Raw genomic sequence first — 72,089 nt, forward strand, 5'->3', positions numbered from 1 at the left:
GAATACCTACTGGAAGCTGTGGTTTTGCTTTCCCTTCCTGCTTGGGAGCTATTTTCCCAAGAAGATCTCAGCGTTGGATGCATTCTTAAAGGAGCCAGCTCTCAATGAAGCCAACCTGAGCAATCTGAAGGCTCCATTGACATCCCAGTACTTGATCCAGTCAAGGAAAAAGAGAAGGAGTGGAAGAAGCAACAGGAGAAGGAAGAGAATGATAAAAAAATAAAAGAAAGGGGAAGAAGATGGCAAAAGTCCTCCCTATGGCCCAGTGAACTGCAATGAGAAGATTGTGGTCCTCCTGCAGCGCCTAAAACCTGAGATCAAGGACGTCATTGAGTAACTCAATCTGGTCACTACTTGGCTGCAGCTACAGATACCTCAGATTGAGGATGGAAATAATTTTTGAAGTGGCTGTCCAGGAAAAGGTGTTTGAGCTGATGACCCGCCTTCATACCAAGCTGGAAGGCTTCTACACGAAGATCTCTAAGTACCTCTCCGAGAGGGGTGATGCAGTGGCCAAAGCAGCCAAGCAGCCAAGCAGCCAAGCAGCCAAGCAGCCAAGCAGCCAAGCAGCCAAGCAGCCCCACCAGGATGATTATCAGCAGCTGGTGCATGAGCTGAATGAGGCAGAGTACCAGGAGGTCCGTCTGATGGTCATGGAGATCCGTAATGCTTATGCTGTGTCATATGACATATGCTGTGTCATATGACATCATCCTGTAGAACTTTGAGAAGCTCAAGAAGCCCCGTGGAGAAACAAAGGGAATGATCCACTGAGCCCCTTCTCTCATTCTATGGTAGGTACAGCAGAAACCTTCCTGCTCTTTGCCAGGAACTCTCGATTGAACCCAGTCTTCTTCTTGCTGGGATTTGTCCCTCACCTTCACTCTGCCTCCCAATCACAATAAATACATAATTGCTCACTGGAAAGGAAAAAAGAATACCTTCTGCCTTGACCTTAACATTAGCTCAAGCATATTGAGATTTTTAAAAATGAGACAAGCTAATGCTTCAAACAATATGCAAAGACCAGGCGTGGTGGTACACACCTACAACCCCAGCACTGGACGCAGAAACAACCTTCGTCAAGTTCCGGGCCAGCCTCCTCTACATTGTGAGCTCCAGGCCAGCCAATGCTACAAAGTGAGACCATGTCTTTTTTTTTTTTTTTTTTTTTTTTTTTTTTTTTTTTTTTTTTTTTTAGTATAATCAAAATTACGGGGACCATCTTGGTCCTTTCAACCACTATTTTGTATACCCAGTTACAGAGAAAACTGATGCATTTGAAGACACTGCCGGAAAGGAATGGCTACCTCGTGAAACACTAAAGAACTTCCTGCTAAAATATCTTAGGCATCAGATCTTTTCAAAGGTTTCCCAAAAGAGCCATACAAATCTTACTACGTAATTTCAAGTACTGACATTTTTGAAGAACTTTAGCAACAAACCAACAAAAACCAGAACTAAACAACTAAAATCTGTTCACGTGTTGAGGGAGTTTTCCCCACAGATATTTTTTAAATAGGAATTATATTAATCACAAGTTACATGCATGGCAATCTGAAGACCACACAAATACAAAGATCTAAGTGGGCTGCAGCTTGATGTGAGTGGTCTTGGCTATGATGGACTGGAGTTTCCAGCTCTGTTCCTAAAACTAGTCTCCTCCTCCAGAGATCAGAAGCTGCTGTTCTCCTTTCTCAGCCATCTCTCTGGGTCTCTCTGTGTTCTGTAAAAATAGCAAGTTTTGCCTGTAGTAAGTATCATGGCAGCTACAGGGTTAGGATTTCTGTCTCTTTCAGGACTCTTCATGCTTATTGGAGCCTGTCTTAGTTAGGGTTTTACTTCTGCGAACAGACACCATGACCAAGGCAACTCTTACAAGGACAACATTTAATTGGGGTTGGCTTACAGGTTCAGAGGTTCAGTTTGTTATCACCAAGATAGGACAATGGTAGCATCCAGGCAGGCATGATGCACGAGGAGCTGAGAGTTCTACATCTTCATCTGAAGGCTGCTAGCAGAATACTCACTTCCAGGCAGCTAAGAGGAGGGTCTTAAAGCTCACTCACACAGTGACACACCTATTCCAACAAGGCTACACCTTCTAATACTGCTACTCCCTGGGCAGAGCATATACAAACCATCACAGAACCTGAATCAATTACTGAGGTGACTACTCTGCTGCTCCTTGCCTTCAAGCCCCACTGACATCTACTCCTTAGGCACTTCTTGTCTAGTAACTTCTTACATGGTCGACTAGGGAAGTGCTTCCCTAAGCTAAATTTTCACTTCTCCTGTCTTCATGGAAATATTAAGTGTCATAGCTTAGGCTTCTCCCCCTTCCTTTCCCAAGGAAATTAATGCAAACAGAACCCATACTGGCGGATTGTAGAGGATGTCTCTTAAAGTTGGTCTGCAAGGAAATGGTCCAGGAAGATTCAAGTGAGGAATGGCAAGATGTGGTAGGCAATGTCACAGTGTCCAGCTCTCTCTTTCTTACTGACCAGCTAACCTAGCTGAAGAGACTCATCTGTGTCCCAGAGGAAGCGTAATGGTGAGCCATGGGTACCTCACACCCACTCAACAATACAATGGGGTGTAGCTTCTTCACTTCTGATCCAGGTCTTTAGAGCCATGTGCTGTGCCTGCACCTATGCCCTGCTCTGACATTTGGCATCTGGCGTGTCATGATGGCTCCACTCACCATAAAGAACTGTTTCTAGTCACTAGTGTGAGAATTCCATACTATTCTAGTTTTAAGACAAGGTCACCAGGCTGAAGTGCAAGCTCATGTTCTAAAATGGTGCCTGATGGTGGAAGTCTTTTAACTGTCTTCAGTGTAAGAGTTTCAATTTGGAAAGACAACAAGCAGTAAATATTTGACACATTATGGAGAGGCTGTTTAGATGGAGCTGCATCTGGGAGATACCTATCATGTTATTCAGTGTTTTCTGAAGAAAAGAACTAATACATGTATATACAGAAAAATAAGTTTAAGATTATGGTAGTTATGCCCCAGAAATCCAAAATTAGAATGTTGCCATCCCAGAATATCTAAAGTATAGTTTCAGTGTAGAGACCCAAAGGCTACAAATCTAAAGGACAGACTTAGCCAGTGTCCTGGCTCAACACCTTGAAATAAGAGGAGTCCCTTCTCCCTCCAGGAACCATAGACTTTAACTCTATTATTTAAGACTTTGACTAAATAAACCAAGGTGAGCCTCCTACACTGGGTGGCCAATCTGCTTCATCAACTGATTCAGATATTAAGCACTCCTTCAGAAACAGCACCCCAGATATACCCAGTAAAATGTTTGTCCAACTACTGAGACACCCAGAAAGAAACCCAGCAAAATGCCCATAAAATTAACCGCCAAAGCTATCTCTTCCCAGACTAAATCAGCCCGTAATCCATTGATATCCCTGCTCCATCATTTCACAGTTACATTGCTGACATACAAGGTAGACAGCAGTTCCCAGGGGACCATAGAGCACACTTGAATATGTCACGTAAAATGCTTCAGAGGTCCCAAAGGGCATGCCGAAGATTCGTAGTCACAATGCCATTTTGCAGAGCCTAACTCCTCAAAACACAGTACCAAATTTTGTGTGAAACTACAGCCACTTCTGTAACCTATCAGTCTATAAAAATGTGATTTTCCCCCAAAGGTGTACTGTAGTTGGCCCAAATCATATGATGGCAATTCCATCTGAGAGGTTCCTGAAATAACGACTTACATGTAACGCTTGTACTAGGTGCAGGCTCATGTCTAACGTACACGTGAAATTCAGAAAATAGTTAGACCTGTCATTTCACCTTTGCTGTTTGATTGCAACCATTATTTTCTAGGAAGAATTATAGACCTCAAAATGGGAACACAGCAGAGAAATTGAAGATGCCTTAAAGCTTCCTACAGATTCTTAGGACAGAAGATGCTCCCCTACTACAGTTTAATTTGACCCCAAATAATATTTTTATCTTAAGTGTGTTGTTTTTCTGAGTTGGTACAGTGGGATAGTTTCTGATTGATCTTGCACTAGTTTATAAAACGTACCGATACCAAATACTTCTCTGAGAATTTATCATGAAAATAATGCTGTCTATTAGAGAATGGATTTGAAAAACTATTGAACTGTGGCCAACAGTGTACATAATTTATCCCAATCTTTTTCAAGAAAAAGAAAATGTTCAAGTTAGTCTTTACTCCGGTCCTGACTTACTTGAATTAGAAGAGGTATCCGGAATGTGTACATACATGGAGGAGGCACTATACTGCCGATAATTGATTTCTGCTAATTATGACCTAACAGTACTGTATTATATAAATCTGTCACTCACTTCCCCTGTACCACAAAGCATCTTCAGTGTCTTTGCCTGTGAAATGGAGATAACGGTACGTACCATTAAGAGTTTGTTGTCATAATTAAATGAGTTAATTTATGTAAAGCACTCGGTACATACTGAGTGTACACCTAATGTCATTATTATCATTACCACGAGATGAATTAACCAGGTGGCAATCCCTGACACTAATCAGCATGCCCAGTGACAGCACTGACTCTCACGAAGTTCATGGCCAGACCACTGCTGTGCTGTACGGTCTTGTGGATTTTCACACACTCTGCCACACTGGAACTTAGAGTCAGAGTAATACTCTAATTTGCATACTGTGTGTCTTTGAATAAATATTAATGATGTTTCAGTTTTGGATTCAAGGGCGGTTTGTGTGTGTGTGTGTGTGTGTGTGTGTGTGTGTGTGTGTGTGTGTGTGTTTCAAAAACAAGTCTTAAAAATAATGACCTTGAGTTTGTCTTTTTAATTATAAATTAAAGAGCAGATACAGATTCCATATAAAATATCTATAGCTAGAAGATGAAGAATTGGCTTCCCGGTTAACATCATTTGTTGCTCTTACAAACAATCCAGGTTCAGTTCTCAGCACCTACATGGTGACTCACTGCCATCTGAAACTCCAATACCAATGAATCTAATGTCCCCTTCTGACCTCTGTGGGCACCAGGCACATCTGTGCTACACACACATACATGGAGTCAAAATACTCACACACATAAAAATAAATAAACACATAAATCTAAAAAAAAAATCCTTAACTACATGTCACACAATTAACAATTACTACACTACCTTATTCCCCAGGGATAAAGATAATGTGTACGGTATTCCTTGATATTTATATTGTATATAAAATTTAAATTTGAAATTGAAAACTGATATTGTTAGTCTCTTCAGAGTAAGGAATGTAATTCTCTTGTAATTAACAAAAAAAGTCTCATTTCTATTAGATAGAAAAACCAATAAAATTCATGAATATTTTGTAACGTTTTGATAGCCACTTTCTTTGAAGTCTGTATAGAAAGAAAAACACATGGAGAAATACGCAATCTCCAATTTTGTTTTTGCTTTAAAGCAAACAAATTACTGACACACTGGTTCACTGCCTGCCTGAGTTACAGACGAGGTAATAATGCAAATCACAGCTCTGATAAAAGCCAGTTGTTTTAGAATATTATCGTCATTTGATGTGGTTTGAATATGGTTTGAGTGTCCCCAAAGGTGTCACATACTTAAAATAGGAGCTTCTTGTGAGATATTGAGACAGTGAAAACTTAAGTATGCTGTTTAGAAACAGGCCCTCTGGGAAGTGACTAGGATTAGATCTAGCCGTTAGTGTGAGGGACTCATGATTGAATCCTGGTGGCTTCCACGGAGGACCAGAGACCAGATACACACATAAATGCACATGTGCACACTTCAAGTTCTTCTTGTGTGCTACTCTGGTCTACCTCAAGACAGTGGCAACAGAAATGGTATCACTAGTTGTATCCCCATTAACTTGTATCTCCAGAATCCTGAATCCAAACAAACTCTATCCTTTGTAAAATCAGTCTGCATCAGATACGGCATTAGAGTTAAGAGAACAGGGAAGTCTAACGTAACACATTTTCTATAATGATGTTAATTGTTATACAGTATTCGTAACCTTTAAATCACTAAGCTTAATTCCAACAAAAATACCAGATGGGATTTTAGGAAAATTAGCCTTTATGTGACCTTTTTTTTTTTTTCTCTTCATATGTGACTGTTAGGGAAAATTATGTTAAAAGTTCACTAAAACCTAATGACATGTTGTTTTTATTCTGTATTCCGGGTATGTGATTCAAATTAATATTGTAATTAGATTATTTTATCTCAAAAAGATATATTAATTAAATGTCATGTTAGAAAACCTACTCTATACAATTTGATAAACGTTGTAACACTTGTACATTTAAGTCACATTATTATGTGAAGAGTTAGGTTTCAGAAGTTGATCACTTTGAGAGGATTCAGACTTGAATAAAATGGAAATCCACGATTCACTGGAACTTGAAAACAACAACATCTTCTTGGATCAGTATGTGCCTCCATCTTTCAGTAAATAAGCAAACAAAGACACATAGGTCTACAAAAACAACTGAGAGATGTGCATGAAGACACAGAAAGAGCTTTTGGGGAAGGACATCACAACTTGTAACCATATCATAGTCGGCTTATAATATATCATCCCTCTTGAACACTATACTACATTAGTTACATCTCCGTTACTGTGATGAACAATCCCAAAAAATGCGACTCAAGGAAAGAGATGTTTACTTTGGCTGTCAATTCCAGAATACTGTCCACTCTGGCAGGAAAGTCTTGAGAGCAGAAGCTGGAAACAGTTGTTCACACTGGATCCTTACTTAGGTGATGAGATGCAGGAGGTGCATAATTCAAGTTTGTCATGTAGTGTCAGGCTCCTATATTAAGATTGCTTAAACCATATCACAGTGGTTGTCCTGACAACCATGATGACTAATAAGTGATGAACGGAGCGGCGGTACCTACAGTGTTAATATGTCCAACAATGTAGTGACCATATCCTGGTGGAAAGACATGTGAGGTTTCATTATATTATTTAGAACAGTGTACAATTTAAGTCTAATGAATTTTACATTTCTGAATGTTTTTCATTTTCACCAGAGAACTTGAACATCAACTCATTATACTAAACAGCCCAATCAGGAGGAAAATTGAAGTTTGAAATGAAATTTTGTTCTGTAGGACACATGAAGACATTTCTGAACGTTACTCCCATTAGCACTGTGCTTTAACCGACTATTCAAATGCCCTCCCCATCCTTTTAGCAAAAGCTACATTCATTTTAATCATTAAAATCATTGAGTCATGTGGAAGAGTTGAATGAAGGATTAAGGAACCTGAAGAGAACAAGGACTCCATGGGAAGACCAACAATCAACTAACTTAGACCAGTGGGGGCTCCCAGAGACTGAACCATCAACCAAAGAACTACCATGGGCTAGACCTAGCTTCTCACCCCCTCACATACACATATGTAGCAGATGTTCAACTTAGTCTTTGTGGAGGTTCCCCAACATCTGGATCCAGGGTTGTCCCTGAATTTGTTTCCTGTCTGTGGATCCCATTTCCCTAACTGGGCTGCCTTGTCTGGTCTCAGTGGGATAGGATGCACCTAGTCCTTTACAGACTTGATATGCCAGGGTGGAATGATACCCAGAGAGGCCTCCCCCTTCCTAGAGGTGAAGGCATGGGGAGAAATAGGGGAAGGAACTGTGGGAGGGTGGAACTGAAAGGAGAAGGGGGCAGTGATTGGGATGTAAAGTGAATAAATAAATACATGAAAAAAAAATTAAAACCCATTGGTACAAAATTGAGAGAACTACTGGCCCCAATTCAGTGCCATTGTAGACAGCAATCAGAGAAAATGTTTCAGTGTAATTTGTTACGTCATGATCAATTTCATAACAAATTGATCCATGGCCTCTGTTCTTTAAAGCTCGATCTTCATCTTGATGATATCTCTCCAGCTTGCTTCAGACTTGATACTCTTTAAAATGACCTTTCTATGTTCCCCCTTACCTTGACGTGTCAGTCCACTGAAAATAATTCACTAGCACAGATCCTTCATTTGACCGTCAAGACGATGTTGTTCTAAGTGAGTTCATTTCTTACCCAGCCATTTGGATAAAGTCCAAATTTATGATCAAAGGTCTTCATGGTCTTTAATGTACTTTATAAGTAAATTTCAGCAGGAAGCATGTGGCCTAATGCAAATATCCCAACATTTAAATGCAGGTAGGATTAACTTCCTTGGTATTATGTTTAGAATATCAAAAATAAGTCAGAAATAGTTTGTTCTTCATTTCATAATATACAGAGCCAGAATTTGGCTCGTATGATTACACTGAAGATGAAATTTTCACTAAACCATGAACTATTTTTGGCAAAGAAAATGAGTTTCTCTCAAAATGAATCATATCACGAGAGAAAGCCATAGGTCCACTCACCCCGCATCAGTATAAATCCTGGCTGACGCTGGAGATTTATGCTTTCAACTTGGCCTTTCTTTCAATTACTGCAGAGCTTTAATTTCTTTTCATTGGGATTTTTCTCATTTTCTTCTCCTGCTTTAGTGCTTTGCACACATTCCACACCTGTATTTGTCTTTGATAATGAGAAAAAGACTCATCACCTTCAAAGCTCGCACGACATATACTCATTATCTTGGGAATATCTTCACCAAAATATATTAAAATGTCACCAGAGAAAAATGAATGGATATCAAGTGTATGACTATTGCTGGGCTCGGCCTGTATCTCTATCCCATTAGTCAAAACGCAGCCTCCTGGCTGAGCTTATGTTTGAACAGAGCACAACAAAACAAGAAATAGATCTGAGACATAAAACAAAAAGGGAAGGTCCTTTCTCTGTTGTGCTAACGGTCACCCATCCATTCGTCAACTTATTCATTTTCCCTACTCAAGAATCATTTTTTTTTTACCAGAATCAAGAAAATCCCGTTTTCCTCTCCAAGTTGCAAGCATCGACTATGTACCTTTTGTGTACCAGAAGCTATTCTAGATGTGAGTTGGAGTAGACAGATAAAAACCTGTATAGTCTCTGCTTTCCTGAAGTTCATATTCAAATAGAAGACTAGAGATAAACAAATAAATATAGAGAATGTCAAATGGGTGTCAATAGCTAAAGAGAAGAAAGATAACAATGCAAGTGGGAACTACAAACCAGGTCAGACTGGACCCTGGGCACCACGGTAAGGATGGTATGTCATAGCAGTGGCGTTAGAGGGTAGACTTAAAAGAAGATAAAGAGGTAAGTCACATGACTATCTGAGAAAAAAAAACATACTAAGCAGAAAGACAAATGTAAAATAAAACTTTTCCTTAATAGACACTAACACTGACCAGCTTGGAGGGAGAAATATACAATCAAGTAAAGAACAAGACAAAATTATGGGTTCATTTAGGTGTTACACATTATTTCATTACCTTAGAAATTTCAAAAAAAATAAAATAAAAGTCATTTTAAGATATCATACCTATAATTTATAAACTCTTCCAAATTTATATAATGTGACTGTTGATCATAAGTGGAACCGTAGTACTTTATACTTGGAGGGATTGTTGTTGTTGTTGTTCTGGCTTCTTTTTTGTTTTGTTTTTAAAGCAGGACGTTAAACAATTGAGGTTTTATTGTCATTTGAGTTGTTTGATCGCTAGGCTCAGCACATTTTCATCAGGCTCTTAAACTGGAGGGATTTAGGGAGAATAAGGGGTGTGGTCAGGTATCCCCTTTCTAGTTTCGGGGTTCAGATTTCAAGAGACCCCTGCAAGCTTAGAAATAGACTGCTTCTTTGCACCACAGTGCAAATGCTCTCTCTAACTGGATGCTGTGCTTTTCGGAAAGGGAATGTAAATCCGAAGGCTCACAGGAAATCTGATACAGGCATTTAGATGTTTGAGCCTAAACAGAGAAAATAAGAGGGAAACAGAACGTGCCAAATGCTGGGGAGAGCCAAGAGAACAGCACAGAGCTGTTCTGTTCTTCGAGAGGAACAAAATGTCTGTTTCATTATTTTCTTTAGATCTGAACCCATTGAATGATGCAATTTTGCATCCCTGTCCCTTTGCCTGGATCCCCTTTTACTTGCAAAAAGGAAGCACAAGAGAGAAAAGCAAAAAAATAAATAAAAATAAAAAAAATAAAACTGGTAGGTTCTCAGGAACTCAGACAATGAGTAGGAAAGAGGTCACTTTTTATATTTTTTCATCCATCCTCTCCTGTACCCTGAGACAGTTTTAACTTGAGTTTCTAACCCTGACTCCTCTGAGGGAAGAACAGGTGATTTACCCCTATTGAAGCGATTAAGAGTTTGCTGTTACCATGCATCCTTGGACTAGGTAATGATAATCAAGAGCGACAGGAAAACACCCAACACAAGAACAGTTAGAAATTTTATATTTCTATTTTCCCTTCATTCTTAGTGCCTCCTCTAAAAAGATGATGTAAAGTGTGCTAACTTCTCAATATCTATAGATTAAAAACCATTTTAACTAAAATCATTTAAATGTTTGAAATAAGTATTTAAGTAAAATTTCAAAGAGAATAGTGTTTTTTTTTTTTTTTCCAACCAACTGGGCAGGCAATAAATGGAAAACTGTCATGCAACTGATTGGGGTAAAAATTGTTTTGTTAAATTTTATGCCTATATATTTTGGATAATCATCTTGATTCCCTCTTTCCTTTTCATGAAGGGACACAGGCTATGTTATTTGTGTAACATATATTATCTATATTCGGTCCAGTTCCGTCATCAGTTTAATCAACATTTATGCTTGGTTGACTTTTCTTAATTAAAAAAGGAAGATTAACTTAGCCATTAATTTATGATCCAGAAGCCTAAGCCTCCACCTTGCCAAACAAATATCCAGTGCTTGCAAATGACTATGTGATTCCACTTGACTAGCTTTTAGTGACAACATGGCATAGTGACCTTAAAAGGGATAACGGCGTTAATGTAGTGTAAAGATACATCAGATAACGCTCACCAAGAAGGGGAGTACACTGTTGCATCTCTACTTTGGTTAAACTACAATACCTCTTGTAAAAAGAATTAAAGGAAACAAGGGAAGATTGACAGTGGTGTGTACCTCCTACCCTCATGGAAAGCTGTGCCCATCTAGATGCAGAAGCATCGGAAATTTGCTGAATCACTGCTTCGTGCCCGGCAATCTGTCCAACCCTGTATATTCTTTATGCCATCAAATAGGTTTTTTAAAAATTATTTGTGTTGTGTTTTATAAAAAGAGAGAAGCCAGGAATATGTTTGGCGGAGGCGTGGTATGGTGTGAGGGAAGAGGGTGCCTCTGCCAGCCCATGCTGAGGTATCCCTTCTCCCCTGAGGTTCCAGCCACAGGACGGTGTAGTATATGGAATAGAGCTTATTCGGGGTATGGGGAGGGGGGTTGAAGGAGTAGAGACAGAGATAGTGAGAGAGAGAGAGAGAGAGAGAGAGAGAGAGAGAGAGAGAGAGAGAGAGAGAGAGTGAGAGAGAGAGAACAGAGGAATAGAAGCTGGCCATGAGCATGTGGAGAAAGAAAGGGGGGGATGGGAAGAGAGGGGAAGAGGGAAAGGAGCAAGAGCAAGAGGGTGAGGAGGGGGTAAGCGGCCCCTTTTATAGTGAGTCAGGCACACCTGGCTGTTGCTAGGTGACTGAGGCGGAGCCTAGACTAAATGCCAACAATCTATTTATTTTGTGCCAGCATATTCACGTGCATGTCATAGGATCACGCAAAGCAGAAAAGAAATTTCTGGGGTGGTACCTGCCTTCTTCCCTTGTGCGGCAGGGCTTGTCTTGTTTATTTATGCTGCTGTGGTACAAGCTCCAGGCCAATTGGCCTCTCTCAAACTCTCTGAAGAACTTCCGGATAATTCCTCTAGTTCTGCATCTCATCTCCCTAAGAGAGTGTTTGGATTTTTGTGTGGATTCTGTACTTCCAATGTTTTTACCCACTGATCCATCTTCTACCTCTTTCTATTTAAGAATTTATGTTGTGAGTGTCACGTTGGTCTTATAAGACGGCTATTAGTACATCATATCATGTAAGGATAAAGCCTGAAGTTAACACACTAAAGTCAGTTAGCTTTGTGAGAAAATCATGCCACTCAAGATTTCTTAGCCAGATCTCCTAGAAAAGATAATTATTTGATGTGGTTAGAAATCTATACAATGTGTGATGTATTTAATAAGACACTAGGATTGACGGCCATTAGTTGTGAGACTTCCTTAAATTGTGTCTTCGACAATCTATAGGGATGACCTACAGGTGAAGGTGGATGTTTTACTTCATGGGGAGGCAGAGTAAACCACAGCTTACAACTGTGAAGAGAAGTTTCTAAATTCCCTTCATCATGGAAAAATTCAGAAAGTCCCAAAAGAATCCATCTAAGATGGAGTTCCTTCTGTAAGATTTTGGGACCTTGAAGAAAATTGGAAAAAGACAGCAAAAGCTAGATTAAGCAAACAACATCACAGATGTTCTCATCCTTTATTTGCTCCCAGAAATTTGAGTTTCCTAAAGAAATGTGTGCATTCTTCCTTTGGATTTTTCTCCCCCTCTCCCTTTCTCATATTATTAGATATATAAGCCTTTTAACCTTATCAATCTAACAAGTCACTTTTATGTGCTCCCACATGAAATAAAGAACATAAATATAAATTAATACAGTTTTTTATTCTGTTTTGTTTTCTCTTGATAATCTACATCAGTCTCTGAACATAATAGAGAGAAAAGAAATATTGTTTTTCTTTTCACCAGTTTGACAGTGTAGAGGAGACGAGTGTGCCCTTCCAGATGTCGGTTGATAAGGAGAGCCTCTGGCTACAACAGCATCTCTACAGGCAGAGCCCACAGTCTTTGTTCTGTCGGTACCTCGGTGGAGGCATTTCTCTCTTGTCTGTTCATATGTTCTTCACTTGAAGAAATATAGCAGGAAAAGCAGGTCAAGGCCATTGTTAAAGCTGCCCCCACCTTTTTGAAAATAGCTTATAAGAGAGGAGAAAAGAAGGACTTAAAAATCAATAATCCTTGCCTTAAATGTCAATATCAAATATCATTGCAAAAACAACAAAACAAAAATGGGAGTCTAATAATAACTCAAAGCCCACACATTTTTTTCTTATTGACCATAAAGACTTCTTTGTTCATCTTAAGACACTTCAGATATTGTAACAACTCAGGACATCGGAAGACGTACTGTCTGTGTATCAGTCAACAATTGCTGTGGTTCAAACAACAATTGCTCCAGGCTGTTAGTCTCAACCACTCTGTTCAGAAACATTCCATCCCAACAAGGCTTCAACACACACCTAAAAAAGAGTGCAAACTCCCAGCATACAGGACTTCTTATCTTCCTCCCATGCAACATCCATGTTAAAACAAAACATGCACATAAAACACACTCGGACCCATAAACCCAGGCCCCAGGAAGCAGAGCAGGGGTTCTATGAGTTCAAGGCCATAGTAAAACCTGGCTTCAACAAAGACCCAGAAAAGAAAAAAAATTACAAGTGAATTAACTGTCCCTGAAGGTCTCAGAAATAAAGAAACTAATATAAGAGTACTATAAGTGGCTTTATTTTTGTGTGGTTTGGAAACTTACTGATCAATAAGACTAACTGGGAATTATAAGTTTTATAAAACAAGAATATGTAGAGGTAACAGCAAAGAAATTGTAGTAGAAACATACAATATTTGAGTTTACAAGTAAATCATACCAAGTAATGTTTTAAGATTCTAGAACTCAAAGATTTGATTTTAAGTCATTACCACAGTCTTTATTTCAATATTAATTATATGTTGTAACATGTCTGCTTAGAGTTAGTTTCGTGACTTTTTTTCTTAACCTGGAACTTAAATTCATACTAAATTAAATGTTGCAATCAATTTCGTATGTTCTGAGCTAGATAAAATATTGAGACACTTATGACTGAACAGAAGATTATTTCAACTTTATATTTTCATAGAAAAATTACAGAAACTAGAGTCCACTTACAATATAATTCCCCATACTGCTGTTGTCCTCTCAAAGCCACATCTCCAGATGTTATGACAGTGCATTTCTGCATTTTCTTGTCTATTCAAAATGGGTGCTTTCATATACACCGTTGACAAGTCTATACTGCATTGTCTGGGATATTAACATTTAGGGTTAAGAATGTGAATACACATTAATTAAGCTGCTGGAATTAATGCAGGGAAGAGGGGAAAGTGCATACAACGTAGGAAGAAATATAGGGTGTGGCTTTTGTTGAGGAAATAGCCCTGTTGTAAAAGACTGCTGTTTGAGATTGTTTAAAGATTCCAGAATTAGAAGGAAAGGGGGAAAAGACAAACACCTGAATGGCCATGAAAAGCTGCAATGGTCCATGGAAAACACACACAGAGAAAGAAGAGAGGGGGAAGTCAACCACAGTTGAATGGATTCTTGTGAAGTTTTACATTGAACCTTAATAGCAAGAGGTCACTGTTATAAAACCAGACATCAGTCTTTTTTCTCTGTTACAAAGAAGCATCTGAAAAGCTGAGCATAGTGGCTTATGTGTGTTATCCTTACAACAGAGACAAAGACAGTAGGATTGTCCAGAGTCTAAGGCCAGCATGGACTAATGGATTTAATACCATTCCAGATACAACCAAACAAGAAGCAAGCAAATAAGAAACTCACAAAGAGGAAAGAAGGAAAGGAGGAAGGAAGGAAGGAAGGAAAGAAGGAAGGAAGGAAGGAAGGAAGGAAGGAAGGAAGGAAGGAAGGAAGGAAAAAGAACAAAGGAAGGAACAAAGGAAGGAAGAAGTTTTTAAAAATTAATTTACTTAATAATTCACTCTACATCCTGATCACCACTTCCCACCCCTACCTCCTCTCCTCCCAATCTCATCCTTATAAACCCCTCTTCTTTGGCCCTCCCTTCTCCCCAGAGAAGGAGAAAGTCCTCTTGGGGACCACCCCACCCTGGAACATCCTCTCCCACTGAGGCCAGACCAGGCAGTCCAGTTAGGGGAAAGGGATCTACTGGCAGGCAACAATCAGAGACAGCCTCTGCTCCAATTGTTAGGGGACCCACATGAAGAGCAAGCTGCTTCAAATCTGTAGGGGCCTAGGTCCAGCCCCAGTGTGTTCTTTAGTTAATAGTTCAGTCTCTGTGAGCCTCCATGGACCCAAGTTAGTTGCCTCTCTAGGTTTTTGTGGTGTCCTTTACCCTTGATCAGTTTGCTCAATTCTATACCCTACTCTTCCACAGGACTCCCCGAGAACCCTCTGATGTGTGACTGTGGGTCTCTGCATCTTTCCATCAGCTGGTGAATGAAGCCTCTCAGGAGGCAGTTATGCTAGGCTCCTGTTTGCAAGCATAGCAGCAGGGTATCAATAATGTCAGGGATTGACTCTCTCACATGAGATGTGTCTCAAATTGAGCCAGTCATTGGTTGGCCATTTCCTCAATCTCTGTTCTGTCTTTATCCCTGAGCATCTTGTAGACAGGACCAATTTGGGGTTGAACCTTTTCTGGGTGGATTGATATCTCCCTGTCCCAGGTTTCCAGATACTCTAGAGATGCCCCTTATCCATTTCTAGTGTCATTCCCAGCCCTCTCCCACACTCCTTCTACCCACACCTGATCCCCGTCCCTGTTTCCTTCCTCCATCCCCCTCCCACCCAGTTCCCTCCCTCCAACTATGTCCATTGATTATTTTGTCTCTCTTTCTGAATGAGACTCATGTATCTTCCCTTGGGCCCCGAAGGAAAGACATTTGCTTAGGTTATTGATCTGTTTTTTAAAAGGAGACTTCAGACATCTTTCTTTACTGTCAAAGTCATCTGGAAAAAAAAAAAGGATTACGCATCCTGGTCATCGTAATGGTTGTACTTTATGTTGTCTTTATCACGTCATCTAGCAGAAATGCATCTTCTCAGGGATAGAAGATCTGGGCACCATGAACACTTCTAATCCAAGACTGAGGCTGGAGGATTCAAAACTCTAAGAAAAAGACAAAAGTTTTGAGATTAACTTTTAAGTTTTTATTCAGCATTTTGGCTGAATAAGTATTTCCCCAGAGTGACTTGTGGTCTTGTTTAACCAGATAGGCAAATCTTTTTTTACATTTTTGACAGTTTATAAAACCAAATTCTAAATGAAATCTTCTTGACCTGATAAACACTTTGAGATTTCTGAAAGGTCATCTGGAAAATCTAAAAGACTTTTCTCACCTTATAAGAGGAGAGATGTTTACTGATCTAAGTTCTTTTGGTTGCAAAATTGCATGAGAAGCATTGTTAAAGAAGAAATTATTTCTTCAAGCCTGGGTTGTGTTTTCTGAGCCTATACTAATAATATGAGTATTTCAGATATTATAGAAAGCCCCCAGAAACATGATAGTATCCTCTTCTCTATTATATATCCTGATACAATATTGTATTCCCTGTTAATAGCTTCAAATCCTGAATATCTCAGTGTTGTGTGGCAGTTGTGTAGTTGTAGATTAGCTGTTCAACGTCCTGATAGTGAAACATTCCAACCCACAGAAACTCATTAAGATAGAATGCAAACAACTCAATATAGCTTTAGGAAGTCCCTGAAACTGAGCATATTCACTAAGCATCTTCCTCTCAAATAGTATATAAGCTGTAAATACTGCTGAGGGTCCCTCACATACAAGCCAAGCTGCAAGAACAGACTCTCAAAGTCCAGATGCCTGAACCAACCACGATGCCTAGAAGAAACAAGGAAGGACATGTTCCAACCTGTTGAGCTGCCAACATACTGTGCAGTGTGATCCAGGTTTCCAACTTATGTGAGTTGTCACTATGCTGGAGTAGGCTTTGGTGATACAGTCTTTGAGTCATTTCTGCTCCTGTTAGTAAGCCCACCCCTAGTTTCCTAAAAGCAACCCCGATAAAACTCATTGGTCTGCTAAGTTAAACTTTGGTGCTACCCATACTTTAGTCTGTCATGAGCTTCCTATCGGGGCTGAATAGATATGCACTGATTGTGTGTGTGTGTGTGTGTGTGTGTGTGTGTGTGTGTGTGTGTGTACATGCATGCGTGTAAGCATGTGTGTTCTGTCTCCCCAGGTAGTCTGTCTTACATCACCCAGAGGTAAGCAAATTTCTGGGTCAACTACACGATGGTACCAGCCAAGCAGATCCTTCACCAGTCACTAAATCTCTCCCATGTCTTCTGAAAAGCTCCTCTTTCAAGTACAAACCAAAATACTTTGTCTTCAGCAAGAAGGACCACCCAAGACAAGGGTGGAAGTGACTGTAATAGGCAGTCCTGAGTAAGAGCTTCTGGTGACATAACTAAGAGAACCCTGAGAAGTAAGTAACAGTTTCCAGATTTAATGGAGATAGTGATGGGTTCATAAAATCACCAGCCCGAGATCAAGCAGGACAAGAATTAATTACATGAGAATAAGTGAACTGATGAGGAATGGCACTAGTGTCTTTTATGACTAGCGTGGAATGCGGCTGGGGTTCAGTGTTCCGTTTCTACATTTAAGGAGCACATTTTCTCATTTCTTAGGTTATGGGAAATCACAATTCTGTAGATGAATCCTTTATACCGAAGGATAAAGAAACATTTATCTTCATTCCTTATCTGACTGATCCCTTGAGAATTTGGACACTCTAAATAAGTAGCCTTTACTTCATGACAACATAGTTATTTGCATAAATTCAATAAGGATCTGCTCTCTAGTAGTGATACCCAGACCTCATTTTATCAGTCAGCCTATAGACTCCCTTTAAATATATATATATATACACATACACAAATATATATATACACATACATACATACACACACACACACATATATGCGACACGCTACCTCGCCGATAAGGAGCACGTCACACTCAAGATTCTTCTGACAGTGTCTTTTATTGTTACAGCTCTTTTAGTTAGAAGGATGCAAGATGGAGAACAAAGGAAGGACCCCAAGCCCCAGAATGTACTGACTTATATACTATCAAAGAGACATGATCTGTCCTCATTGGCTTACAGACTGGGGTCTCATTTACATATCCACTGATAGTACTATCAGCGGGAAAATTCGCGCCTACGAGTGCGCACAGCTGCAGACACCAAGGCCAAGAAGAACCAGGAACAGAAAGCCAGCGCCATCTTATAATGGCGAGCGTATAGCTACTTCAGCAAATGCAGAATGGCTCCCAACATATATATATATATATATATATATATATATATATATATATATATATATATATTTACTTTTTTAGTTCTGTTTCTTCAGTGAAGTTGAGTTAATCCATTCTCCAAGCCTTGTAAATTTCATTTTACTTTCTAAGTTTTAAGTAACTTGCCCCCCCCAAAAGAATGTTTCAATTCAGAAGAAACAACCACATAATACATCTTTCTACATTTAGGACCTGCCCTGCAATGCCTCCTCCAAGCACCACTCAGAGCCTGTACCACAGTGGGTATTTTCTAGCCTCTGTTTCTAGATTTGACTCCGATTGTGACCATGCCATTACTATCCTCATATAAAAGCCATTGGGATCATTTTAATTCTGAGCTGTTGCTTCAGGATCTTAGACTTAGGCCATTTACTTCCTAGCAAATCTGTGACCCATAGGCATTTGAATGATATCAAGAAGATCAAAATTTACCCAAGTTTATGGGGAAGAAATGAAATCTGGTAGTAAATCTTGTTCCTGATTTCTTGGCCCAAAAGGCTTTTAGAAGCTCAATCTAAGATCTCTTATTAAACACCATCAAAGTAAACTCAAAAAAAAATAGTTATTTGTCCAATTACCCATTTTGCTGCATTTGTATAAATGATCAGGTTATGACATGAAAGTGATAGTGTTACTTTTTTATTGAAATGGGAGTAATTGAAAGAGAAATTGTTTGTAACAGGAAACTGTAGCCAATGTTACCAGTATTCCCAGATTATCTCCCTTACTAACATTCCCAGGTTATCCCCCTTTCTAATATTCTCAGGTAATCCCCCTTATTAACATTCCCAGGTTATCTCCCTTACTAATGTTCCCAGGTTATCTCCCTTAATACTCCCAGGTTATCCCCTTACTAATATTCTCAGGTAATCCCCCTTATCAACATTCCCAGGTTATCTCCCTTACTAATACTTCCAGGTTATCCCCTTACTAATATTCCCAGGTCATCTCCTTATCAACATTCCCAGGTTATCCCTCACTCTTCTGAGTTATCATCACTTCGAACTGCAGCTACCTTTCTTTAAAAAATGGCAAGCTTATGCTGGCACCTTGCTATGACTGACAGGATATCACAATGTGGCCACTCATAGCCTGTACCACAGTGGATATTTTCTAGCCTCTATTCCTAGAGCTGACTCTGATTGTGACCATGCCATTGCCATCCTTATCCTGTACCTAGGTACACAAAGGACCTAGATCTACACCTGACCTCAGTTGGCTGCTTCCTGGGGCTCAAAACTGAAAAGATGATGCTGGCTTAGAATCTGCTCTAACCACTGATATTTCCTTTTCTTTTTTGTCTTTAGAAATGTCCCTTGCTAAATGACTGTCACTTAAAGTCATTATCACATAAAGCCCAAGTTTGCCAAAAACCTTATCCAAGTGTGTATCTCCTCCTGAAATAAGAAACAACTGTTTAACTGGACTGTCCCATCTCTAGGGTGGAAGGCAGGATCAGACACTCAGCAACTTGTCTGAGAAACCTGTAGATCAGCCTCAGATGGAATCACCAAGGAAACAACAAAATTTTCAATCTAATAATGGAAAAATCTTAGAAGAATTCAATTATCCTAAATCTTCTCCCTCAGTGAGATTTCTGGCTTTGAGGAATATGGATAAAGACTCTTTGCACCTTTGTAAGTTAATGTTATTGTAAATGTTATCTTTGTCTTCCCTAATGATCTAACTCTTTCCTAAGGAAACCTATAGGTTCTTCACACAGAAGATGTTTTGTGGCTCTTTTTCCCCTTTTTTTCTTTAATATTTTATGTGTATAAGTATATGAGAACAAGAGAGAAGAGAGGGAAAGATGGATTTGAAGATGCTATAACGCCAGCTTTAAAGATAAGACAAATGCTGTGGTTTGACTTCGGAACATCTCCTAGGGGTTCACATTTTGAAGCCCTGGTTTCCAATGAGGCAAAGTTAAGTGATGGAGGATCATTAGGTCATGAAGACTCTGACCCACTGGATTCATAATATTAATGACATTTTACTATTCATAGGTGACAAAACTTTCATTGGAAAAAGTAGGTCACTGGGATGATACCCTGGAATGGGATCTCTTTCCTCTATATTCTTAATCTCTCAGACCTCTCAGACTCTCTCTGACTCTCTCAAACTCTGTCTGTCTCTGTCTGTCTCCGTCTCTCTGTCTCTGTTTTTGTCTCTGTCTCTATCTCTCTGTGTGTGTCTTTCTTTTCTCCTTCCCTCCTGCCTTCTTCATCTATCCCTCCTTTCCTCCCTCCCTGGCTCCCTGTCCATGATGAAGTGGATTCTTGGTTTTATTAAATGATCCTCTACACGCCTTTAATCCCAGAACTCCGGAGGCAGAGGAAAGCAGATCTCCAAGATCTCAAGGCCAGCCTTGCCTACAGAGTGAGTTCCAGGACATTAAGGACTACAAGAGAAACCCTGTCTTGAAAATAACAAGAAACAAACAAACAAAAATATTCTTTCACCACAATGTCCTGCCTCCCCCATGAAGCGAGGTGATTGTGGACGGAGCCGTCTGAAATTAGAGGCCAAACTGAATTTTCTGGTCCTTAAGTGGTTCTTCTATTTGTCAAAGTGATGGAAAACAAGCAGAGTACAAAGTACAGGTGCCCATTAGAAAGTCATGAAGGCAAAGTTAATTAGTACTCTCCCCCCTGCTGCCAGTAGGAATTCAGAATTGACTGTGGTTTGATTATAAATTTTCTTCCCTCTAGAATTACAAATCATAAATGTCCTCAGCTTTAAGTCACTCAATTCATGGAAACTTGTCGTAGAATGGGTGAAAAATCAGACGACTAACTGCCTTAGCATGAAGATCACTAGTTTTGACTGGGTTCCTACCCAAGACATACCCAGTGACAGGCTCTTTTCTTACCTATGTTCAACCAAGACACTGGGTTAGCAGGGACCTGGAAATTCCCTGAACACTACATCAGAAGCACTACATCCATCAGGAGCACTACACCAGGAGCACTACACCAGGAGCACTACATTGGGAGGACGAGTGAAAATCAAATCCATTCCTCTGTATTTTGGACCAGGAAGCAGCGCATCTCCTTTGTTTGTTATCCATTGCCAGAGTCACATGATCCTGGCTACCTGAAAAGGATCAAGAGTGTCCTATTGTTAACCAAGAGGGGTAGAACTGGATATGCATGAGCATTGGGAATGCTGGTCCTTGCCTCCCACTTGTCAGAAGCACCCACCTGACCTGATCCAGACATTTCCCACTTGTAGCAGTGCCAGTCTGTATTGGGATGGTCTGTTCTTTATATTGTTGAATGCAGAGAATGTTTTCACGTTTACATGCCATATAAAGATTTTTGACTCACTGGGTCCAGCTAATGCACAGCTATTAATAATCAAAGAACTCGAGAAATATATTTTAATAAAACTTTGTGAAGTGTCAGTTACAAGTACACACCATGCTATCCCCTAACCTCTATCCATGTGCTAGTAAGGCCATGTTTTGTTTTGTTTTATTTTGTTTTGTTTTGTTTTGTTTTGTTTTGTTTGTTTTTTGTATCTTATCTGCCCCATATTCAAGTCCAATAGGCCAATAAGAACCATTTTTTTTCCTCTTTATAGAAGAAAACGTTGCGCTATTAAACATAAACTCTTCTAGAGTTCTCTAGAAAGTACTTAACTATTTCATGAAATTTTTATATAATTTGGTGTGTGTGTGTGTGTGTGTGTGTGTGTGCATGCCTGTGCAGGCATGCACCATAAAATGTCCTCATTTAGCTGTGATTCTATTTTTTGCATGGTTAAATATGAGAGATAAGAAAATTGTTTTTAAATTGTTTATTTGTAAGTACAGTAATAACTAGATCACACCAGCTGTAGTAGGTACACTGCTAAGATAAATGCCAGTGAACCCTGCCCATTGTACATCAGGCTCTATGTGTCTCCCTAGCCTTCAGCATGTTCTGGACTTCATAACTTGCTTCTAATCAACAGAATGAGTAAGAGTAAGGGGATTCCTATTAGTTATAGAAGATTTGACTTCTGACTTACAGTCTCCCTTGAGAGATTTGATGCACCAAGTTGCTTTATTGAAGAGGCCATATTGGAGGTCAGTCTGGGGTGAGAATCAAGTAACTGGGATACTCCGACCAAGAGTGTGTCATGAGATGGAGTCTACCAAAAACTTATGTCATGTACTTGGAAGTAGACCACTCCTCACCAAAACCTTGATGACAGCCAAGGAAGACATGTGACTGGAAACTGAAAGGTCCCAACAGGAGATCAGGAGATCCAGTTAGCTTTCTCCAGAACCCTTAAGCCACCAGAGCAATAAGGTACTAGAACTTTAGTTCTCAGCCTTTCTAATGCTGTTCTTCCTGTTGTGGTGACCTCCTGCAACCACGAAATTATTTCCGATGGCACTTCGTAACTGTAATTTTGCTACTGGTATGAATTGTAATGTAAATATCTTTGGAGATAAGAGGTTTGAGAGTGGGCTTGTGACCTCCAGGTTGAAAAGCCACTGTCCTAGATGACTGCTGTTTCCAGCCTCTGAATTTAATAGATAGCTAATACATTAGGGGTTTGGCTTGCTCTGTGGGTTTGTTTGTGCGTTTGTTTCCTCATCTTGCAAATCACTCCAGTATGTTTGCTTTTTCCCTTGGTTAAGAAAAAAAGGAAAAACGTAAAAATGGGAATAAGATGATCTGAGCAATAATTAGATGGACATTAAATTAAAAAAAAACATGTAATAATACAATTGTGGCCTATGGGGTGGGGATACAACTTGTAAGAAATGTATCTTTTTTAAAATGAGTTAGTCTGAAATCTTGACATGCCCCAAAATACATGAACAAACCTCTTTATTTACATACTTACAAAATAATTCACACCCTAGTTTACAGGGACAAATTTTTAGATTAATTGAATGATAACTAAAGAAAGCTTAAAATTGCCTTATGTTATTTAAAAACAAAACAAAAACAAACAAATAAACAAACAAACAAACAAAAACTATATAAGCCTCTGTTCTTTTCCTCCTGGTTTTAGGGTGAAATGTTCTGCACAAAAGTTTAGAGGTAGGTGCCTCAGTCCCTCTCTGCTGTAGCTTTCTGACAGCCCTCGAACAGCTGGCATTTTCAAGTCACAAGGACAAAGGAGCAGCCACATCACCAAGAGAGATACAAAGAGAGACAGGGAGAGAGAGACAGAGAGAGAGACAGAGACAGACAGAGACACAGAGACAGACAGAGACACAGAAGGACACAGACAGAAACACAGAGACAGAGACACAGAGACAGACAGAGACACAGAAGGACACAGACAGAAACACAGAGACAGAGACAGAGACACAGAGACAGACACAGAGAGACAGAGACAGACAAGGATAGTGAAAGAAAAAGAAAGAAAGAAACTAAGCAAGCCGGCTCAGTGATATTCCCCAGCTGAGGGAATGAGGAAAACAAGAAGTACCAGATAGCCTGCAAATCTTCCTCCTGGAAACACATAGAAATCTTCTTACAAGTTCCCCTTCCCCTCCAAAGACAGAGGCAGCCAGGACTTGATGATGAACTTTTAGTAGCTTTTATTAAGTTCAGGAATCTTCTCTTACTATTTGGCAGCTTCTCCCTGATTGGTCCTATCTTTTTATACCTTTTCTTTAAATACTTATATTGAACCAATCAAGGTCCAGTGGGGCCCATATGGCATCCTATAAATTTGGGCTTAAGGGAGGTTTGGGTTTTTGTTTGTTTGTTTGTTTGTTTGTTTTTTACTTTTCTAATGCTATGACAAAACACCATGACCAAAGCAACTTCAAGAAGAAAACGTTTATTTGGGGCTTAGGGTTCCTGAGGTAGCTGACTAAAAACAGGCGGATCAGGAGCTGACAGCTTACATGTTGATCAACAAAGAGGAAGCAGGAGATGACTCAAAACCTTACAGCTCTGCCTCCACTGACACACCTTCTCCAGGTAGGCTACAACCCTAACCTCCCAAGCAGCTGTCAACGGGGGACAAGTATTTCAACCCTACAAAAAGTATGGAGGATGTCTCATTCCAAACAACACAGTGGGAAAACCTCTGAAGGAGCTGACAGAGGAAGAAAAGAAATTTTCAGAGCCCATTCACAGGCTCAATAAAAATAATAATTGGTAAAACTAAATTTAAAAATTAAGTTCTGTGCAAACTGACTACAAATAGCCAATACCTGAGAAAACATAAAACATGTTTTAATTAAAACTTGATGCTATACAATGAATGGATCTAGCTTTCAGTCATTAATATTTCTCTACTAGAGTCTTTTTATTTAAAAAAAAAAAAACATATTTTATTCTTCTGTGTGTACACACACACACACCTGTCAGAGGAAGCCAGAAGAAAGTATCAGATGCTCTGTCCAAGTTACCGTAGGTTCTGAGCCTCCTGATGTATTTGCTGAGAAGTAAACTCAGATCCTCTGCAACCACAGTAAACACTCCTAACTGCTGTCAGATCTCTTGTACTGAGATCAGAGATTTCCTATGCAATACAGTCTGATTGTTCGGAATGATGGACAATTCAGAGGAGAACCGTGCTCAGTGAATGTATGTGTGTATATATATTGACTTTTGCTTCTTTTAACAATTTTTTAATTTTTTTTAATCTCTATGGCTGTTTAGTCCTGCACTTTGATGGTCAGTGTCCCAGGAGGTCAGCAGAGGGTGTTGAATCCCTGGAACTGGCTTTTCAGACGCCCTGCTGAGAATTGAACCCAGGTGCTCTGTAGGAGCGCAAGTGCTCTTAAGCTGGAGCTGTCTCTCCAGCCCCAACTCTTACTTCTTAGTCACTTTCAGGTAAGAGGAAAAAAGAAGGTGATACAGTGCTTCTTAAAGGAAAGGGTACAGGGAGATTTACTATTGCACATTTCCATTCACGCACACCAGAGGCATGCTACAGCAGTAAAGGGCATCTTTTCCTTGGGGTAGTTGTACTGATAGATAGTCAGTAGTAATTTGCACCAAGTAATTTCCCTGCCACATTATTCCCAGGAATTGTCTTATAACCTGCAACGAGATAAAGAATTCTTCTCTTATTGACCTCTTCTTTTAGGACCAGGCAAAGAACCTATTAAATTCCTGCCTCAAATTATGCCTAGAGACAATCTTAAAATCCAAGGTTATAAGTCATATAATCGCGGCCACTGGTTAAATCATTCGGTAATAAAAATACATTCCCTCCCTGTTTTGAAGGATAACCCTGGGAACTAAGATATGGTAAAGGACAAAGCCATGCAAACATATATAAATCACATGTACGTCTGTGCAGTAAGTCAGGCGACTTCTGCTTCCATACCCCTCTTCAGGATTATCCTTTCAAACAGATCTCAAGTTTTCGATTAAACACACCCAACACACACACACACACACACACACACACACACATGTCTTTAACTATACAAATTATGTAAAGCACTATTCAACTCCATACTCTCAATTCTCTAATAACGAACAAGTCAGGTTAAAGCTCTGGGCAATTTTCTTGAATGCATAGACAGTTAACTGGCCTGCTAGGCATCTCATCAGCCCACTCTGCTTGGAAGGCAAGAAATCTGATAGTTCACCTGCCAAGCATTTATTTTGATGATATATTTGAGGGCAGTCCGGTAACAAGTGGCCTTTCTATATTCAAATTTTCTTAAAAGTTGATCTATTTAATTGTCTTTGTCTGTGCAACTTGCTGTAATAAAGTCCTAAACAGTGGATGATTGATGAACAATGGAACCTGTCCCAGTGCCGATGTGTCACAGGTTCACTATTCTGTTTCACTAGTCTGGAAACTAGATAATCCAAGATTTGAGCTAGCTACTAGGTACTAGTACTAAGTACTAGTGATATTGGTATTTAAGGGAAGACTTTTCTTTCTTCCTTTGCTTTTTATTTGTTTGTTTTTATTTGTTTTATTTGTTTCTATATTCTATATCTATATTTTATTTGTTTCTATATTCATATTAAGGGTAGATAAGTGTGCATGCACACATACATGAGTGTGAAGGTCAGAGGTCAACTTCGGGACCTGTCCCTCTGGAACCATCATCCTTGTTTTTTTATGAGTGGGTGATCTGTGATTTGAGAACTCAGCAACTGGTCTAGACTGGCTGACCAGCAAGCCCCAAGGATCTGGCTGTCTCCACCTCTCCAACACCAGGATTATAAGCTCATACTGCAGCAGTTACGTGAGTGCAGGGTATCAAACTCAGATACTCACACTTGCACAGCAAGTACTGACTGAGCCAACCATCTCCTCAGCTCCCTGCCTACTGCCTCTTTTACTGTATCCTCTGGCTGTGTATTCACAGAGTACAGGGTATGACAGGGGTCCTTCGGTGGCCTCTGTCACCATGTCACTAATCACGTTGATGGAGGCTTTCTTTGTTTTCTCATCTCCTAACAAAGGCCCTACTTTTTCACACATCCCCCGGGGGTGAGGAGCTCAACACATGAATTTACATCACTTGAATTCTGAATTCTACTTTACAGAGAGACATTTATTTACATTGTGTACAGAGAGACACAATGATTTGTAGGAAAATCACTAACCATCCATCCCAATCTGGGCTTCAGCTGTCAGCATATGAAGAAGCCACAGGCTCATTCCCTAGTCTTAATAACCCCTGTCCCAGTGCCGTGTGTCACAGTTTGGTAAGTGTGACCCTAGGCCAGCTGTTCTCAACTGTCTGCCTTATTTCAACAATCAAAGTTTCATTTTCTCCAAGTTAAAACAAAATCCTAAACGGATTTTGTGCCTTGAACATGAAACTGAGAATTCCTGACTTTTGAATTACTTGGAACATCTAAGCTAATTTTAGAACCATGGTTGGATGTCTCTGTCAAGATTTAATTCTTATTTGAAAACTCAGATAAGGTCAGCTTCTGCTTCTCTTGGGACTTCACTCAGTTAACACAAAATGTCTTTACCTTTTATTTACTCTCTGTGAATTGCTTTGCCTCACTTTAAAAACATCGTGCCTAAGTTTTACAAAATAGATTTAGAGGAGAAAAAAATGGAAAGTGAATTTTTTTGAATGTACAAAAAGACCAAGATAATTTGCTACTGTATACCAGAATCAATGAGAATTTGTTTCCAGATGGCTTCACCAGCTTGGATGTCCTTCACTCACTTCCAAATTGCTGAGAGAACATATTCTTTTAAAATGATGCATTAAAAGCAGACAAAGTCACTCATGCCTAAGATCTTGGTATTCCCTAGGCTGAGATAGGAGGATCATGGGTTTAAGGCCAACCTGGGCTATACAGCAAAACCTGAGCTACCCTGCCTCAAAACAACAAGAGTACCATAAAAGAATAAAATAAGAAAATTAGAACGTCCTATTAGACTGCTTTCTCCAACTCTCCTTTACTCCCCCCAGTCAGGCTCCCAAAAGTTTCCCCCAAATGCATGATTAAGTTAAAACCATTTTCTATATAACTATCATATCATCCACAGAACTAAACTATTCTTTTCTTTTTGCTCTGATTAACTACCTTTCAGTTTATGTCTGATGGGAAGACAATCATTCAAATCCTCCCCAGAAAGTTTTCAAAGGTGGAGTTTAAGGTGAGGACAGAAACCCAGTGATAACAGGCCAGCGGGCATCATCAAACCTACCAGGTCTTGGAAAACAAGTGTGGAGAGGGAAAGGGAAGAAAGGAATCAACAGAAGGGAACTTGACTGTTGGGATGAGCAAGCACAGCATCAGTGTCCCGCTCCCTCATCCAGTTCCTCTCTTAGAAAAAAATAAGAGTAAAGTCAGTTTCAGTTTCCTTCATTGAAAGGTGGATGAAACATAAAAAGCCCCCTGCTGGTCATTCCTATTTCTGCCCTATTAGTGCCTTTAAAATACAAATCTCCTTATTTTATCTATATTTATGACATAGTTTAACTTTCCATCATTAACTAGGATTTCTTCTATTTTTTTAATTTAATTAAATGCACTGCACTAACATAAACTTCTAAAGACATCTCTATGGCTTGACAGTCTTTGATCTTTAAAAAAAATCAATCGTTTAAAAAGACATATTTTTAGGAAAGTGGAATCTAAAATTATATAACTGATTGGTTTGTTATTTTTATCTTAAAATAAGGAAATGGTTTTTTTTTACTATCTCTCCATGAAGAAATTTTTAAATTAAGTAATAAATCAGTTTTGCCCAAAATTATTTAGACTATTGATCCTTTGTCTTATTCTAGAAAACTACAATAATTGGCAATAATTGTGCATAGCAAACGAAGGTCTTGGCTGACTTGGTTCCATGCTCTAAGTTGACTCTATGAGGTCAGTGTGTAGACTTCTTCTCTAGAAAAGAGAATTTCGTAGGGCAGCCTGACCCAAGTTGTACAGGAATGTAAATAAAAATGATTGAGGATTCCTTTCTTTACCTAAAACAAATATTTCATTACTTTGTATATTATAATACTCTTTCCCATGTCTAACAAAGAAATCTTAGCTTCAGCCAAATACTTAAAGCCAACTATTAAAACAAAAGCACTAGTACAATTTGTCATCACTTCTACTTAATTATATTTGTAAAAGAAAGTGTGATTAATGGCACAGAAAGCATACGCTTTGTAAGAGTGACAGTCATGTCACAGCGAACACAAAACATTGATCTGAAATGGACTCCAGGGTCTTCTGCCTGGCAAGCTTGGGCATGCGCGGAGGTGCAGGAGAGACCTGCCACAATTTTAGTATTGACTGAGCCTCAGTGGAGCCTCTCTCCCACATGAATAAGTCCTTCCTCATTCCTGACATCACCGACCTTTAACATCTATGGTTTCTCCGCTCCACAACCTCTGTAAGAACAGGAATGAATCTGCTACGCGGTGTTCTGTACGTGAGCATAAGAACGTTACTATAATCCAGAAGACACTACTCCTTCAGGCTAGGGATACACCTGAGTGATGGAACGTCTCCTACCGTGTGTGCCTTCCTGTGTTTGCTTCCCAACACCACGAAGGGGACAATAAAAATAAAAAAATAAAAAAGCAAAACCGTAAGCTCTCAGAGTCAGCAGTATGAAGACAAACCAGGACACGCTACACTTTTTCCTGAGGCAGAGTCCAGTCGACAAATTTATGACAAGCTTCCTGGACGGAGCTTTGCCTAGTACCTTCCAGTTGGTCATGAGACAGTCAGGGGATTGAAAATGTGTCACTTGATTAAGTTTTTCAGGCTGATAACAAGAAGGTAAGCAACTCTGTTATCCAGGAGGCTCCAAAGTCCCATGTCCAATTCTGGGTCAACTACAATAATTCCCCTTCCTAAGTCCAGACACTGCCTGTCGCCTAAAGCCCGTTAGGGGGCAGTTGCCTAAAGCTGAACCTGAAGAGATTATGGGCTGCCCAGCTCAAACTAAGAAACCAGCTAGTTAGTGTGAGTCACTAGAAAGTTGCTGTTTCTAAGAACTCCTGTTACAGAAAATGCTGCTTCCCAGGCTACTGAAAGAATCATCTTTCCCCCAGGGAGCAAGGCTGGCTCTGCATACCCAGATAAAGAGCATTTTCTTGGGCCCCCGGTTCAGAGAAGAGTGACTTCTGTGTTGTTTATGTTCATTTGCTCTTTAAGCCTAAGTTCAAAGGTTTGACTGTACCTCAGCATTTCAAAACACTTGGGTGGGGACTGCAACTTTCCATTGCATAGACACTCCTGAGGGGGGCAACATTGAGCCTGTCAAGGATGGTTCCCCGATTCCAGGCTCTAGGGCTTCTCAATATGAGCAACTAGGGACAGAGCTCTCAGCAAGAAAGACTCATTTGATGTAGAAAGAAAAATATTCCTGGTTCAAAGTTGAGCAGTCCTTCAGCCCCACCAAGAAGTACTAAGTACATACTCACTCATGTTTTCTTTCTTCAGAGATTAGGAAAAGGAAACGGGACCCCATTTGTATATAATCAAAAGCTCCTGAATCAAAAGTTATTATTTAAACCAAATACTATTCTTAATCAAACAGTCTTATATACAAAGTTTTAATATCAATTAATTAATTGATGGAAATACTTATTTCCAACTTTAAAAAAGCATTCCATTTTTGCTGAAAATTATACACAACACATAAAGTATATTTAAATATTAGATGTACTAGGAAACAATCTGGAAGCAGTACTAATGACTTTGTCTTGCCAAGTTTAGACAAAGGGTGTTCAGTTTTGTTTCTTTGGTTCTGGAGACTGAACCCAGGGTCCTGTGCATGAAAAACAGGCAGTCAGAAAATGCCAAATGCTGAACAACTTCTGGCTTCATCATAGAAAAATGAAACATAGTGATTTCTCTAGACTCTGAGAGAAAAGCAATCTTTTCTGATTATAAACTGTAAATGCCCTTCTCTTTCTAGATCATTGTGTTATGACAAATTTGCTACCTTCTATAACTGAGCAATGTTTTGAATCTTGGGAAATAATACAATGTATAGATAAACATTTGAGTATATACATACATGCATGCATCTGACACAATAAGCTTACACCAATATAAGTGTTTTTGTACTGGCTGGAATAGTCTAATAGAAAGCACACAGCCAGATGCAGGATTGTTTTAATAACTATATAAATATAAGTTTTAGTGAACCAGAGCATTTAATTCTGTATTACACTATTAAGTAGATGTACTTGCTGCCTTAAGACTCTTTCACTGTAAACTGATGACCAGATAGGATTCTTAGAGACTCTCAAATCCTCAGTGTTCTGCCACCCTCGGATTACGCCCTTCTCTCGTTCACAGGGACCCTTCCCCACTTAATATTCACTAAGGCACTGCTGTGAACTTTGCTTTAAGTTTGATCTCAGCTCTCTCCAAAGCCACTAATAATTCCTTCACCATAAAACACAATGAGCGCTGGGACATCACACCTCACATATTTAACATTGGTTTATGAATGGCATTGTGACTTTCCTTAGAAAGTTGCATAAAAATCCCAATCTTTGGGGCCCCAGAAATATGCCCTTATTTGGAAATAGAGTCCTTGCAGATGTAATTTGGAATAGGATGAGGTCATACCAGAGTAGGCTGACCCTTCAGCCAATATTTCTGGCATCCTTTTAAGTAAACATGTGTCTGAAGACACATGACAGCAGAGACAGGGGTTGTTATATACTCCTAAACCAATGCACACCAAAAATTGCTGGTGAGCCACAAGAGGGTAAGGAAAGGTACAAAGGAGTTACCCTACAGGTTGCAGAGGTGGCTGTAGCTTCTAACAACTACACACAGCCTCTAGAATTGTGAGACACGAGAGCACTATAGTTCTCAGAAGCCTACCTTAGGGTAGTTTGCTATGGAAGTCCTACTGCTTACCATATGTCCTTAAAATCCTCTGGTCCACTTAGCCCCTCACTGTATTTTTTCAAACAACCCTACTACAGTCTTGACAAGATTCTTCCCAGTCCCTAAAAGGCTGAGGTTCCTTGAGACACACACACCCCCCCAAAAAAAAACCCTCACACTCTATGACCATGTGTATGTTAGGGCTTTGCAAATTCATAACCATAGTTTGACCCTTTCTATGGCTCCCTACATCAACCATTGAACTATATGTCTATACAGCAGGGCAAGTTCAGTCGTACTCAGAGGGTTTATCCACTCTGAGTTAACAGACTTCCTTTCATCCATTTCCCTAAAGGTAATCAAAAATAAGTTACTGTAGACAGTAAGACTTTCCATGTCCTCTAGTTTTACAGTATTTCTTACAGAAGAAATATATGTGTGTGGATCCTTGTCATAAAGATGGGTTAGAGATCCTGAAAATGCTGATGCAGTTACCATGCTTTTCCCTTTCTCTGCCTCTGTTCTTCATGTGCGGTGATATATCTGATGGCTTCTGCTTGCCAGAAATGCTTCTCAATGAGCCCCAGAATGGGATCTATTTCACTTTGGCTGTAGGTAAAACATTCTACTTATAATTTATAATAGAAACATTTAACATACATAGAACCAATGATAAATTTAAGAAATAATACCTATATAAAATTAGAAAAAGTATTTTTGAAAAAGCAAAATTGAAGTTCTTTCAGTTCAGAGACAGGCAAATCTCTAAGTGTAAGGCCAGCCTGGTCTATTGAAAGAATTCCAGGAAAAGTCAGGGCTACACCAAGAAACCCTATCCTGAAAAACCAAGACAAGAAGAGGAGGGAGGAGGAGGAAAAGACTGGCTATCATACCAAAGCAATCTAGAGGTTCTATGCAAGTCCAATCAAAATCCCATCATTGTTCCTCAAAACATGTAGAAAAGCAATATTAAAATGTATGTGGAAGCACAAACAACCCTGGGTAGTCAACACAAACCTAAACAAGAAGAAAACCTTTAGAGGTGTCACCATACCTAACTTCAGGTCATACCTCAGAGCCTCAATATCAAAGCCAGGATGGTGCTGGCACACGAATAAACATATAGATAAATGGAACACCAGATCCAGATATAAGTCTACACAACTACAACCACCCAAATGTTGACAAAGATGACAAAATCGTGCATAGAGAAAAGATAGAATCTTCAACAAATAGTGCTTGGAAAACTAGATATCATATGTAGAAGTATGAAATCAGATCCTGATTTCTTATTCTGCACAAAACTCAAATAAAATGTATTAAATACTTCAATGTAAGACCTGGAACTCAAAAACTGCCAGAGGAAAACACAGGGTGTATACTTTGACATACCGACTAGATAATGACTTTCTGGATAGGACTCGTTGTAAAGTAAATCCAGCCAACAACTGATGAACTGGAGGCTCATGAAACTATGGCCATTCTATATAACAAAGGAAAGTGCCAATCAGTGAGTGAACTGAAAACAGAGCCACCATGTGATCCAACTCTACCACTCTCAGACATATACTCAAAGGACTGCATATCCTGCTACAGTAATGCTTCCACAGATGTGTTCATTGTTTTTTTTTAGTCACAAATAACTAGAAAATTGAATCAATCCAGATGGCCATCAACTGATGAATAATTAAGATGCGGCACATATGAACAGTAGAATTTTATTCAGCTATAAACAAAAGTAAAATTTAAAATTCTGCAAAAAAAAAAAAAAAAAAAAAAAAAAAAAAAAAAAAAAAAAGATGGAAGGAAGGAACTGGAGAATATTCAAATGAGTGAGGAGGTAACCTGGATCCAGAAAGAACAAAACTACATTTCCTTCTCTTATGTAGATTGTTGTTTTCAACTTTTTAACTTGAAATATCTAGACGAGGAAGACCTCTAAAGTGGATCCCAAGGATGTCAAGATTTAAAAAAGAGTCGGAGACAAGGGAATGGAGTAAGGGAGGAGGTAGGAAAGAGGGTTAACCCAACTTGAGATTTATGAAGAAACAATATGGTAAGCAACTGTGGTGGTACAAATAAGAATGGGCCCCTTAGGCTCATAAATTTGAATAATGAGACCCCAAATTGTGGGACTAGGACTAGAAGGTAAAGCCTTGTTGTTGTATAGACCACTGTGTGAGGATGAGATATGTTGTTTTAAAAGAATGTATCATTTCTAGCACCCTGCTTCTGAATTGGACTTCTCTATCTCTGTCTCCATCTCCAACTGTGGATCATGATGTAAGCTCCCATGCCTTGCCATCATGGACTTCAAGCTCCTGAAACAATCAATTCCCAGTGTTATAACTTGCCTTGGTCGTGGTGTCTTATCATGAGAATTAAGACATTTAGTAATTAGCATATCTATTGACAAATGAAACTAAGAACTATATGTGTTTAAATATAAGCTGATTAATATGAATATACTTTAAAAAAAACAGTCTGTGCAAGTAAATAATGCTGATCTAGATACTATGGAGTATGGATAAAACAAAATTCCAATGAAAAGTATAGGATTCCTCCCTGTGATAGTTAGCCAGGAAGGACCCAGATACCCTCAAAATCAACACAGGCTATGCCAACTGCTCCTGGTTGCCCACCAGCAGTAGACAGTTAGACCCAGTTGCTAAAGATACTACATGTTTAAATGTTGGACATAGGGAAATCATGTTGGAACAGAGCTGGAACTTTCCTCTATGCTGGCTAGCTTTCCTAGTTCTAGAAGTTGCTATTTAGCAACTGAGAGAGAAAAAGCATCAATTTCTCATCCAGCTATGGACCCCACATGCCACAGCACAATATGCCAGGAAAGCTTTGTCCACTAGTATAGTTGTGACTTACAGAGGTAACTGGGGACACTCTGATTGGACATGAGAACAATTCCACAGGAGAGAGTTCCTTCCTGGTATGGAGAACTAGTCAAAGACTCATAGCTTGGGAAGCCATAGGCGCCAGAGATGAACCACATATTTCCATAAACGGAAATCAATCTTATGTTTCTAACTAGATTATTGCTGTATTCAGCCTTTGTCCAAAAAGCTTTTGTTCACAGTGAACCGAGGTTAATACAGAGAACCATAATTGGTCAAGGTGCTGACTGTTGAATGCGCAGCCCTCAGTGAGAAATCCAAGTCAAATTTTAGAAGGCTCAGGGGACATTACTAAAGAGGGGCAAACAGAGTATAAAATCTGAATGAATGAGATGAGGGTGGTGATATGCTGTCTCCTAGGCATAACAAAGCCATTGCAACAATGAACTTAGCAGCTCTAGCTACCTGCATATGACTGGATCTGTCAATACTCAGTCATGGATAGAGGGGATCCCTTCTTTGAAGAGATTTTAACAACTGAAGGCTGCTGCAGGAGGGAGAATCACTTCAGGAAACCCTGGTTAAACCCAGGGAATTGCAAAGCAAAACCAAAAATAAACAAGAAGCCATGGTAGTAGGATGTGGAATCATCCTGGGGGCAAAGTGATGCTGGGAATGGGAATAAGAGAAGGTGGAGTAGTGAGTATGATGATAATGTATTATACACATGCTGGAAATTGCCAAAGAATAAATTAGCTTAAAATAAAAGATGAGAGATAGATAGATGATAGATAGATAGATAGATAGATAGATAGATAGATGAGAGATAACTAGATGATAATAACTAATCAATTTAACATACTCTTGTTTTAGTTGTACAAGTAAGAATCTCCAAAAAAGTATTTGAGTTAGAAAGGAACAGGAAGCCGTCACAATGGATGACAGGGCATATATATCCAAACTCTAGAACACTCAAAACACTAGACTTTAATAAACAGATAAATCAATGATAACGTAGAACAAGCTTAGCAATAGTCTCAAATATGTGTAAAGTTGCAATGCATGGTAAAGTTGGAATTGTAAATTTTTAGTCAAATGTTGCTGCTCAATAAGTTGTGCTAAGAAAATGGCTCTGTGTTACAGTAAAATATACTGATTAATGGATTCCTGATGAATCTAAAAACTAGATATCAAAAAATAAAAATAGGAGCAAAGATGAAAAAATGTAAAGATATATTTATGAGATAATACTGTGTGTCTTAGTTAGGGTTTTATTTCTGTGAACAGACACCATGACCAATGTAAGTCTTCACCTGTAGGCTCTCTTCATGGTACGAAGCCTCAGCTTCTTTGCATAACTCCTTCAGTCTGGGCCATCAACTGCAACTGATGGCCTTCCATGGCCTTTCACAGTGCCAAGCCTCAACTGTTTTTCATGACCCTTTCATGCCTTCAAAACCAGTACCACCTGGGTGACTCTTACATATTACCAAGTACAGCTGCTGCAGGAGGTACAGCCTTGACTATCTCTGGAACACAGCCTCTTTGTGCTCTCAGAAAACACTTCTCAGATTTCAACTTAGTAATGATGGTCTCTTCTTAATCACCACTAATTTCTTAGCTCCAGCTAACCAGCATCAATTGTCCCAGTAGTCCCTTCTATCTTGGACTCTAAAACCAGAGCCACATGGCCAAACCTGTTGAGTTTTGCTGCTTTCAGGAGCTGGACCATGGTCCTTTTGTTCTATTATACTCTCACCAGCTTTCTGCTTCCCAATTCCTTCACTGCCTAAGCTCGCTGTCCTGGAACTTGCTCTGTAGGCTGACTTTGAAATGAATGCCTGTCTCTTAAGCACGAGAATTAAAGGTGTGGTCCATCAAGCCTGTATTTAAGTTTTTCTTCACCTAAAACTTGCTTTGTTCTAAGTTGGCCTTAAACTCAGAGGTCTGCTTGTCTTTGCCTCCTAGAATTAAAGATTTTTACTACCGTGCCTAGACCTAAATTAGGCTAGGTGATATCTTGCTCCAAGGTCAGTACTCTCTTAATTCAATTTAATATCCTTCAACACAGGATTCAGCTCCATTTTAGTTCCTGGTGACCCTTTAATTCTCGAACTATACATTTTATATGTTTCCTATCTCAGCTTGCTATACTTATTTAAAATGCTCTTCATGAGAAAGAGAATACAGTCTATGATGGGCATTTCTGAGACTTCCTTTGTCAATGCAATTAATCTGAGTCTCTTCCCTTAGCCTTAGGCAGACTCTTCAGAGAAGGCCAAAAAGTAGTCACATTCTTTACCAAAACACCACAATCCAGGCCGCATAGTGAAATTCTCTACTGAAATCTCTTGGGCCAGGGCTGCACAATTCAAATCATTCTCCTTAACAAAGTCTCATATTCCTAGGATGGCCAATTAAGTCTCATTTAAAGCATTCCACTGCTTTACAAATCCAAACTCCCCAAATCCACATTCTTCCAAACAAAGGCATGGTCAGGCCTATCGCAGCGATACCCCAGTCCCTGGTACCATCTTCTGTCTTATTTAGTGTTTTACTGCTGTGAACAGACATCATGACCAATGCAAGTCTTATGAAAGACAACACTTGATTGGGTATGGCGTACTCGTTCAGAGGTTCAGCCCATTATCATCAAGGTGGAAGCATGACAGCATCCAGACAGGCATGGTACAGGCAGAGCTGAGAGATCTACATCTTCATCTGGAGGCTGCTAGCAGAATACTGACTTCCAGGATGAGGGTCTTAAGCCCACACCATAGTGACACCGTACTCCAACAAAGCTACACCTCCCAATAGTGCCACTCCCAGGGCCAAGCATATACAAAGCATCACACTGTGAGATGCTCTTTCAATGTATTATTGTGAAGTGATAAAAAAAATCCTTTCAGTATCAAAGGAGATTCAATCCAGGACCCCCTACAGATGCCAGCATCTGCCAGTGTTCAAGTATCTTCTATCGAATGACTGTGTTTGCATACAACCTGTGAACTTTCTCCTGTAATCCTGCCAATTCCTACTTACAATACCTAATGCAAATAAATATTGTGTAAATAATGGCAAGCAAGGAAACTGTGTATGCTTAATGCAGGCACAATTACATTTTGGGTATAATTTTGATCTTTGGATTGTTGAATTCTAAAATCTGAAACTATATTTAACAATTCATTTTTTAAGCTATTTCATTCGGTATCATGCTAAAAAAATTCTGAATTTGGAATTGACAATTTATATACAAGAAATAAATAAGACAAGAACTTGGCAAAAAAAAAAAAAAAAAAAAAAAAAAAAAAAAAAAAAAAAAAAAAAAAAAAAAACCAGTGGGCAGAGCTATGGCAAAAGATTAGATTACCAAATAACCTATTTTGATATTGGACTGAAAATCTTGGTTTAATGAGTACACCAGAGAGTCTCATGCAAGCCGTATGTAAGGATTATTCCTGAGCGAGATGACAGATTGAATACACAAATGTGGAAAAGCTAATAGAAAAGTAAATATTATAAAAAGGAAAACTTAAAGAAACACTGATTTTTAAAAATTAGGACAATGGAATATCCAGGAGAAGAAAGCAGACTGGGGTTGGAAATGATCTAGGAGGATTAAGAGAACCAGAAAGAGAGAAGAAGAGAAATGAATGAAAGCAAAATATACTGACACAGCCATATGACATTGCCAGAATGAAACTCGTTACTTTATACATGATAAATTAAAATATTCGTTAAAAGTGATAATATCTAATGAGGAAAGAATGATAAGAATCAATAGGAAAACGTATTAGTAAGGAAAGTTCCATAGTTCTGCAATGAAAAAGCAACCAAAGGTAGAAACTAAGTCACTCATAAAACCAGAAAAAAGTGACATGCAAATAAAGACAAGCTTTCTGTCCTCACTTTCAAAATAAAATCAGATGCCCATTACTTTATCAATTGAAATGATGCTTTTATGATAAATGGAATTGCCCTCTCAAATATCATATCAGAGTTTTGTTCAATACAGTTTTACTAGAGAGCAATTTAACATTATCAGTCAAATATAAAACCTGATTAATTCCTTTTTGATCAATTAATTTGATTCTGGGAAGTATTCTGAGAAAAGTCATCTTACCAGAATTGACAATTTATATACAAGAAATAAATAAGACAAGAACTAACCCATGATAAGAGTGAAAGGTGAAAAGAAAAATTTCCTCAATAAGAAAGTTTCTACTAAGTTAATTAAAATTTGGAAACTGTTTATGGTATGATTACTGGGGGTAAGCAGTAATATTCCAATCAGTCTTTCACAAGGGATTCTAAATTTGTAAACGGTGTGTGTATATGTGTTTATCCAGAAAAATTTGGAGGAATTGGACTTCTCAGAATTCCAATACCAACAACCTTCCATCACTGTTTGTTTTTCATTACTAGATTCAACCAGTTACAGATAGAAAATATTTTGCAGTTAAGTTATAATTACATCATTTTCCCCTTTCCCTTTCCTCCTTCCAACTTCTTCCACATCCTGTTTTCAACTCCTTATATCCTCTCCTTTATTCACTCCCAAATTATGGCCCCTTTTATCATTATTATTATTATTATTACTATTATTATTACATAAATATATGCAGAACTGTATTAAAATCAATTTAATGTTGCTTGTATGTATATGATTTCAGGACTGACCACTTGGTACTGGATAAGTACTTTGAGGGTTCACCTATGGGGAAGGCTAATTATTCCCTTCTCAGCCATTGTTAGCTGTCTGTAGTTACTTGTCTATGAGTGGAGCCTATGTGAGATTTCTTTCTTCTACACTGGCCTGTCTATTGGTATTATCACTGTTCGTGTCTTGCTTAGGAAACCATGTTGTTGAGATAACTTGAGTTGAGCTTCTCTGTTATTTCTAGGACACACACACAGCAGACTCCCTTGTCCTCTGGCTCTTATGATCTCTACTACTCTCTTTCAAGGTTATCCTTTGATGCCTGGGTACATGGAGTGTGTTGTAGGTGTATTCATGCCACCATAAAATAGATGCTTATTTGGTGAGGGGTGAGAGCTACACTTATCTGTGGGTATAAGGTGAGCATTCAGAATGCAGTTAGCAATAACACTGGTGTAGTAAAGCAGTAGTGGTTGGGTCTTTCCTAAGATGCACGATCTAACTCACTCTGGTAGTTGCCTAGGTTTTCAGTATCAGGAATGATTCTTGCACCCTATTAGTGGGCCTTTGTCCAGTTAGAGAATGGTTGGTTACACCAAAATATGAGTGTCACTATTGAACCTTTATGAATATCTTGCTATGACAATCACTGTTGTGCCTCATAGGTGTCATATCTGGGTAGATCTATTGATTGCTTTTCTCCTTTGGCAGTTTTCATGGCATCTTTTTTGAACTATGCAAACTAGTCCTCAGTGAAGAGGTTTTAAGTCAGATCCCATTTAGATCCTTTGAGTCCTGTCTGAGTACATGGTGTCTCCAGTAACAGAGGTGTATCTTCAGCTTCTGATAGGCAACCAAAGGTAACAGCAATAGCACTTACTGTTTTGATATTCTCTTGAACTCTCCTGACAACAACTCAGAGGGGAGATTCTTATCTTTGGTAAAGGGGGTTTGGTTAGATGTCCAATGGCTCTTGAGGGAAGTACTGTCAACCCAAGTTAAGCTAGATAAATGATAGATAGATAGATAGATAGATAGATAGATAGATAGATAATTAGAAAATTAGATATATGATAGAGATAGAAGATAGAAAGAAGGAAAGAAAGAAAGAAAGAAAGGAAGAAAAGACTGATTATATGGATGATATATAGATACTTATATGTATTATATGTAATTTTAGGTATATATAATATGATTCATTATGGTTTTGAAACATCCATAGTTTTATTTTTTTCTTTCTCCTGTCTTCTCTGTTTGACCTTCCCTGCCTCCTCCATTAAAGACCGCTTCTTATTTTCCCATTTCCTCTTCCTATCACCCTCATCCTGTTCTTTCCCTTCTCTAATGATCCCCCATCAAATTCAGAATGTGGGCCCATGTGAGGCTAGGAATCACAGTTTCGGAAGTGAGGCTACAAATGATTTGAAGGATGCGGGAGGATATGAATGGGCTATAGGCAAGTAGTAGCCTTCTTCAGAAAAGGACCACCAGAGCACCTGAGAACTCTGATTACTGTGGGAAAGGTAAGAAAGGCATCCAAGGACTAAAATCCCATGGATACCTAGTGGTGATTATAAATAATATACTTAATGTTCCTTATTCTCTTTTTTAAAAAAATTAACCCAAGAAAATATGGTTTCATTTATTAAATGTGAAAAAATATAGCTAACATATTTTCATATAATACTGGGGTGCCATAAAATATTTTCTTAATTTTACTCAATATTAATTTGTATATTTGTGTGTATGTGTGTGTGTGAGAGAGAGAGAGAGGAAAGAGATACAGACAGACAGACAGACAGACAGACAGACAGACAGAGATTTTGCCAGTATGTAAAATTTCTAGCTACCTATCAAAGTGCATGACACAATACCAGAATGGATAGTCCCACTAAGGGGACTCCATTCAGTCTATTGTAGTTATTAAACATCGTGAGTGTGCTATTGGTGGCCAGACTGAGATGGAATAGAAATCTTATACATGTTCTAATTTCACTGGTGTGTGTGTGTGTGTGTGTGTGTGTGTGTGTATTTACCATTGTCGAATCTTTGGATATTTATTATTGAATAAGAATTAGCTTCAGGGTATCCGGAAGCTTAAGCAATAAAATGCTCTGTATGCAGGAAAGAGATTCGGAGTCAGACACCCAGTACTCACACAGGAAGTCTAGGAAATCCACCGGTGCAGCCCCACGAGGGAGGTGCAGAAAGAAGGATCTCTGGGGCTTAGACACAGTGAGATACAGTGAGAAACCCTGTCTCGGAAACTACGGTAAAGAATGTTTAAGGAAGACAGCCAAAGGTGACCTCTGGCCTCCACATACCTGCACACACATGCATTTATTCACAACATGAACACACGTACATCCATACATTTTTTTAAAAATATTTTATTTGTAGCTCTTTTAAAAATATAGGTCACATGTAACAAACAGTGAGACTAGTGACACAGAAATAAGAAAAGGTTCTGGCCATGACTCAAAAAGCCGTATGTGTAATTTCTAAATCAGAGTGGCAATTTGTGGTGCTACGGAAGAGGGCACCCTGGCTTCTCAGAACCTCCTCTGTCTCTTCCATAAGCCTGCCTCCCAGCTCTGGCCCTCTCCTCAGAGGTGGTGTCCTCTCTGACCTGCTCTGTCTCCTCTGTTGAGACAGAAATTAGCTTGTGCAAGAAGAGCCAACCCCTGCTGCCCCTTGCTTGGAAGAAGAAACACACTCCTTCCGTGAGAGACTGAAGAAAGAGATAAAGACAAAAGACTGAGCTAGGGGCCTTTCCTGTAACTCATGCTCCCTTTAACTCTCCATGCAGGCATAGCTTTGCCTAGCATGGTGTGTGTGTGTGTGTGGGGGGGGTGCTCTTTCTGTCTGTGTTCTTGTTTTAACAACATTTTCTTTAGAGTAATAAAGGGGAAAAAATCAATCCTATTTTTCTCCATTTATGTAACAAAATGTGGGCAGTTTGGTGACCTTTTTTTTTCTTTCAGTTTGGATGACGGGAAGTTACAGACAAACAGGTTTCACTGGTGTGTGTGGAGGAGCGGAGAAGCAGCCGCACTAATTTGCAGGGAACAAATCTCGTACTTCCAGTTCTTTTCCAATGCCTATCTGGAATTCCTGAGTTCGCACAGTCCTGCAGTCACTAGAGAGAAGCCAACTGAAAATTTCGGAACTCTCATACTTCTGCACGGAGTGGTCTTAAACATAAGGAGTATGTTGGAAAGAGAGGGCAGGGGAAGGCACCCTTTCAAGCCATCAGCTGAGCAGTCATTCGAACTTATTGCAGTATCTAAAGTGATGGATGAAAGACGGAGACGGGCAGATAGGGCTCAGGAAGGAAGGAAGGCAGGCAGGAAGGAAGGAAGGAAGGAAGGAAGGAAGGAAGGAAGGAAGGAAGGAAGGAAGGAAGGGAGAGGAAGAGGAAGAGGAAGAGGAAGGGGACAGAAGAACAGAAGGTAGGCAAGTGGAAAGGCAAGATTTCTCTTAACTCACAGAAAGTTGTTAGAGAATTTTTTTAAAAAAACTTTGTGAGTAGATAAGCACACACAGTTATTAAATCATAAAACTCCCTTCAAAATCCCAACCACGAATATGGAAAGTAAATATTTATGTATATAGTTTTACTTCCAAGCCTAGAGTTTAGGGGCAGGCTTTGCATCGTCTCCATTTACAGCCCTTAAAATGGAATATAATGAAATATTTATTCAGATTATTTTCTTCTTATCCAGCCATCACTGAACAAAAATATGATTTTCTTCCTTCAGCAGAGATTGCCTTGTGGCTCTGATAAGATCAACCGGCTTCACCACTAGCATAACTCAGCTCCACCAAAATAGTTCCCAGAGGGAAGATAGTTGATTTGGCCCCATCAAAACAGACAAGTTGCTGAACGAAAGGAGTAATATCAGCGTACTTCCCATGACCTAGCTGGGAAAAAAGGGTAAATGTGACAAATATATATACACACACACATGCATACACACATAACACACACGCATACACACATAACACACACACATACACACACATACACACATAACACACACATACACACACACACGAATTCATGCATACACACATACTTTTCTCCTCATCCATATCTGCTGTGGCAGTCATAATGAGAAGACTCTTTGACTCTACTGAGAGGCATCAAGATTTGAAAGGAACAGGGATTTAAAATTTTTGCAAACCTGCTAGCCTTCAATCACTTTGCAAGTCATATGAGTGTCTTAGAAACTCCTGAGTTCAGTCTGGGGTTGTAGCTCAGGTAGAGTGCTAGGCTAGCAAGCAGGAGGTACTACTGGGTTTGACCATCGGTACACCATAAGTAGGATAGTGACACACACATAGTCACATATGCAGTCTTGTCAAATCATCACCCCAGAGGTGAAAACATAAGCATCAGTAGTTCAGATGATTGGTTTTGTCCAGTTCCTAGCCAACCTGGGATACATGAGGTTTTTGTCTCCAAGTAACAGTAACATTTTGAGACTTGCTTCAGCTCCCATTGTTATATACATACATATATATATGTATGTGTGTGTGTGTATATATATACATATATATACATATATATGTATATATATGTATATAACAATGTCTTGCCTTCCTGGTTTCCTGCCCTCTATCTCTCTGTTCTCTCTCCTCTCCTCTCCTCTCCTCTCCTCTCCTCTCCTCTCCTCTCCTCTCCTCTCCTCTCACCTTCCCTCCATTGTCTCCTTTTACTTCTTTTATTCTCTCTCTGTCATACACATATACAACACACATATACATATGCACATACCTCACACATACCACACATACACATTCATACTACACACTCATGCATACACATATACACATATCACATTATATATATATATATATATATATATATATATATATATATATATATACATACATACATATACAAACATGTGTGTGTGTGTGTGATTTAATAATATTTGTAATGTATAGGAATTGTTTTAAAGCTATTTTCTTCCCAAAGTTCGAAGAAGCATGTCCTCAACCCACAAATAAACAATTATTTCCTGTCAGGACAAGAAGCTAGAACAAAGCATAAATCTAATGTCCTCTGTACTCTAATAACAAGAAAGACACAAACAGAATACCACCCCGCCATCACTTCCTCATGCCCCAAACAGAAGTGAAAACTATGGCTCTCATGAAAAGCTTTTAAAATGCAAGTGTTCCGGGTTCAAAATGTGTCTTAATGAATCACTCATAAAATGCTAAACCTCAGCCCTTCATCTAAGACAGCCAACTCGAAGTTCTATCATATGTCTTGAGGCTGTTCGCCTTGGAACATTTCTCTCCCTTAGGCTAACCTTATGGGTGAGTGGAAAACTCACACAACTGGTTCTACCAGCAAGTTATAAAGCTTCATGCCCTATTGACCAGGTAGGAAGAGAATGAGCTGACCTTTATTGTTATTTCTTGCCTTTTCAAATAGTGAGAAGATGTGGCTTTTTCTGAAGCCCTGCCAGGTCTGGATCAGTCTAGGGACAAGGGTGTGTGTGGGTTACTGCACACACTGTCATGTGAGATCCTCATCATGGAGTCTAGTCTGTTCTCGTGAGAGTGCACGTGTGCTGTGGAGAGGGACATTAAGTACCTGTTTCATCAATAGATGTTGTTGATGTTTATCGTCCTATTTCTCTGGAATCTGGCATGCAAGACTTTTAAGATGACCTACTAAGATAAATGTCCAAGTGACATGTATTTAAAAAAAAAACAGTCTGATGAAAAGGGCTGAAGATGAAAAAATGGGGAGTCCCTTTCTTCGCCATGGTCTCTTGTTTTCCACTTTGAACCCATAATCTTGATTCATCCTTAGGTCGGTTCCCATTTATTGTAATAAACAGCTCTGTGCATTACAGTGAGAGAAAGAAGACATAATTCAAAACTCCTCGCTGGAAATACCCAGTAAATGTATCAGACACACAGTAAAAGCTTTTTAAAATAAAGACAGGAAGAAATGTGTTTCTCTCTCTCTCTCTCTCTCTCTCTCTCTCTCTCTCTCTCTCTCTCTCTCGGGTGGGCAGCCAGGAGAAGGCTCTCTTTCTTCCTTCCTCAGTCATTTGGATAGACAATCCAGAACAACAGGATTATGCCATACTGTAACTCCCAAGACTCTTCTATCACTCTTTCTGCCCAGGAGAAGGCAGAGGCTGTAAATAACACAAGCATTTTCAGGATCTGACTTGAGTCACATCCATCGCCTTGCTCACACTTCATTGGACATAGCATAGTCCTGTGACCACAACTTGCTGGAGGGGACAGGAAAAGACAGCCTCTAGGTAGGTGGCTTTGTTTCTGCTACAATGATCTCCTCCTTTGGAATGCACAGAGCACAGACTTTAGTGGCCAACTCACAACCCACATCATACTCCCTATACACTCTCAAAATCATAGCAATAATACATGTCTTACCCTAAGAGAATTAAGTTCAGAGGAAAGTCCAAGAATTAGTGTAACTGTGTGTCTCTGCAAAACTAACTGTCCCTATGGCTTAATTGGTTATTTGCAAGAAAAACCCATTGCTGAACTGCTTGATGAAGAGTTTGGGTTGACTAATGAGAGACTCTACATTTATGGTCACAGAAACATTGTGAGAATAAAATAAGAAAATCTATATATTCAAGACCTTTAGAACAGTGAAAACAATATATGTTTCTACAGTCTTAGAAAATAAATGGAAATACTCCTTCATTGTTGAATTTGAAAAATCAGTTTAGACATAGGAAGCCAAGCTTAACACTCCCATAAGTTAACTAAGACATGGCGCTAATTTATGAACCAAGGAATCAATTGGCTCCAAACAGAGAATGTGCATACATAAAAATCAAATATGTGTCACAGGGAATCTGAAGCTCTATTTTAAAAATAAATCACACCAATGAAAGCAGCACGAGAACATGGATGGGCATGTGTTGAGATCATTGAGGTCAAAGAACAGTTGAATGGACAGCCATCTTGCTACTAGTTCTGAGGTTTGGAGATAATGAAAGGTGAAGGCAAAATGCAACTAGGTAGCCACCTTCTGTGAATGAACCCCTGATGCAGAGCATCTGGAAAAGAATGAAAATTTTGCCTTAGTGTGCAGTCAATAAGAAGGAGGAGGAAGACTTAGTAAACTTCTATATTCAGAACAGAGAGCTGTGCAGGTCCCAGGAAAACATAAGTTTTGTAGATGTAATTTTTGAAAGATATTAAGGTAGGGGTAGAGAACTTTCTGCATAACAACCTTGATCGATGTCCTCATATGTCATGGCAAGAGGTCAGCTAAGTTAGATAATGGAAGTTCCCTGACCCACTGACCTTGTTTGACTTCAGAGAGTCAACGTTTGCCATTAAATGTCAGATCAATTTTCAATGATTTAAACATTTTACCCACAAGTCTCTAGCTTCCTGGAAGCTTTGATGAAAAAATAATTCTTTTCAAACATTATCATTTTTTCAAGAATCCAAGGAACTATTATCTTGGCTTAATTCATCTTCAGTTTTTTTTTAATTTTTTGAGAATACAATACAGCTTATTTTGAATGAATTCGACATGTTCACCTTCAGTTTTCAGCAAATCTCAATCGCTTTCTTATAAAGCAGTATCTGTGTACTTTTTAAAAATCTGTATATAATTTTCAATTTATGTTTATATCTATATTTTTATACTAATGAAATAACCTTGCTCTCTGGGGTTCTTTTCCTTAAGTGTTTAAACGTGTTGTGTGTAGGAATGTATGCATGCTTATTTGCCTAGTCTGGCTTGCCACCTTGCTTCAAGTCCCTGTCTTTATCTTTCTGAGGCTGGAATGGCAGTGGGTGGTTGGCCACACACCCAGCATTTACATAGATTCTGAGGTTCTGAACATAAGTCTTCAAGCTTCTGTGACAGGTTGCTTTAACCACTGAGCCATCTTCTCAGCGTCTAAGATTCTTATTAAACAGTGAACCATAAAGGTAGCTTCTGGTGTCGTTATTCCCAGAATTACTACTATATTACAATTCTGCATGAAAAGGTATTTCTCTCTTCAGGTCAAAGAAGGCCATGCTTAATTGATCTTCTATCCCATTTGATGTGGAACAGTTGGTTAGATAGTCAATAAATAATATCTTCTTTCAAATAGACAGGATCAAGCTTGAGGGGAGATAAAATGGGAATCCATCCACACAACTACCAAAGCTTTATAGAGAACCTTACAGATTTCCTTTCAGGAAAAAAAAAAAAATGGGTCAGGTCCTTTAATTCTACACAAAGACAATTAAGTCCGGTTTTCAAGTGAACACCTTAGATCCTGGAGGAGACCTCGAACACACGTTGAAGCCTCTCTGTGTCATGCCTCTGTCTAGCACTACTATAAACAGGCCTTTATAAGGGATAATTTGTAAGTAATTCTTTTACATCTCAGAGATCACTGGGAGATTCCAGTGTCCAGAGACCGACACGTCATTCTCGTGGGCATAATACATGTTATTTTAATGACTGGTTGAAGGGTTAAATGGGCCAACAATCGCTGTCCCTTGATACCAACAAATTTTACATTGGTATCACTTGATGATAATCACTTGATGGTGTCACTTATATTGAGTGTGACAAGTTGTAATCTGAAATAACACCTAATTTAGATACTAGTTCAGTTTCAGCACTGCTGGGAAGAAGAGAGAAGATTACAGCTCCTTGCAGAACCAGCCTCCCACTCCTACTGTACCTGCTCTACAATTAGTGCTGTCTTGCCTGCCAAGGTTCCATTAAGGTCTCTGGGTCCCCTGGCACTTGCCTGGATGCTGTACTGAATTTAATCCCCCAAAATGATGTATTTTTGCCAGCTGGGCACATCAAAGAAATAATATCGAGCAAATATAGAGGGATCTGTCTTATCTAAACATATGGCCAAAGCAAAGAAGAGGGGTTTCTTGCTGGTGTGAATTTGCTCACACACACACACACACACACCACTGTTAATTCAGATATTCATGCCAAAATAGATGATATTTCCAATAGGCAAGTACAGAGTATCTGAAATCCTTTGGCTGCTTTTAAGACAAGATTTGGCTTCCAAGCTGAGGTGGGGTTATGGCTCTGTCTTAGTCTGGGAGGGCATGCAGCAAAATCAGCAAAGGGTACCCAACAGTGGAGTCAGTAAAGGGTACCCAACACGCTCTACTCTTCCACTGATCGTGGATGATCTAGACTAGCTTGGTGGCAGGGAGAGGTGTTTAGCTGTTCTTCCCCCATGTTTACACTGAAACCTTGCAGTAGGATCCCGGAATCCAGCTTTAGGGGAATCTTTACTGCAGAAACATTCACAAAGTATTTGGCATTGGTTCTCTGGACTGTGCTTAGCTGTTTGTTTCCCCAGTGCCTTAAATATATATTCTTTAAAAAAAAAAAAGTAAACTTAAAAAGTCATAGTCATGGCCTCAAGTGTAGCCACTGGGAACCTGCTTTACCTGACCCCAACCCCACTCCTCTTTCTCATGCCTTCGTTTCACAAAAGCTAAAGATTTGCATTGTGACACAGTTCTCTAGCAAAGAAGGTGTTAGCTGGCAAAACCCAGGGCTTTCTTTTCTTCCTAGGTTTTGATGACAGCGAGGGAAAACGCACAATAAGGACTGGTTTCACAAGGGTGATCATGCCCTGCTTGGTGACCTTTGACCTCGCCCAAAGGAACACAATGTTAATGCAATTGCACTCTGCACTAGTACACCAGAAGACATGAGCTCAAGACTTGAAGCAGTAGAGGGGGATCTGTGGGTGAATATAGCTCCCTGGGCAGAGGAAAACAACTAGACGATTTTTTTTTTTTTTTTTTTTTTTTTTTTTTTGCCCATCAAATCCCACAATTAGCAGTTATTTACAGCCCACTGGCCTGCAACTTCAATTACCTGATCAGACATATTCACACTAACACAGTATATTGGCTCAAATATAAATCACCTGCCGTAGGGCTGGCTCTCAGAGGAACAAACGGGGCAGAGGAGTTTAGGGTGGAATGATAGTGTGGCCTGGCATCTGTGCTACAGTGGGGCTGGACAGAGCTGTTAGTCACTTTCACCAGGCAGTTAGTCCTTTTGGGGGCGATGCAGATGGGCCTCCAGCCAGACAGCTGCGCTTCTCTCTGCCTCAGGGTCCCACACATCACACAGTCCCATACACCTTTGTTTCTGGGGAAATCGTCACCAGTCGGATCCCAAATTTGCTTCCTTTCAAAGCTGGGTATCTCCCAGGCTTACAACAACACAGAGGGAGGCTCTTTTTTTTATATAGCAAAAAGAGGGCAGAATATTGGAAGGGAGCACTCCCCAACAGATGGGAACGGGAGTGCTGCGACTTAACTGGAGGCAAGAAAGGTGTCAGCAAACAGCAAGGCTGGAGAGTGGGCCCCACGGAATGTTTAGTACGTGGTGCATGCTCTCCCAGTGCCAGAGAAAGCAGCCTGGCTAAGCCTCTGTATTAACAGCATGTGGCTGGGACAGATTCACAAGGTACTCATGACTTTGTCGGTATCACATGATCTTGCTGAGTCTCCGTCTAACTAAGGAGGTTAATGGCTCTTTGTCATCTATTTCTTCTGGTCATTCCTTGTGCTCCCGTCCCTTGTCCCTTGTCCTTCCCTTATCACCACTTCTCCTTGCATTATAATCCCCCTTTCTTTTCAGATTACTTGAGAGGAGGTGTGTATGTGAGAGAGAGAGAAAGAGAGAGAGAGAGAGAGAGAGAGAGAGAGAGAGAGAGAGAGAGAGAGTATCAGTGTAAGCCAGAAGAGGACATTGGCTCTTCTGGAGCTGGAGTTCCAGATTGTTCTGAAACACCTGATATAGGTGAGAGGACCTGAACTCAGATCTAGCAAAATGTGTTCTTAATCACCAAGCAGTCGTCTCGCCAGCCTTCAGATTTTATTAAGAAAGAGAGAGCCTCATCCTGAAGGTCAAGACCACATGCGCTAACCAGTTACTCTAAAACCATTGCCACCTTACCTGTAAAGAAAATCCATTTCTTGCCGAGAGTTGGGTGCATGGTGTTTCAATGTAAATTACAGTGAGAACTCTCACAGTGACCTGAAACGCAGCTCAGTCATGGACCACTTATGTGACCACTTAATTTCAACCTCCAGTTCTGCAAAAACCAAACAGATGAACACAAAGACACCACAAGGCAAAATAAATATAACCGAAATACTGAGAAATACCATAAATGCATATGAGAGCCCATGGTCTGAATTCTCTCTCCAACGAAGCTAATCACGACTTAGAAAAGTTCGGAAAGTTTCTAACGTTACACAACCAATATCAGTAAAGGGGTCACTTGGGAACCAAATTTATTGCTTCCCCCTTCCAATTTTTAATATTAAAATACAGAAGTCACACCCCCTCTAGGCCACTTTTATCCAGTTGTGAACTGAGACAAAGAAAGCCCATGACCAGAGTCACTTCTGCATTCCTGAAGTCACTCAACCTACTGGCTTCCAAGAGTCTCCTGGCTGAGGAAGCTGGCCAGGTAATCTAAGGTTGCTTCTAGCTCTAAAATCCAATGACCCTTGAAGCTTAACTTTTTCAGCAGAATACCTGTCATTTCTGAGTAAATAGTGCTCACAGTCCTTTCTGGTAAAATAGGTTAAGTAAATAGAAAGGAAAGATCAGGCTATTCTGTGGGCCTATAAACTAGGTAACCAGGGATGAAAGCCTTGATAGCAGTAAGCAAGCTTTCAGGGTCTACCATTTACAATTTAAATGCTTTACTGGCGAGGTTAAAAGTTCAAAGTTGAGTCACAGTCTGAGGTGGCCCTTCTCTTCCTTTTTAATTATCTGAGGTCAGGAAGTTAATAATACCAGAAATCCCCAATGGAGACCTCCTGTGAACTCTGTGAACTTTAAACTCGCCTCTCTCTATCTCTCTCTCTCTCTCTCTTTTTTTTAAATGGGTAAAAAGTTCAGTAGAAACACAGCGGACTTTCCTCTTAGCCTCCACCCGTTAATCCCCCCCCCCCCCAGGTCAAAAGTTCAACTGTAAAACAGAAAGCCTTGTTCTCTGATCTACATTTAAACAGATCACTTATTAAAAGGTAAACATTTCCAAACCAAGCCAAAGTCCAAAATGAATCTGTTCAATAAAAATGAAAATATTGTAATAAAACGGGTCTTTGATCTTTATCACTTGCCTTGCGATTGGACAGCAAACTATTTTTTTTTTTTAACTTTTTGAATCTTAGAAAAAAACAAAACATACTCTCATGAACTGTCTACTCACCCAGTTCTTCCCTGAGATTGGCCAATCTAGAAAAGATAAAATCTCAGATATTTTCAGGTAGTTGTTTGGCTGCCTATATCGTAAGACAACAGAGTCTATACCTTTTGTGTTTGTTCTTTAGCTTTTGCTTTAAGAAGCAGAAAGTGTCCTGTAAGTGTTTCTTGAAGCCAGTGGAGAATGCAGACAGAGTAAAGAAACAGGAGCACGAACCTCATGGACCTCGTGGGAATAAGAGACGGACTTAATCTGACATCCTAAGCAATCTTATGGCTCACACATGAAGCCAAAAGATAGACACAGAGCTGGCATAGAGAGCCAAGGCTTATCCTGACTTGAAATTTTCCAACTGAACATACTACAAAGCAAAGTCTAAAGTGCCCCTTCTACAAGAGCAAATAACACAGAGTCCATTGTGTTCTGAACGCGTCAGTCATTATTCTAAAAGGTCTTACCTGTGAGTCACTCCCATTTGCGGGAGAGTAAATAGATGAAATCTTACTGTACAGCCCAGGCTGGCCTCCAATTCATAATCCTCCTGTCTGAACCTTCCAGGGTGACAGAATTGCAGGTGTTTGTTACCACATTCAGCTCAAAAAACTTTTGTAAAAAGATTTTTGTCACAACTTAGTGATTACATGAGAATCCTGTCACTTGCTTCCTACTTGAATGGCTTTTTTAAAAAGATTATAAATACACTCAGTTACAGAAAAATGAAAGGACTTATGAAATAAAGATATGGCAAATATATTCACAATTAATATTTTTTGTACCACTTACATGATTTTCTGGTAACGTTTAGCACAGAATCAGAACTAGATACTGCTCTAAAGAAACGATGCTCTAGATGGATCCGCACTATGAGTAACATGCCTGCTGTCTTCTGAGACGCCTGGATGCATCTGGATAACCCGGCCAAGAATGGCCCAGCCAGGAAGGAAGTGTGGGGACAGCATGCGTTACTTCCTTCTGCTGGGGCTCCGTTCTCAACAGCAGGGAGGAAGGATGGAAATTCCTTATGAGTCAATCTGTGACTTCAAAGTATGGGATAGAACTTGAGAAACACAATCTTATTGATTAGGATGTTGACCAAAAGGAAGGCACTATATTTAGGAGGGCATTTTGGAAGAAACTAGGTGCTGAAGCAGTTATTTGAAAACTGACGACAGGGATTTGGATGTTCTGCAGACTTGTAGGCTGGTAGTACATGAACGCCTTCTGGTTTCAGTTCTTCTACTGAAGAATTGCTCATGGTTAATTTTTTTTCTCTTCCTTCTTTTTTTAAAGTTTGAAGACACTAAATTTTATTCCAGCTAGCTGTTTCCAACCTTCTGTCTGAGTGAATTCTCTAATTAAAAAAAAAAGTTTCCTTCTCATTCCTTTTGTTTTAAAGAAATTGTTATGTAAGAAGGATCTTGCTGTACTCAAAGCATGCTACTCTCACTGTCCCATTTAGATAGAAATAGAATTGGATCATACACAGTTGACTGCCCACCCCAATGTAGATGGTGTCTTACGAGGGGCCCAAGAGTCTTTGCCTTGGTTTTGGATGTTCTTGGCTTCTCTATACCTTCACCTTCTGATCCCTCTACCTGGTATCACTCCATTGTCCCACCCCAAAATCTTGACCTCTGCCTCAACATGACTCTCACCTCACACAGCTCCTTCTCTCTGTCCCCACTCTTCCACTCGGTAAATTTCTTTCCTAGTAGTGGAATAGGGAGTTCTGTCACAGAAACTATCTTACTGTTTTTAGTACATTTTTTCTGCCTCTGACAGTAAAATATGATCAAACAGGGAGAGGTCCCACGCAATCCTCAGGAAGGTCCTCCTTTGTAAACAGAGACAGAAAGTTACCAGAGAAGAAACGGAATGAGTACTTCCAGATAGTACATACGAAAAGATGCCTGTCAGAGAGGTTTCTCTCACACGGTTCTGCCAGAGCATCCGGCCGGAGGTCTCCATGGAGCCCAAAGCAGTGTGAAGATATTTGCTCATCTTTTCCCACTTTGGATTTCATTTGGGGAGGGGGGGCATTAACGTGAATTCATAGCTAGATCTCAAAAGCATCTTGGGAACTATCCAATCCCCATTTCCCGAATTTCTGGGCGTGTTCTAAAACAAGCCAGTTGATGCTGTCTGTCCTTAACCCCTTCCTCACCGGCTGTTGTTGCTCACCGCAGGCCTGCTCTGAGACCCTGCCTGTGATAGCCTCACCTGCGCACTCCTGCCTGTGGATTTTTCCAGAGCCGTAAGACTGGTGTCTTGTTGAAAGGAGATGAGTAGGAGGAAATGATGGGAGTTGAGGAGGAAGACAGAAAGTCCTCCGGCATGTGACATGCACCTTGGCACTAGTGGGCTGCAGCACTCTAACCTGGCGCTGCCAAATTTAGCTCTAAAAGCGGCTCTGGATTCCAAATCCCGTCCTCACCTCTCACCATCTCTGACTTTGTTGTTGTTGTTAAATATTTTATTTATTTACATTTCATATGTCATCCCCTTTCCCCATGTCCCCTCCCTAGAAACCCCTATCCCATTCCCCTCCTTCTTTTTGCTTTTATACCGTTTTAATTACATGTAAGATTAAGGTCACTTCTAGGTTGAGGAACTAGCAATAAATAGATGCAAATAGTCAAGGAACAAGCAAGACAATAAATACAAATAGTCAAAGGACAAGCAAGGCAATAAACAAAATTTCTCTGACTTTCAACAATGCAGTAAACTTGTTTGATCCTGAATATCTCTCTCTCTCTCTCTCTCTCTCTCTCTCTCTCTCTCTCTCTCTCTCTCTCTCTCTCCTCCTTCTTACTATCCCTCCCTCCCCCACTCACTCTCTTTCAGTGCCACGGGAATCAGTTCAGGACTCTGTGGAGAACAGCAACATTATGTCAGGGACTGTCCAAAGTTAGGAGTTGGTCAGGACTCAGCAAACAGTGCAGGGTCCTGATCTGTGCACTGTACACTGGTTATTGGTTGACACGTGGCTATGTGTAGTCTCCTCACTTCTGCCCTTTACATGTCTCCCCTGTGGCACAGTAGTAACCACGTAGGCCTTCCCACGCTCTCTTTCTATCTCTTCTCCTGTAGGCACTGTGTACAAAACACCTCCTTTCTCCTTTTCCTCACCCAAGATAATCTGGTTACAAACTGGTACAAAGAGTTCTCTACACCGCGCAGCTTGAATCCCATGGGAGAGTGGGCTAGCACACTGCAATGTTTTGTTAGTACGGTTAGTCTACACTTTGGGGACAATGGGAGCTTCGTTGCCAAGTTTCACTGAAGGATAAAACAGATACGTGTTAAAGGGACAAGATTTTTTTTCTCCCCAAAGAGTTCTTTTTGGAGCATTATCTAGTCACATGTCTACCTAGAGATGGAATTTCCAACTTCCAGCCACACAGGTGAGAACAGTGCCCCAGGAATAGCTGATTAGAAGATGAAAGGAACCAAGCCCTGAGAAACTCTGTGCTTATCCACCTGGTAACTATGAAGTGCCTACACAGTGGGAGCAAATATATAATTTCTGAGCCTTGCAAAAAAGAACGTAGACTCCAGCGACATTTAGACATCAGTGCAAGCCTGAAATACAATGTTTAATTAAAATATTAATGCTGGTTAAATGCCCACAAAAGGGGGTGTGAAAGCAAATATCCTTGATTCTAAATATAAAGGTTTCAAAATTGACATTGCACAATTATTTTTTTAAAGTCTATGCCTCAACCAAACGTTAAAAAGCTGTGGTTGCTTTTATGGACTAAATTTGTGCTTACCTACCCCCAGTTCACATATCAAAGCCCTTCCTCCCAGTGTGATGACATTAGGAGGTGGGGCTTTATGAAGTTTGTCTTGAGTTCTCCTTCACTTTTATAAGAGAATGCCAGAGAGTAATTTATAAAGAACATAAATCCATTTAGTTCATGTTTATTAGAGCAGTGGTTCTCAGCCTGTGAGTGGCAACCCCTTTGGGGCTGCATATCAAATATTCACATTAAACTTCATAATAGTAGCAACACTGCAGTTATGAAGTAGCAATGAAATAATTCCGTAGTTGGAGATCACCACAACGTGAGGAACAAGAGTATTAAAGGTTCCCAGCCTCGGGAAGGTTGAAAACCACTGCTCTAGAGGCTGGAGAGTCACCTGACTGAGTGATCAGCCTCCAATAACACATCTTTCGGTGTTATAAAATGATAAAAGACACCCTATAGTTCACCAATACAGAGGTTCGGCTGATGTTAATGTATATAAGCAGAGCACTCCTGAGATGAAGGCATTAACGCATCCTGAAGGGCAGAACTCTCACTTGCTTATCATAGCTAAAGTTTCCATTTCCCAGTATTCTAGCTCTGGCAATTAAGGTTCTTGTATATGCAAACCAGAGCAGAGAAGGCTAGCCTTAAAACCATGAGAACTGATCCTTTAATGGGATGGAAAAGGATACCAGTTTCCTTTCTCTGCCATGGGGAAATGCAGCCATTTATGAGCCAGAAAAACAAAACAAAACAAAACACCTTACCAAGAACCTAGCTAACAATACTGTCTAGGACCTTTTCAGCTCTAGAACCATGACTGAGAAATAGATGCTTGCTGTTTAATCTACCCTGTCTATGATGCTTTGTTACAAAAACCCAAAGTGATTCATGCACTCACCCTCTTGTTGCAAACCAAAGAAATGAAAGCCAGCCCAAAGCAGAGAGAATGTATGTTTTATATTGCTAACAACTTTGATTAAACAATCATTCACGTTATATTTTAAATGATGGATGGAAACAAACTAATGCACCCTTCAAATAATTGTGGTGCTTCGTAGTAGACAATGAAACACTATACAGAAAGAACTGAGGATATTGTTCAAACTTTTCATGGCCTTTTAACTCCAACCACAAGGTGGAGAGTTTATTGGCTCAGCGTTGAAGCAAGACTAGACAGACCCCACAGAGTCCAGGTCATCTCTAATCATAGGATTGCTCACTTTATGTCTGGAGTCCAGCCAGACCCTGAAGCCAATTTAGGGATGAGCTTAGACTCAGAGCCCAAAATCTGTAGTTTTGTAATCTATAATAACTTATGTATAGTTAACTACATACATTTATCTGTCTGGTTATATATAATTGGTTATATATTTTATTTGTGTGCGTATGTGTGTGTGTGTGTGTGTGTGTGTGTGTGTACTATATATCTAAATCCATGGATCAGCTTCAATATTGTTGCATAGAGGGTAACTTCTAGGACTCAGGTACATTTATCTGGGTCAGCTACAGACTCTTGTTCTCATGCTGGAAACAGACCAATCTTCAAGATTGAGGACACAAGGCTCATGTAACCAGAGATCTCGTGCCAAGGAAGAGTGGGTTAAAAATAGACACAGGTGGCTCCATAGCCACCTTTCCATGGGCTTCCAGACCTCCAGGGGGGCAAGCTTCTTGCTTTGGTGCCAAAATTCTTTATTTGTCTTGTCAGAAAGAGTAACTGATTAGAATAGCATACTCAGGAGCATAGATTCTCCAAAGAGCAAACTGAGTAACTATTAAAGCATATTTTTTTCAGTGTTTGTTGTTGTTGTTCATGGTGTGTGATGAAACTATTAGTATTGTTTTTAGAGAACCTTAGCAATCTTGCTATCCGTAGCATAAGACATGCCTTCCCCCAAGAATTGTGTTGGCCATGTCGAAAATCTTCCACTAAAGGTGCTCTGCTCATGTTGATAATGTGGTAAGATAGATCTAAGCTCTTGTTAACATTTGCTTAAGGTCTCTTTCCTTTCTCACCATGACATTGCTGTATCCTCCGCCGATGACATTAGCTCTGTGACAGGTGGTACTGGATATTGCCTGTAATCTACATCCAGGGACCCCAGGGTAATCACAGAGGGGTGGCAGTTGTTTCACATGTACTAATGTGTCAGGTTCCTTCCAGGCATATTTTGTTTATTAACTGGTAGTGTCTTGTAAATATGGATTATCATAATAACCTTAAAGAATGGTTTTATTATTATTCCCCATTCAACAAAAGCAAGGGACCTGGAACAACTCAGCTGGCAGCATTCCGTAAAAAAAAGCAATCATGTCGACATCCAAAGCTGAGAGTCTAGCATCAGGATACAAAATAGAGCAGTGGCAGTGTGCCTATATAACCAAGTTTATCTGTAAAGGAAGTATTAAAAGGCTATGAATTGAAAATTTACTGTCTTTAGACACCAAGGACCACAGTGAACTTTAAGGAGCCTCTGGTGCTTCTTGAGTCAAATATCAATCTAAAAAAATTAACTGGCTGTTCTTTAAAAATTTTGAAGCTGCTGTGAAAGAGAGAGGAGAACTGACCATCTCAAAGAAAGTAGTGTACACAGACAAGGTCAGTACAGAATAAAGCCACTCCTAGAAGAAGGAACGTGAGGGAGGCATCAGGGGAAAGGGCAGACATCTAGAAGAGAAACTTGGCTCAAGAACAGACTCGCTTCCACGTAATCTTTTGGATATCTTTGTGGACAGCCAGGATGGAGTGAGAAATCCAGAGGGGACAAAAGCTCAGAGAGAGTCTTGTTTGTTTTTTTGGCAGCTCTTAACTCTAGGAAGTGATGGGGAAATTCTGGTTTCTGAGAACACTTGTCATAAGAAAGTCGTAGGTTAGACTTTCAGTGAAGGAGGCATTGCTGCAATAGCAGAAAGGAAAATGCAAGAAAGCTCCGAGGCCAGATGGCATTTATCTGGGTGTTCAGGCGAGGGGACGTGCTGGGAACGAACACAGACCAGCTCTGTCAAGGAGCAGCTCACAGGGAAGACTGTCGATGAGATTTGTTTCAGTTGTGTTTGTTATTGTTATTGCTCATTTTAAAGAAAGCCAAGAGAAATGCCAAGGATTCAAACGAGCAATTTTTTTTTCTTCTTGGTGCTAGGACACTGTGGAATAGGTAATAAACAACAACAGAAAAAGAATCTTAGACTAGCACTAAATACAGTTTAGCGGCTGAAACTTGACAGGCTCCCATCAACCCTGTAAGGATGGAATTTATACCTCCTCATCCTTAAATGATAATAAGCAGAAGATCTCAGCATCATGAGTCTGCCTATTCAAAGGATTTGCGAAGGAAGAACCAGATGGTATTTTGGAGCTAACACTATGTAAAGAAATTTGAATCATGGAGAGTGTGCATTTAGGCAAATGAGAAGAGATTAGCTACAGTTCCTCTGGAATCCCCTGTTGGAGTGAAAACGTAATTTCATCTCCATTTTTTAAAAAATAGTTAGGAAATACACTTGGACCCTTGGCAATTAATTCTCATGTGATGGACACCTGTGGAGATAAGCTGTTAAAAAAAAAAACCAATAACCTATAACCACATGGTCCTGGGATAATTGAGAGGATTCTTTTGAGTGCTTACTGCACATAGCACTCTGCTCTGCATTTTTTCGCCCAATCTGCATCATTCTTTACTCGTGAGTCAAGACACACTCTCCTTCAGAAATACCTGCTATGTTAGAAAAAAAAAGCATGCCCTGAGGTGTAAGACAGAGTACCAACCAAGGTCAGAGTTCAGATGTGTTTCAAAGAAAACTGGACTAAAACCTGGGGAAGAAAATGTGGTCTGTATTAAAATAGAACGGAAAGCCAGGACGGTGGCAAAGAGGAGAGTAATATGTGACCTTTTCTCTTCAGATCAATCTCTGGGTCAACCAAGAGCTTTTATGTTCTCCCAAAGCCTCCGTTGTCATGACAGTATTGGTTCCAAATTCCACCAGAAACTGTAGAGTTTTTTTTCTCCTGATAGCTGGCTTCCTAACACATCTTTGTCCTTTATTTTCCTATTTCTTCTCCTTGGTGGCTTTTCCAAGCACATTTCCCTTTACTGTCCACATGGGATTTTAGATGTCTATGGATCTTAAAGTTTAGCACAGACTTTGTGTGAAACTCCCAGGCCTTGTTCTACACGCTCCTTTCACTCAACCCTTGCTACCTGAACAAGCTGGATACCATTAAGGATCGGAGCTGTGCCAATCAGAGTTTAGCCAATGACCTTGTCCAATGAAAATACTTCAGAATTCGGAGCTCTTCACACAATGTTCAAAGTGCGTTCTGCTCAGGAAAGATTCGTTCACTGAATTTGTAAACTATGATATACCATGAACTACAGATCAACATCCAAATTCTGACATTATTGTGTCCGGAAAGAGAAAAAAAAGGGGGGTTAGGTGCAAGATAATACCATACCCATCTAAAACCTCAAAAAGAGAAAAGAAAATTACCAGCTGCAAATGGTCCAGACACCTCAGCCTTGCTCATTGCTCTTTCTGCGCTGTATGTTTTCCCCTTCACAAAAATAATTCGCCTTTTGGGAACACACATAAAGCAAAGCCCTAATGTATGATGACCATCTTTCCCATCTATCCACCTGCCAACAGAGAATGAGCAGGAACCAAATTCTAACTAGCCTTTGTCACACTCTACGGACAGACTTGACTGTCACTGTCACACTGGAAAAAGTAGAGGCTTGATGTATTCCTGTTTTCTCTGCTGAGCTAGCACTTTGGAGAAGATTCATTTTGCACTCTATATCTCAGATATGAAAAATTATTTTATATAGAATCTGTCTTTCAAACTGGCTAGATCTGAGAACCCAGTTACTCAAGCTTGGAACTCACTCAGTGCCCCTGTGGAGCTGCTGTGTAGACGTGGTCAGTTTCCATGATCAGTTGAATTTCAGAAAGGGAAATGGTCCTCAACAGTGGAGATGGGCCTCCTCCATCCGTCGAAAGGCTTAATGACAAACCTGATGTTTCCAAGACAAAGAAAGAAGAAAAAAACCAAGAAGAATTAGAAGGAGAAGGAGAAGACTTGAAGAGGAGAAGGGGAAAAAGAAGGAGGAAGAGGAAGAGGAGAAGGAGGAGGAGAAATTCTATCCCACAACACACACACCTGCTCAGGTATGTCCAGTCACTAATCTTTGATCTACTAACCTCCACCAACCATATGAAAATTGTATGCTCTCAAGTACACACACACACATTTCCCTACATCTTTTCATTTACTAATTATTAAGATTACAGCAATAAATGAGATTTCAAGTGAAGAGATTTAAATGAAGAAACAATAGATCAGAGGGCAGACAGAGAAGGAAACAGAAAAAGCTACGGAGCAGTGCCTTGCCACAGGCTAGAGAAACATTTTCTGAAGGGATGAAGGGTCTTTGCCACAGCCAAGTGGAAACTGGAGTCTTTGGTATGCTGCCTCATAGGATGTCTGGTCAGGGGTAGAAACAGCTTCCTGCAGCCATGGAACACTGAAGAGGGAGTGAGTCAGGAAGAAAGTCTCTACTGTCCTTTCTCCTGTTCTCACATCTCCTATTGGTGTAGTGACTCTCAGACTGGTAGAACTCAGAAATCAGTGAGGAAGGGAACCAGGGTACTATGCTACTAATCGGACTTTGACCCAGGACGGGGGGTAGGGGGGACGGGTTGGTGAAGGAAGAGACAGAACTGAACGCTGATCCTCCTAAGACTCAAACCACAAGTTCACAATGGCTTGTAGCTTTTATAGGTCAATCTTGGTTTTCATTGCTCATCTGTTAGGTTAGCATATCCAGTTAGTCCCAAACTTTGTCTTCTCCAGTGCTATTATTTTCCCTGGCTCCAAGTCTCTCTCTTATTGTGTAGTTTCGTGGAAATAACCCAGAATTTAATTGTCTTCTTTTCCTTCCATTATTGTACTTTTAATGAATTACTTGTTATCAACTGTGAAACCGAAAGCTAAAGTATAATCAATTTATGAAGACATCCATTTATAAGAAAAACATAAACACAGTTTATGAAAGTCAGGTAAAGTCAATTTGGGGTTAAATTGTTGTCTCTTTTGCCTGTCCGAATGCATCCATCACAATCCTAAGCAGGCACAATATGAATTCTGAAAGATGTGGTGAATGGGGTAACTTTTTTTTTCTTTGTTTTCTTTCAGATAATAAAAAAGTATTTATTTTTACTATATCATTTGTTACGGCTAAAGACAGAGCAGATGGGAAGGAAAATAGCTCAGTGATGGAGTGGCTGCCTAGCATGTGCAAGGCCCAGGGTTCAAAACCTAATACATCAAAAAGAAACAGTTAAAGAGAGATATTGAAGATGGATGGGGATGCAGAAAGAGAAGGTGGAGAGAAAAAGGAGAAATAAGAAAAGGGGAGAGGAAAGTAGAGGGGCCATTACCATCTCTTCCTCAGTCCCATCTCCTGTCTAAAGTTGATAGATCTAGGCTAGGTAGATATCGAAAAATTGGAGCATGACCTTGAAGAAACTGTATTTAGAATCATTGATTGTTTTCTTTTTGGTCAGGGGAGGGGTTATCTGAACTGTAACTGGAAAAGCAACAGTTAACTATCATGAGTATATTTCAAATCATATGGAGCAGAGTGGGAAGAAAATAAGAGAAATAAAGCATATGTGATATGTAGAAGACAAATTTAGATAGATTGATAGATAGATAGATAGATAGATAGATAGATAGATAAGACAGACAGACAAGACAGACAGACAGACAGACAGACAGACAGACAGATGATTGATATATATCAATTACAATATGTGAGAGCCATGTATATTTGGGCTAATGAGCCAGACACTGAGGCAAGCTGTGAAAAAAAAATGTATCAAATTCTTCTTTCAAGCTCTACTCCAAGGCCAACAGCATTTTGGGGGGCTTCAAAATTCTCCCCTTTGCTTAAGTTACTTTGCTTAAACTATTCCTTGGGTTTTATTACACCTGTGACAGTGAACTCTGGTATAAGCTTCCTAAAATCAAAGCAAACTATGTCCCCAAAAATGTCAGGACCAAGTAAAAGATAACTTGTGTGAAACGACTGAAGTGTGCTGGACTTCTGGGCAATAAATCTGGCTAGATAACGCTCTGTATGATGCTGTCAGCAATGGGACGGGGTCATCCTATCATTCCCATGAAACATTATACTAGAAAGATATTGAGCCTTAAATGGCTCTACTATGTCAGATCCAGAGTGGAGCTGAGAACAATATTATTTTGAATCTTCACTTCAAAGCAGAATGAGTCTTCTTTACCCTGAAACCTTTTCAAGTAGAGAAAATATGTTGTTGAGGCAAAAGAGAATCAGCAGTGTTGAACATCCAACAAGTGTATCCAACAGAGCATGGTCTCAGATTCTTATGTCCATCTCAAGGGCACAGGAGGCAACTCCAGAATGGTTTCTATCAATCTTGCATCTCATTTCTCACCTGAAGTTTCCCATAACCACTTAGCTGCCTTTATTTCTTTTTGCTGGCAGTTTGTTGAACAAATAAGCAAACACAATCAATCTAGGAAGAATCTAATTGATTCCTTTAAGTTTGGGCTCCTACGGGAAGGACTGATAAAATAATGTATCTGGTCCTTTGGCCAGATATAAGTAAGGGATATAAATTCATCCCAGAAATAAAAATAACTTACATTTCTGTGAAAGAATGGGCATCTGCTGAAAGCTTCTTAATGTAGACAGTGGTACATTTTCTTTCAGGCTCTGGGTTCTGGGGTCCAACAATAGTTTCCTATTTCTAAGCATCATTTACCATCTGTGTGACCTGGGAGAAGCTACTTAGCAACTCTGGTCCTCAAGTTTCTTAACTGTTAAAAGTAAAAAAGAATGCCACAACTGTGGTAGTTGTGGAGTATAAATAGGATAATACATTTAAAGATTGTGTAACAGAGCCTGGGATGTTAGAAGTGCTCAGTAAACGTTAGCTGCTATGGTTATGTGGTCGTGGGTCATTTACTTTTGTAGCTTTGAATACAGCGCACATCCATAGATTGCCGTTTTATTTAAATAAGAAGAAATCAACAGAATAAATTTTAATTAAGTCAGCTAATGGCAGAGTGTAGCTGAGTTAGGAAAATGCAATTACTTCAAAAATTACTTCTGGGCTTGTTGCTCATCAGACAATAAGACTGTACTACATATATACACTTAAAGAGAACATTAAAAACATGATGTACAGAGAGTCCATGGCACTGTCGGCAAAGTGTCAGCCATGCAAGTGTGAGGACTTGAGTTTTAATCCTTAGAGCCACACAAAGCCAGAGCAATAGCCCACATCTGTAATACTAGTAGTCCTATGAGGAACTGGGGGTGGGGGTGAGGCCGCAGAGAAAGGAGAATGCCAAGAAGCTTGTAGGCTGCCGAGCCTCATGGACCCGGTGGTTAATAGCAAAAGATTCTGTATTAAACTAAGTAAAAGGTGAGAATGGACACCTGAAGTTGTCCTTTGATTTCTATTTAAATGCTATGTCATGTGCACACACACAGAGACACAGACACACTCATGCACATAGAGACACAGAAACACGTACTGAGACACAGACATGCACAGACATACACACACTAAGACACAGACACACACAAACACACACTGAGACACACACACACAGACATATACACACTAAGACACAGACACACACAAACACACACACACTGAGACACACACACACAGACATACACACACTAAGACACAGACACACACAAACACACACACACTGAGACACAGACACACACACAGACACACACACACTAAGACACAGACACACACAAACACACACACACCGAGACACAGACACACACACACACTGAGACACACACACACACACACACAGACATACACACACTAAGACACAGACACACACAAACACACACACACCGAGACACAGACACACACACACACTGAGACACACACACACACACGCACAAACATACACACACTAAGACACAGACACACACAAACACACACACACCGAGACACAGACACACACACACACTGAGACACACACACACACGCACAGTCATACACACACTAAGACACAGACACACACAAACACACACACACTGAGACACAGACACACACACACACACACACACACACACACACTAGCCAGATGTAGTGGTCTACACCTATAACTCTGGTACTTTGGGGGTTAAGGTAGGGAGCATTGTAACTCCAGGTCCATCCGAGGCTACACAGTGATTCCATGATAGACCACCCAGGGAAACCTTGCCTCAAAAAGAAACCAAAGTAATAAAAGTAATGTTTAACCATTCGACTTTTGCCAATTGCTGCTGTTATAATTATTTTTAAAAGTGGATTTTAGTTTAAGGGATGAATGATTTTCTCAAGGAAATTGATAACTGGGCTCGGTCCCTTGAGATCCACATGGTGTAGCAACTGTCAATACACAGGCATTGGGGAATGTTCAGAAAAAGAAAAAAAAGCTGCATCTTTGAAGTATCCTCAGGAAAGAGAAGGGCAGATTGAAACAATTAATCATAAACAAGTCATTAAAATTAAAAGTGTATTCTTAAATAGTTTCTTGATTAAGAACAAATGCCTCATTAATCTGGAACATATTGACTTGAGAACACAAGTAAAGTCAAAGAGAGTAATGACTGACATGACACGGAACACAGCACTCTGTGTGTTCCCATCTCAAGAGCTTGGGAGGAACAGACACCACAGAAGGTCACTGGCTACGGTGACTGCACAGAGAGCCCAGCATCGCCACAGACAAATTTGTAAGTCTAGAGTACAGTGACCATTTGCATAACTAAAACACAGGTACTTTAATCTATCTATAGACTCAAGGTATATTCCTTTTACTTTACAGATGAAAATGAACCCAAATTCAAAATCTAAAGAGGAAAAGCTAAAGACACACGTAAAAAAGTATACTTCATATTAGCAATGAGTTCAGAACTTAGTCCTTTCTACCTCCACCTTCCAAGGTCTAGCTATGTAAATAGGTCTTTTAAAAATCAACACAAATAAGCCTTGAGGGAATTTTTTTTTTTTTTTTTTTTTTTTTTTTTTACATAATTGGGTGTGGGTCTTCTTTGGACCATGCTAAAGGTAGATTTCTAAATTAAAAAAAAAAAAAGCCTATAAAGGATACTCAGATACTCATCAATATGAACATAAAAATCTTATATTTTTTTTTAAAAAGAAACTTTCTGTATTCTTGAAACATTTATACAACAGTACATTACTTTTACAAAATTGACTGGATATTTAACATACATCTGATGATAACTACTATCTTTTTGACTACATGAAACAATAAACTCTGTTTTGCAGTATCAAAAGATGTGGCCTATTGTTTGAAAAGATGCAGTTTCACCTAGAAAGTAATGCTATGAGAAAAGAGACTTTTTTGGGATGTCAACTGTTACAACATTACTTAAGGACATACCACAGGCACCTTGTATATTTGATTACCTAAAGACTCCACCAGTGGCTGAAAGCTTAACCCACACATAAGCATTGATTCACTTACAGACTTCTTAATTTTTAGTGACTCTCATCCACACCTTCTCACCAAGAATAGGATTCTTCACAGTATAGGATATTTCCATAAAGGATTACATAGTTTTGGAGGAACATTATACAAAAATAATTTCCCAAATGCCACTCTCAAAGGTTTATGGTACAAAATTATCATAGTATTTTTACAACTAAAATAAATTTTTCTGAAGGACAACAAAATTTTGACACAGTTTTTAGTTATAGTCCAATATATAGTTGCTTATTTTTACTTAAATAAGTAAGTAACAATAACAAAGTGTTACTTAAGTAATTAAATAAAAATAACATTCAATTGCAGACTTCAAAATAATGAAAACAGAAAATGTTTTCTAGGGAAAAGAAATGTGTCATAAAGAATAATATGAGAACGATCTTTATCACTCTAAAGGAATTATAATTTGACTTTGTTTTCAGCAATGCCTAAGCCCTTTCTTGACCAGGGTTTTAATCTCATTATCGTGATGGTAAAGGAGAAGACTAAAAAGGAACCAACAGAAGTGCTTTCCCTAGGTGTTAGATGTCAACTCAGCATAGGCTGAAATACAAAATGACACCTCTGCTTTTTATATATGTGATAGATTCTGTATCAGTCTTGTGTAGACAGGATGGAAGGGGTGAAAACCCAAGTATCTTCACAACAATGTTCTTATAGACTTGATCCACAAAGCTACTCAATAAGTATGGGCAGTCTTGTGTTTTGTAGCTAATGAAATCCATCTATACAGTGAATACTATATCACAGTGCATATAGGAACCAACAGATTTCAAAGTTAAATCCTTACTGTAATTTCCATTGTACCTACTTTGCTTCAATTACTCACAATTAAGTTGCAAAGTTTTTCTTTTCCTTTATCATAAAGTTCTCCGCTCAGAAGACACATTTTATATAATTTTTAAAATTAGAATATATGCTACTTTTCAAGATTTTCAGGAAAAAGAAGAAACAATTTTCAAAATATGACCAGGACGAAATTAGAATGTTAACTTAAAACCAATGCCATAGAAGTGTTGAATAAATCGACCAACTTTCCCCCTCAAAACCCATATCTCTGGAGTTCTTTTGAATTATCCCCAAAACTATGAAATACCATGCATCATTGTGAAACACCAGTTTTAGACAAGAGAAGTTCTTTGCTTCTAGAAAACCCTACCCAGTATACTGTTTGTTTTTTCCAGGGAGAGCACAAGAGTGGGCATTAAACATTTGGGTGTCTATCACTCCTAATACACAGGTCAAGTCTACTAGAGTGCTTTTATTTTTGCTGGTCCTCTTATTTAAAAGATTCAAGGGTTAAAGACTATAATTCTCAAGTCTTATTAAGCTTTAACAGAGTCTTGGCGCAGTGATTGTAAACTCCCACTGAGTACTGCATACACAAGACTCAGAACTAAGCAAGGATGTAGTTTTGTGATAGGGCACATGCCTAGTGCATTTAAGGAATTGGGTTTCACCCACTAAACTACAGAAAAGCCTGCAACACAGAAATAAGAAGATTAGTTAAAACTAGACTTTGGTTCTCATATCTGAACTCTCCTCATGTTCTTGCCACAGATACTGAAGGAATCTCAGGTCTCAGCCTAAACTTAAAAATTAACTTCTCCAGAGACACCTTCCAGGAGAAGCACATTCCAAATACACGCACATACATTCCTGGAGAAGGGCCCAAGATAAGAGAGTTAAAAGGTTATCAGGAAGCTGGGCCCTTAGAGCAATACACCTGGGTAAACAGGAGCTATGGTATAACACTCATTGTCATGAGATAATTTTGCCAAGAAACTGCAGCCGTTTGAGGTCAGCTTTCGAGGTTAACATTGTCTAAAAGGTGATTGTAAAACTGCCCTTGTAAACCCTGTAAAATGATATAAAACTGCTCTTAGCTGTAGCTCAGGGTTCCTCTAGCCTGCATGCGGGGGTGGGGGCAGGGAACCCCAGTGCACTGGAATCAATAAACCTCTTGCTTTTGCATTGAACTCCCTGTCCATGAGTGTTTCTGTGGGAGTGTGTCTTCCTGATTTGGATCTTAAGGTCCAACAATACAACTTTGATCACTCTATGTATGGTTTTCCTTATTTATAAATCCCAAGTAAGGGCTACAGAAACTGCACAGGAAACACTTATCACTGTACGTGGCCCTTTATCAAATCAAGTTTCATGGGCAGAATTTTACAAACATAACCTTTCCCATTTTCAGAGTTAAGTCAAGCCTAATGTTCAGTATCATAATAGAGAATGCATTCATAGCACCCGGCATGGTGCCCAAAACAAAAGAGTTTTGTCAATAGATATGAGATCAATAAATGAACAAGTGAAAGAACAAACTAAATCACCACTTGTTAGCAGGGAGCATTTTCTTCAAAAAAATATGTGTTCAAGGCGTGTCTACCCACTGCTACTTCTGTCTTATAAACAGCTATCCATCCTAATTCTGGCTGCAGCTGATTGGATATGAGAGAAATAGATAATCAAAAAAAAAAAAAAAAAAAAATGGCTCCTGTCTAGAAAAGATGGCAGCCTGCTATTTAAGTTTGTCCTTCTTAGGAACTAATTCTCTGAGACCCCAAGGGTTATAAAGCCAATGAACTATAAACCAGGAAGGCCGAGGCACTGCTAACTGAGGGCAGCTGTCTGAAAGGTCTGAATCACCATTCTGTAAGCAGAAAAGCCAGTCAAATACAGGGAAAACTAGAATAAATGCAGATTAGGAAGCAACATCAGAAAACATGTTTCTAGAAAAGGAGGCATCTAGAGAAAAGAGCCAATCCTGAGAGAAGAGCTGATTCAGTCTTGCTATGAAGGGTTCATTTCCTTCTAAATTTCTCTCCAACCACTTTTTTCTCAAGCAACTTTGTGCAGATTTTGTTCGTTACAACTAAAAGAGCCTAAGTCACAGGCCCTTTTTTCCAAGAATAAATTTCTTTCATTATGCCTCATCAATATCTCCTTTTCCTCTTTAGTTAACACAGAGGCTGTGATGTGTTGTTTCTAAAGTGATTAGCTATTAGCTTAGTCTACGAAGGCTCACACACTCTCCGAGAAGGTTATAATCACTAAGAGAAATGATTATTGTTCTTGTATCTACTCAATTCAAGTTTTCAGATTCACAAATTTACTTTGAAATAAAACTATTCCTAGAATAATAGGACAAGAATGTCATGTGTATCAGTGGAGAACATGCTTGTGCTTAGCAGCTGAAAAAATTATGTGAAAAGTAGTATTCACTGGTTTTGTGGAGCTCTGGGGCAAATTTATCAAATCCAACATGTAGACAATGCACAGGCACCACTGGAAGAGTTCAAAAAAGCATTTAGTTACAAAGCTGTTCCAGGTCTGCAATGCAGGGCCAAGGTTGGGCAAAATTTTTCCATCAAGCTGTTGAGTGCTGCTGTTATACCTACCCTTTGATGAAACACCCTAAGGGCTCTCTGTTGGAAAGATTACCCCAGGTAGGCGTTAGGTGTTTTGTGTTTGCTTTGTTGCCCAGGGCTACATTGTGATTTACACATTTCAGTCATATGAGAGAGCTGGGTCAGCTGAAGTCATGGTTTGCTCTAGGAAACTCAGCCTTCATCCCGGGCATACTGGACCAAGACCAAACAGGTGAGTCACAAAGGGAAGAAGCCACCTGGCCCTGCTGCCAGTGGCTTAGTTTTCTTTGCTCCCTCGAGGCATCATTAAGCAAGTGCATAGGGGTACATGCTTAATAAAAAGATAGGTCCTGGAGTCCTTACTTATTTCCAGCATGGGTGAATAAGAAGCAATGGCCTCTTAAAGTATGAGTATGGCATGTCCAGGCTAAGAGGAAATAGGATGTTTAAGAGACATCTTGGTGACCATGGCCATCAGTAGAAAACAGAAGTCTGGTAGTTCTCTTCTTAAAACTTGCTCAATACTTATGTATACAGGTAGAATCCATTTGTATCTATACTTTTCAATACAGCACCGCAAGTGTAATAGCTCCACCAAAGAAGCCATTTTGTAAAAGCTACTCAAGAACTCTAATAACTCAAAAAAGAACTTCAACAGCTGACAAATGGACTTTATGAAATTTTTTTAATTTTATTTTATATTTTATTTACATTTAAGATGCCATCCCCTTTCCACATTTTCTCTCCCTAGAACACCCCTGTCCTATGCCCCCCCTTTCCTTTTTGTTTTTATACAATTTTTTTTTAATGTTAATCAAAGGATTTATAAGTTTTGTAATGCTCAATCAGAAGCGTAACCCAATACCCAACCTAGATATAAAAACTATTTTTGACTGGTGGAGACATGTGAACATCTGCCTACATGCCCCCTCTCTCTTTCTCTCTCTCTCATCACCTAGCTTCTCCTCTTCTTCATCTTCTCTCCTTGTTCCATCCCTTCCTCTCAGTACTCCTTCCCACTTAGCTCCTCCTACATATCACTCTTCCTGTTAAAGTAAAACTTTTCTCTCAAAATACAATTAGAGCATACTTATTCCTAATTGTACCAGTGAGGTACAAGATAGTCCTAATACCCAGTCCATCATTTTGTTGACTAACCAGAACCTCTGTCATCTCTTCTAACTAAAACACTTACTTTTGATCCTGGCTTTTTGGCTTTAGAATGAATGTCAGCTGAAAACCATCTACTCAGATCTTTTCTCTCAAAGTAAATAGCCAGGATTGGCTATGAGACTATAGGTATTCAACCCCATCAGAAATCCAGAATGAGTGAGTTAACTGAAGTTATGGGAAGCACTAAACATAGCTTCTAAAACTTAGCCAATTTATAGAGACTGCTGAACACCTGAAAAGCCCCTATACTACCGAATGTTGGAGCATCAAATCTTCAGCCTTCTGGCCCAGAATCATCTGACAGACCTTAGTGCTGCAGAATTATTAAGTGCTGATTACTCTGTCTAGGCAGATATAATCAGTCGACTATTCTGCAAGTGTGTCCTTTTCTGGACAGTAATTTGTCTGTAGATGGAGAGAGGCAATTCTTGTCTAGTGGCTGTCACCACACAACTGGAGTAACTCCAAGGATGCTCAATTTCTTCTTAGAATCCACGACAGGAAGCTGTCAGGAGCAGACAGGTCTCTAATCAAAATGAACATTAATATATAAATATTTGTAGTGTCAGTTCTATGGACTTCTGATGTTTTGAAAACCAACTATCCATGTAAGGTAACCTGGACTGTTGTCTGTTCACTCCTCTCAGCTATTTCTAAATAAAATACGGAAAACACCCTAACAATAAACTCAAATCCATGAATTTGCTATAGTCCCTTAACTCATAGGTTAACCGTCCCAAATCAGTTAAAAAAGGGCTGGGTCTAGGCCTTGTATTACTAAATGTGTTATACAGGCACAATGCCCATGACAGTATCAATATTCATCTCATTTTTATATTAATAAGAGGCTCGTACCAATTTAAGGTACTAAAAAACCTTAAATTTGAAATCAAAGTAAATTTTGTACCATTTAAGAAATTATAACTTCATCTTGATAATAATTATACAGATTTCTACCAATAGGTTATGGCTATGCAATAAGTCCTAGCTAATCCCCCCTGTTCCAACAAAACCACTACTTTTCCCTAGAAAGACAGACCATTATTAACCACATTAGTCCCCTAGCTCAGGGAATAGGGGCGCTGACTCTTCTTTAACTTCTTCAAGCTGATTAAGGGCGTTGAGATTTTAGAAGAGGGGTGGGGGGAAGAGTAAGTTGATAAGCCTCTGATGCTGTGTCTTCACTGAATCCAGATGGAATTCCAGGACATCGGAGGTTTGGGCAGATCTGCTCAGTATGCTTGATGAGTAGATACACCAAGGCTGTGTATTCTGCAATATACAATTCTCAGAACAAGTTTTAGTATCAAGAAAAAAAAAATTCCTCCCCCCAGGGGGCTGACATATTTTTTTAAAGATGTTGGTTCTGACAACTTTTTTTTTCGGTTGTTAAAATTGGTTGTAGTATTTACGTTTCAGATTTTATTCCCTTACCCTACTTCCTCCCACCACCCAGAAACCTCCTATCCCATCCCCCTTCTCATGCTTCTGTGAGGCAGTGACCGCACCTACCCCCCCCCACTATCCTCTCCCCACCCTCCAATTCCCCCCCCCACTCTGTGTTCCTTTTTTTTTTTTTATGGGACCAAGAAACTCCTCTCCCACCTATGTCCGACAAGGCCATCCTCCCCTACATATACCTCTGGAGTCTTGGGTCCCTCCCTATGTGTTCCCAGGCTGGTGGTTTAGACCCTGGGGGGCTTTGGTTGTTTGGTATTGTTGCTTTCCATCTGGGGTCACTAACCCTTTCTGCTCTTTCAGTCCTCTCACTAAGTTCTCCATTGGAAAACCCCTGATCATATCAGTGGTTAACTGTGAGCATCGTCCTCTAAGTGTGTTAGTCTTTGGCAGACCTCTAAGGAGACAGCTATATCATGTTCCTCACATTATGCACTTCCAGCCATTCACAACAGTGTTTAGCTTAGGTGGCTGTACATGGGATGAATACCCAGGTGGAATGGTCTCCTTATGGCCCCTCCTTCAGTTTCTGTTCCATGTTTTGTTTCCCTATTTGCTCCCTTGAGCATTTTTGTTTCTCGTTCTAAGTAGAACTGAGGCATCCCC

General features: G+C 39.6%; 1 long non-coding RNA gene and 1 pseudogene across 1 annotated transcript; one reads left to right on the top strand and one right to left on the bottom strand.

Annotated features, from left to right (window-relative positions):
- Positions 1-707, top strand: part of LOC117717638 (proteasome activator complex subunit 1 pseudogene) — a 74,108-nt pseudogene extending 73,401 nt beyond the window's left edge.
- A 14,921-nt stretch (positions 708-15,628) lies between these two features.
- Positions 15,629-52,569, bottom strand: LOC143444077 (uncharacterized). The gene is made up of 4 exons (XR_013113619.1): positions 51,931-52,569; positions 51,606-51,698; positions 49,884-50,022; positions 15,629-15,916 (listed from the first exon to the last, which is right to left on the bottom strand). It is a non-coding gene; the product is annotated as an uncharacterized LOC143444077 (long non-coding RNA).
- Positions 52,570-72,089: the final 19,520 nt, after the last annotated feature.

The sequence above is a fragment of the Arvicanthis niloticus genome, chromosome 12 (genome assembly GCF_011762505.2).
Source record: "Arvicanthis niloticus isolate mArvNil1 chromosome 12, mArvNil1.pat.X, whole genome shotgun sequence".
In the NCBI taxonomy this organism is placed as follows: domain Eukaryota; kingdom Metazoa; phylum Chordata; class Mammalia; order Rodentia; family Muridae; genus Arvicanthis; species Arvicanthis niloticus.